Below are 72,089 nucleotides of genomic sequence, written 5' to 3' on the forward strand. Positions count from 1 at the left end.
AATAGTTTTTAGGGATCAGGACATGGGTATCTTTGGGGGTGGGGGGTTGGGGTTGGGTGGTATTTTTTTTTTTTACACTATCACAACCTTTTTCAGATATCTGCTAAAATGTCAATGTTTCTGCAAATCCTTCTTTAAACATGTTATTTGAAATTTCCCACCCACTACTACCAATGCCCCTGAACTCACTATTGCCCTTTCCTTTATTTTTTTATCACCATACCCCTTATCATAACTTAAGATAATTATATATATATATGTTTAAATTTGTATTAATTTTTCAGGGTCTTGAATTTATTTATTTATTTATTTTTAACTTTTATTTTAGGTTTGGTTGTACATGTTAAGGTTTGTTACATAAGTATACTTATGTCATGGGGATTTGATATACAGATTATTTCATCACCCAGGAATTAAGCTCAGTATCCAGTACCCAATTATAAGTGAGATCATGCAGTATTTGGTTTTCTGTTCCTGGGTTAGTTTGCTAAGGATAATGGCCTCCAGCTCCATCTACATTCCTGCAAAAGATATGATCTCATTCTTTTTATGGCTGTGTAGTATTCCATAGTATATATGTATCACACTTTCTCTATCCCATATACCATTGATGGGATCTAATTAAACTAAAAAGCTTCTGCACAGCAAAAGACACTATCAACAGAGTGAACAGACAACCTACAGGATAGGAGAAAATATTTTCAAACTATGCATCTGACAAAGGTCTCATATTAACCTGATCAGTCACTTAAAAAAAAAAAGACATACATCTAGCCAACAAGAACATGAATAAAAGCTCAATATCACTAACATTACAGAAAGGCAAATCAAAGCCACAATGAAATACCATCTCACACCAGTTGGGATAGCTACTATTAAAAAGTCAAAAAAATCACAGATGCTGTCAAGGTTGTGGAGAAAAGGGAACACTTATAGACTATTTATGTGAGTGTAAATTAGTTCAACTGTTGTGGAAAACAGTATGGCAATTCCTCAAGGAGCTAAAAGCAGAACTATCATTTGATGCAGCAATCCCATTCCTTGGTATATACCCAGAGGAATATAAATCATTCTACCATAAAGACTCAGGCATGTGAATGTTCATGGCAGCACTATTTACAATAGCTAAAATATTGGCCTCAACCGAAATGCCCATCGGTGACAGGCTGGGTACTTTTCTTACTAGAATTGTAAACTCCACAGAGATAGAGATTTTTAATACTGATTCTTCATGGGGTGTGGTGGTTCATGCCTGCAATCCCAGCACTTAGGGAGGCAGAGGCGGGAGGGTAGCTCAGCCCAGGAGTTTGAGACCTGCCTGGGCAATATAGTGAGAACCTGTTCTCCACAAAAAGAAAAAAAAAAAAAAAAAGAAAAAGAAAAAAATGCGTAACTGATCTTTAGCCCATAGATTAATATTTTGTACACCTTAGCTAGCTTAAAAAATATTTAGAGAACTAATTTGTTGAATGAGTTGTTGTGATCAAGTAGTCTACACAAGTAGGTTACTGTATCATTATTGCATGAGCAGAAATCTTATTCTTTGGTCTTCAGATACATGCATTAAACAAATCTCTAGTAGTGTTAGAAAATTTTTGTTGTGATACCAACAGAAGTATTCTCACCTCAGTGCCTATCTAAATAACAGTTGGGGATGCCTCTATTTTTAGACTTTTTTTCTGAATTATATTGAAATATTAACAGTAATGTAAAACCTTAGATTTCTTATAAAGACATGGCTAACAAATTTGAGAAAAATTGGTATTATTTCACCATGATTATTCCAACTGACATTATAGTGAGATAGAAACAAATTTCTGAGGTTTATAAACTGTGAAATATTAAAAATTTACCTTCTCTAAGAGGCCTTCCTTGGGCAATGCATTTGTACAAATATTCTGGTTAAATTACAACATTTGTAATATAATTTTTATTGATATTAATTAAACATGCATATCACATCTACTCACATATTTATCTTTGGAACTGTCACTTTTTTAATGTTTAACATTAGATATTTTTTATTATTATTATTATACTTTAAGTTTTAGGCTACATGTGCACGGAACTGTCACTATTATGGCTTAGTCAACAACAAGTTATAAGATATACTTTTAAAATTTTAATGGGTGCTGCCAGACTATTTTCACAGATGGCTGTATCAATTCACATTACCATGAGAATTGTGTAAAAGTAAGTTTTTACCCATATTATTGTTACATTTTATTGCACTCTTCCCTCTTTAATTAGGAGCATACTAATATTTTTATCTGTGAACTGTGTTTTATATTGTAGTCTTCGTGATTGTTCCTCAAAGCCTTTCTAAGTTCTTAGCATTTCCCATTAATTATTGTGTCCCAAAATGGAAAGGATGCTTCTGGTAGCTTGAAGTATTACTAAATTTTGGATGCTTATCTCATAGATCTTCATTACCAGTCATCCATTTTTATTGTTTGCCTATTGTCTTCAACTGTTTTTCCATACTACATTGAATGAAGAGTTTATTACTTTGCATTCTACTTTATTCTACAGAATCCTTCAAGAACTGGTTCATTTTTAATTGAATTCCACCCTGAAAATATCTGCCGGCTCTGTTATCTGCTATAATTATGTGATATTATCTTTTATGATCAGTGTATTAGTCCAGTCTCACACTGCTATTAAGAAATACCCGAGACTGGGTAATTTACAAAGAGAAGAGGGTTAATTGACTCACAATTCTGCATGGCTGGGAAGGCCTCAGGAAATTGACAATCATGGTGGAAGGCACTTCTTCACAGGGTGGCAGGAGAGAGAATGAGGGCAGAGCAAAGGGGAAATCCTTTATAAAACCATCAGATCTACTGAGAACTCACTCACTATCATGAGAACAGTATCAGGGAAACCACCCCCATGATTGCATTATCTCCCCTTGATCCCACCCTTAACATGTGGGGATCATCACAATTCCAGGTGAGATTTCAGTGGGCACACGGAGCCACACTATAGCAGTCACTATCAAAAAATTGCTGGATACATACTTCAAAACATTTCTTGAAACTCCTAACTAAAAGCTATAATGTTTTGCATGATTGACACTAACCCAGAAATAATCTAACAAATCTCTGTTGGTTACAGATCTATCTATCTAGTTGCATTCATTTTGTTGTCTATTATTGCTTATCATTGGCCTGGTAACAGTAAATCAAATTTCTTCTATACTTTCCTATAACTGGTTTCTAAAAGATGGAAAATGTGTGGGTGGAAAGTATGAAATTTACATGAATAGAGATGAAACTGCATGCCAGATCTGAAATTCCCTTTAAGGAAAAGAAAATTAGGGATAGATCTATAAGCACTAAGAAAATTCTGATCTAAAGTTTTCAGAATTCTGGGTTCTACATTATCATGATTTCAAATTGATGAAAATTGAGCCTTACTATCTTACAAAGCAGTACCCTTCCTATTATAGTTTTGTATTTTCTTTGTCCTTAGATAGTAATTTTATTTTTATACTAATGATTGGTTAATAAAATTCTTTTAGTTGGTAAATATAGAGAAATTTTCATTTTAAAATCATAGTATTTAAGTATTTAAATATACTCACAGAAAACAAGTAGGAGAGTGTTTTACTGCATTTTAACTTTCCTATAAACAGAGACTGGACATTTTCAGTCACCATATTCTTATGTGTATATAAAAAAAGAGCTTCAAGTGAATTAAGACAATTTTTATGCATATAGAATGTTATTTAATCTTTACAATCTATTTGTTACCCATCAAGATATAACTATGTGTAAGTGCATTAAGTAAATTTGCTTTTTACAGCTTAAAGTTTGAACCTTTACTATAAGTTAGGGTTTCTCAACCTTGGCACTATTTATATTTTGTGCAAGGTAATTCTTTGTTGTGGAGCTGGAGCATTGTCCTTTGCATGGTAAGATATTTTTCAGCATCACTAGCTTCGATATACTAGTTGCTAGTAGCCTCCTGGCCATTCCACCATTATAACAACCTAAATGTCTCAGGCATTGCAAATATCCCTTGGCCAGAAGGCAGGGATTTGTCTCCAGTTGAACTCCACTATCATAAATTAAGAAATGCTACTACTGATATTATTATGTAATATTATTTCTTACATCTTGGTACTTGTAGATTATATTTTAATTTTGTAAGGTCACAATCATTTTTACATACAATTAGAACATTCCGATATGTAATTTTTTTTTTTTTAAACAGAGTCTCGCTCTGTCGCCCAGGCTGGAGTGCAATGGCGCAATCTCGGCTCACTGCAAGCTCTGCCTCCTGGGTTCATGTCATTCTCCTGCCTCAGTCCCCCGAGTAGGTGGGATTACAGGCACCTGCCAACACGCCCGTCTAATTTTTCTGTATCTTTAGTAGAGAAGGGGTTTCACTGTGTTAGCCAGGATGGTCTCGATCTCCTGACCTCGTGATCCGCCCGCCTTGGCCTCCCAAAGTGCTGGGATTACAGGCATGAGCCACCGCACCTGGCCCGATATGTAATTATTAAGCACTGCACCTCATATTAACTGCCAGAGGTAAGAATAAATAAATATATCTTCAATAGATATAATACATTATAGAACATTTTAATAATCCTCTCAATGCATATCTAATAAGCATTATTTCACTTACATATTTCCATACTATGTGCCTCTCATTTAAATATGAACAAATTAAAGTAATAAATAGTTTATACAATCACTGGTCACTCATTATTGCTAGTAAATAGTGAGTCTAGAATATGTGTTAGATATGTTTCGTGACTTGTCATAGTCAAATGAGGTTGCTGCTCTCTATTTCACTATTCTGCATCTGCAAATTTATTAAACAAAAAGGGGTATCTTTTCTGCTGTATTCATTTTACATTTGGGTATCGTCCTCCATCAGAGTTCTAGTTTAATATCTTGTTATTAATTTAAATAATGCTACATCTAAGTACACAGCAGTAGTCAGTCAATCCATAGTGACAAAAACAGTTCACACGTTATCAAAATAAGAGGTGAAAGGTTAAATTATACTATAGGTAAATTGTGGCTGTTTTGATTCAGAGTAAGTGAGCAATTCATAATGGATAGCAATTCTAAATTAACGTCAACCTCGTGTTCTTTTGTTCTATGTCAAGTTCTTTCTCCTCAAATTGAACAGAATTGCTTCTTTTTCATTACTTTACCTCTAAAAACTTTTGTTTCACCAACTTCTTTCTCTCTTTATTCCAATCCATTCTGTTGTGACCAGAGCAATTTACCCTTATGTATTAGGTGACTGTGTCATGCTCTTCAATAGAAAATCATCAGTGGCTCCTAGGTGTTAAGTTAAATTTGGCGCAAGCTGCCTCTATAAGTTGTGGCCTGTAATCTAACTTTATATGTAAACAAACTGCAAACCAACTTGAGAGAATATTCTTGTAACACGTATGTCAGGCCTCTGAGCCCAAGCTAAACCATCATATCCCCTGTGACATGCACATACACATCCAGACGGCCGGTGCCTGCCTTAACTGATGACATTCCACCACAAAAGAAATGAAAATGGCCTGTTCCTGCCTTAACTGATGACATTATCTTGTGAAATTCTCTCTCCTGGCTCATCCTGGCTCAAAAGCTCCCCTACTGAGCACCTTGTGACCCCCACTCCTGCCCACCAGAGAACAACCCCTTTGGCTGTAATTTTCCTTTACCTACCCAAATCCTATGAAACAGCCCCACCCCTATCTCCCGCCACTGACTCTCTTTTTGGACTCAGCCTGCCTGCACCCAGGTGATTAAAAGCTTTATTGCTCACACAAGTCTGTTTGGTGGTCTCTTCACATGGATGCGCATGAAATTTGGTGCCGTGACTCAGATTGGGGGACCTCCCTTGGGAGATCAATCCCCTGTCCTCCTGCTCTTTGCTTCGTGAAAAAGATCCACCTACAACCGTGGGTCCTCAGACCCACCAGCCCAAGGAACATCTCACCAATTTTAAATCGGGTAAGCAGCCTCTTCTTACTCTCTTCTCCAACGTCTCTCACTATCCCTCAACTACTTTCTCCTTTCAATCTTGGTGCCACCCTTCAATCTCTCCCTTCTCTTAATTTCAATTCCTTTCATTTTCTGGTAGAGACAAAGAAGACATGTTTTATCCGTGGACCCAAAACTCCGGCGCTAGTCACGGACTCGGGAAGGCAGCCTTCCCTTGGTGTTTAATCATTGCAGGGACACCTCTGATTATTCACCCACGTTTCAGAGGTGTCTGACCACGCAGGGACACCTGCCTTCGTTCTTCACCCTTAGAGGCAAGTCCCACTTTTCTGGGGAAGGGGCAAGAACCCTGACCCCTTCTCTCCCTGTCTCTACCCCTTCGCTGCTTTTCCAGGGGGCAAGAACCCCCTGATCCTTTATTTCTGTGCCCCGACCCCTTATCTCTGCACCCCGATCCCTTATTTCCACGCCCTGACCTCTTATCTCTGCACCCCAACCCCTTATTTCCATGCCCCAACCACTTTCCTGCTCTCTCTTTTCTCTGGGCTTGCCTCCTTCACTATGGGCAACCTTCCACCCTCCATTCCCCCTTCTTCTCCCTTAGCCTATGTTCTTAAAAACCTAGAACCTCTTCAACTCACACCTGACCTAAAACCTAAATGCCTTATTTTCTTCTACAATGCCGCTTGACCCCAATACAAACTCAACAGTGGTTCCAAATAGCCAGAAAACGGCACTGTCATTTTTTCCATCCTACAGGATCTAAATAATTCTTGTCGTAAAATGGGCAAATGGTCTGAGGTGCCTGATGTCCAGGCATTCTTTTACACATCAGTCCCTGCCTAGTCTCTGTTCCCAATGCAACTCGTCCCAAATCTTCCTTCTTTCCCTCCCGCCTGTCCCCTCAGTCCCAACCCCAAGCATCACTGAGTCTTTCTAATCTTCCTTTTCTACAGACCCATCTGACCTCTCCCCTCCTCGCCAGGCCGAGCTAGGTCCCAATTCTTCCTCAGCCTCTGCTCCTCCACCCTATAATCCTTTTATCACCTCCCCTCCTCACACTGGGTCGGCTTACAGTTTCGTTCCATAAGTAACCCTCCCCCACCTGCCCAGAAATTTCCTCTTAAAAAGTTGGCTAGAGCTAAAGGCATAGTCAAGGTTAATGCTCCTTTTTCTTTATCCCAAATCAGAGACTGTTTAGGCTCTTTTTCATCAGATATAAAAACCCAGCCCAGTTCATGGCTTGTTTGGCAGCAACCCTGAGATGCTTTACAGCCCTAGACCCTAAAAGGTCAAAAGGCCGTCTTCTTCTCAATATACATTTTATTACCCAATCTGCTCCTGACATTAAATAAAACTCCAAAAATTAAATTCTGGCCCTCAAACCCCACAACAGGATTTAATTAACCTCATCTTCAAGGTGTACAATAATAGAGTAGAGGCAGCCAAGTAGCAACATATTTCTGAGTTGCAATTCTTTGCCTCCACTGTGAGACAAACCCCAGCCACATCTCCAGCACACAAGAACTTCCAAACGCCTGAACTGCAGCAGCCAGGCATTCCTCCAGAACCTCCTCTCCCCAGGAGCTTGCTACAAGCGCCAGAAATCTGGCCACCAGGCCAAGGAATGCCCACAGCCCAGGATTCCTCCTAAGCCACGTCCCATCTGTGTGGGACCCTACTGAAAATCGGACTGTTCAACTCACCTGGCAGCCACTCCCAGAGCCCCTGGAACTCTGGCCCAAGGCTCTCTGACTGACTCCCTCCAAGATCTTCTTGGCTTAGCGGCTGAAGACTGATGCTGCCCGATTGTCTCAGTAGCCCCTAGACCATCACGGACGCCGAGCTTCGGGTAACTCTCACAGTGGAAGTTAAGCCCGTCCCCTTCTTAATCAATACGGAGGCTACCCACTCCACATTACCTTCTTTTCAAGGGCCTGTTTCCCTTGCCTCCATAACTGTTGTGGGAATTGACGGCCAGGCTTCTAAACCTCTTAAAACTCCCCAACTCTGGTGCCGACTTAATACTCTTTTAAGCACTCTTTTTTAATTATCCCCACCTGCCCAGTTCCCTTATTAGGCCGAGATACTTTAACTAAATTATCTGCTTCCCTGACTATTCCTGGGCTACAGCCACACCTCATTGCTGCCTTTTCCCCCAGTTCAAAGCCTCCTTCACATCCTCCCCTTTGTCTCCCCATCTTAACCCACAAGTATAAGACACCTCTACTCCCTCCTTAGTGACCAATCATGCATCCCTTACCATCCCATTAAAACCTAATCACCCTTAACCCGCTCAATGCCAATATCCCATCCCACAGCACGCTTTAAAAGGATTAAAGCCTGTTATCACTCGCCTGCTACAGCATGGCCTTTTAAAGCCTATAAACTCTCCTTACAATTCCCCCATTTTACCTGGCCTAGAACCAGACAAGCCTTACAGGTTAGTTCAGGTTCTGCGCCTTATCAACCAAATTGTTTTGCCTACCCACCGCGTGGTGCCAAACCCATATACTCTCCTATCCTCAATACCTCCCTCCACAACCCATTATTCTGTTCTAGATCTCAAACATGCTTTCTTTACTATTTCTTTGCACCCTTCATCCCAGCCTCTCTTCGCTTTCACTTGGACTGACCCTGACACCCATCAGGTTCAGCAAATTACTTGGGCTGTACTACCACAAAGCTTCACAGACAGCCCCCATTACTTCAGTCAAGCCCAAATTTCTTCCTCATCTTTTACCTATCTTGGCGTAATTCTCATAAAAACACACGTGCTCTCCCTGCCGATCATGTTCAGCTGATCTCTCAAACCCCAACACCTCCTACAAAACAACAACTCCTTTCCTTCCTAGGCATGGTTAGATACTTCCAACTTTAGATACCTGGTTTTGCCATCCTAACGAAACCATTATATAAACTCACAAAAAGAAACCTAGCTGACCCCATAGATCCTAAATCCTTTCCCCACTCCTCTTTCTGTTTCTTGAAGACAGCTTTAGGGACTGCCCCCAATCTAGCTCTCCCTGACTCATCCCAACCCCTTTCATTACCCACAGCCGAAGTGCAGGGCTGTGCAGTCGGAATTCTTACACAAGGACCGGGATCACGTCCTGTAGCCCTTTTGTCCAAACAACTTGACCTTACTGTTTTAGACTGGCCATCATGTCTCTGTGCAGCGGCTGCTGCCGCCCTAACACTTTAGAGGCCCTTAAAGTCACAAACTATACTCAACTCACTCTCTACAGTTCTCATAACTTCCAAAATCTATTTTCTTCCTCACACCTGACACACATACTTTCTGCTCCCTGGCTCCTTCAGCTGTACTCACTCTTCGTTAAGTCTCCCACAATTACCATTGTTTCTGGCAGGGACTTCAGTCTGGCCTCCCACATTATTCTGGATAACACACCTGACCCTCATGACTGTATCTCTCTGATCCACCTGACATTCACCCCATTTCCCCATATTTCCTTCTTTCCTGTTCCTCACCCTGATCACATTTAGTTTATTGATCGCAGTTCCACCAGGCCTAATCGCCACTCACCAGCAAAGGTAGGCTATGCTATAGTATCTTCCACATCTATAATTGAGGCTACCACTGCTCTGCCCACCTCCACTACCTCTCAGCAAGCCGAATTAGTTGCCTTAACTCAAGCCCTCACTCTTGCAAAAGGACTGTGTGTCAATATTTATACTGACTCTAAATATGCCTTTCATATTGTGCACCACCATGCTGTTACATAGGCTGAAAGAGGTTTCCTCACTACACAAGGGTACTCCATCATTAATCCCTCTTTAATAAAAACTCTGCTCAAGGCTGCTTTACTTCCAAAGGAAGCTGGACTCATTCACTGCAAAGGCCATCAAAAGGCATCAGATCCCATTGCTCTAGGCAACGCTTATGCTGATAAGGTGGCTAGACAAGCAGCTAGCTTTCCAACTTCTGTCCCTCACGGCCAGTTTTTCTCCTTCACATCAGTCACTCCCACCTACTCCCCTGCTGAAACTTCCACCTATCAATCTCTTGCCACACAAGGCAAATGGTTCTTAGACCAAGGAAAATATCTCCTTCCATCCTCACAGGCCCATTCTATTCTGTCGTCATTTCATAACCTCTTCCATGTAGGTTACGAGCCGCTAGCCCCTCTCTTAGAACCTCTCATTTCCTTTCCATCATGGAAATCTATCCTCAAGGAAATCACTTCTCAGTGTTCTATTTGCTATTCTACTACCCCTCAGGGATTGTTCCAGCCTCCTCCCTTTCCTACACATCAAGCTCGGGGATTTGCCCCTGCCCAGGACTGGCAAATTGACTTTACTCACATGCCCTGAGTCAGAAAACTAAAATACCTCTTAGTCTGGGTAGACACCTTCACTGGATGGGTAGAGGCCTTTCCTACAGGGTCAAGAAGGCCACCGCAGTCATTTCTTCCCTTCTGTCAGGCACAATTCCTCAGTTTGGGCTTCTCACCTCTACACAGTCCGATAGCAGACTGGCCTTTATTAGTCAAATCAGCCAAGCATTTTTTCAGGCTCTTGGTATTCAGTGAAATCTTTATATCCCTTAGGGTCCTCAGTCTTCAGGAAAGGTAGAACGGACTAATGGTCTTTTAAAAACACACCTCACCAAGCTCAGCCACCAACCTCAAAAGGACTGGACAATACTTTTACCACTTTCCCTTCTCAGAATTCAGGCCTGTCCTTGGAATACTACAGGGTACAGCCTGTTTGAGCTCCTGTATGGATGCTCCTTTTTATTAAGCCCCAGTCTCATTCCAGACACCAGACCAACTTGGACTGTGCCCCAAAAAACTTGTCATCCCTACTATCTTCTGTCTAGTCATACTCCTATTCACCATTCTCAACTACTCATACATGCCCTACTCTTGTTTACATTGCCGGTTTACACTGTTTCTCCAAGCCATCACAACTGATATCTCCTGGTGCTATCCCCAAACTGCCACTCTTAACTCTTGAAGTAAATAAATAATCTTTGCTGGCAGGACTATGCTGAATGTCCTTAGGCACTCTCTAATTAGATGTCCTGGGTCCTCCCAATTCTTAGACCTTTAATACCTGTTTTTCTCCTTCTCTTACTCCATTCAGTTTTTCAATTCATACAAAACCATATCCAGGCCATCACCAATAATTCTAAATGACAAATGTTTCTTCTAACAGTCCCACAATATCACCCCTTACCACAAAATCTTCCTTCAGCTTAATCTCTCCCACTCTAGGTTCCCACGCCGCCCCTAATTCCGCTCGAAGCAGCCCTGAGAAACATCGCCCATTATCTCTCTATACCACCCCCAAAAATTTTCGCCGCCCCAATACTTTACCACTATTTCATTTTATTTTTCTTATTAATATAAGAAGACAGGAATGTCAGGCCTCTGAGCCCAAGCTAAGCCATCATATTCCCTGTGACCTGCACGTACACATCCAGATGGTCCGGTTCCTGCCTTAACTGATGACATTCCACCACAAAGGAAATGAAAATGGCCTGTTCCTGCCATGATGACATTATCTTGTGAAATTCCTTCTCCTGGCTCATCTGGCTCAAAACCTCCCCTACTGAGCACCTTGTGACCCCCACTCCTGCCCTCCAGAGAACAACCCCTTTGACTGTAATTTTCCTTTACCTACCCAAATCCTATAAAACGGCCCCACCCCTATCTCCCTTCACTGACTCTCTTTTCGGACCCAGCCCACCTGCACCCAGGTGATTAAAAGCTTTATTGCTCACACAAAGCCTGTTTGGTGGTCTCTTCACACGGATGCTCATGAAAAGGTAACCAAGCCTCACCCAATCATAGCAGCTAAGCTTTCAGCCAATCACAGGTTACAAACTGCTCGAGTAAGTTCAAATAAGGCAAACCCCTAGCTGTAACCAATTAGGCTATTTCTATATGTCACTTCCTTTTTCAACTACAAATACTGTCTGCCCATATTGCTAAGTGAAGCTCTCTTGAACATTTACTGGTTCAGGATACCACCCAATTCATGAATTATTTCTTTTCTTTAATAAACTCTGCTAAATTGAATTTGTGTTAAGATTTTCTTTTAACCCAGATGTCTACTATATAGACTTTCAAATTTGATTTTTTATAACTCCCAGTGTTCTTTGTAGACTGCTAGAACATATTAATAAGTTATATTTTAAAACAGCTTAAACACAGGCCATCTCATGAGTTAAACGGTATAATTTTTAAAATAAAATAAATAATTGAGATAATCTAATTCATTTGTACTTTGCAGAGAACTTGTAAAATGTTTATAATTATTCTCTCCAAGTGGTTAAACACATTATTCTCATATTCTGTAGAAACATAGAATTTTTAGGATGAAAGAAAAACTGCCTTAATATTAGCTTTTTATACATAATTCATCTTAGTCTTCTTTGCAAATTATAATATCCTCAAGTCAAATATCTGAAATTCCTGGGGAATTTCTTATTGTCATTCCATGCTTTGGTCTTGATCTTCCTGATACCCTGTCTTTGCCCACCGCTTTATCTCAACATGTTGAATCTCGCTGTTCTTTCATGACCCAAATTAGACCTGTTCCTGATTGTTAAAACAGACTTTTCCCTCTTGTGCTCTAGTATAATCCTTTGTTCAGTTCCCTTAAATACTACACACAGTCTTAAATATATTATCTCAGCATTTTCATGCATCATCTAGATAGTAATCTTAGTACAAAGAGACTTTATTTATTTTTCATCCTCCTTACTACCCTACTCATAGTAAATGTTCGATAAATACCTTGTGCCTAAAGAAGCAGCTTTACTTAACAATTGGATACTTTTATTTAAAGAGCAAAAATCAGAACATATTTCGTATAGTGTATTTTTTATAATATGTATATTTCTTTATATAAAAGTATCTGTAAATGATTTTAAAAGAATCTAACAATGTTATAAAAAGTGACCTTTATTTAAAAATAACATTATATGAAATTGTAATCATCCTCAAAAACTCTAAATAAAGATTATACTGCTCACTGTGGGAAGCTGATACCACTTTTCTGTCTTGTCAATGCTCATGTCTTAAAAAATTATATTTAACTTACTCTAGAAGTTTTACTTTTTAAAATCTCCAATGAAGGCAAAATATATATTTAAACCAGGTTGTTGTTAGTTATACTAATAAGGCTTAATTATAAGAGAAGTAGCCCATTCTCATTAAAGGATGGAAGTATAATGTTAAGGAAAAGTACCAGAAACAAGGAGATACAAACAAAAGGATGCCTGTGTGTCTACTGAATGTCATTCTAGAACATTGCCTAACAGACCCACTCAAAGATTATTTAATTGTCCAGCAAAATTTAGCTTTGTTTGACTTGCTATTTATCATTGATTAGGGAACCGCTACTATGCAGTTGTTGATTTTAGTCTGTAGAGGTTCAAATAATTTCTTTCTGGTAGAAAAAAAATGACTCCAAGTTATTTATGGTTCTATTTCCCTGGGGTTTCTAACTGGCTCTTAATCTAACTTAACGATCTCCTTCTTATATTCTTTCTTGAGTGTCTAACTACTGCATTCTTCAAATGGCCTTTGACTGCCAAGTTTTCCCATCCTTTTTGTTTCAATTTTGAAAATTATATTTTACAACAATTACCTTTGTTAGAAGATTCTAAGAGTGTTTCAAGTACACAGATACCCTAAGTATGCTGGCCTGAAAATCCGGCTGATACTAGATTAACCTTGGTTGTAAATGATATTCTTGGAGAAAGCACTAAAAGACCATTATAAAAGCGTATTTGGTTGCTGAGAGGAATGTGGGTCAATTAATATTGATTGAATTAGGGAGGAGGAAAGAAGATGATGGTGGGGTGGAGAGAATTAAGAAGAGCAGAGAATAGAGTTTATTTTGTATTGTTTACAGGGATGGATTCTGATAAAGTTAAACTTAAAATCAAAGAAGAAATCACGAAAATTTGTGTGGTTTTAATTTGCTCATGGACTTTAGGTCAGACAGGAAAAATAATGAGATTCAAGAGATAGAAAAACCCTCTTGCACCACTCCTGTGGGAAGAAATAACTTATAAGTGTGAGAAAAAAATATTCATACATAAAGCATGTATCTATTAAGGCTGTCACATTTAGGAGTATCTCACTTAAAAAGGAGAAAATATTTGTATTCTATTTAAGATTGTAAAGACATTTTTACTCCACATGTGTGAAAGAAGTTTTATTTCTCAGGCAGTCTTGAATGCAAACCAAGTTCAGCATTTTAATACAAAACAATTTAGGGCTATTATGAGCACAAATAACTCGGGGGCGGGGGGAAAGACAGCAAGAACTGAAAGATATCTAGCTGAACAATTGGTCTGGGTAATTTGGATCTTCTAATGGCTTAATAAAGCTTTAAAAAATCACCTCTGGGCTTAGAAATTCAAACCTAACACTTTATTTTTGGAGACTCATTAATGAATAAAGAACCACTTTACCGTTGTTTTGTCAGCAGTATGTGATAAATGGTTTATTTAACTAGCTAATTCAGGCTCTGGATGGGGCACAGATATGGGAAGATTTATATTAGAAATAATCAGAAAAATCATATACTTCTGCGTACATACATTTTTCATTAAACTGGTTCTTCTAAATAGGGTCCCTCAGTAAATTAGCAGAGTGTTGTGTGGCATAGAACCACAGTCATGGTGCATGATAGCAACACTGAAGCAAGTCATTGGCTCATAGTCTCCATTCACTTCTTTTTTTTTTTTTTTTTTTTTTTTTTTGAGACGGAGTCTTGCTCAGTCTCCCAGGCTGGAGTGCAGTGGCCCGATCTCTACTCACTGCAAGCTCCGCCTCCTGGGTTCACGCCATTCTCCTGCCTCAGTCTTCTGAGTAGCTGGGACTACAGGCGACCGACAGCATGCCAGGCTAAGTTTTTTTTTTTTGTATTTTTAGTAGAGACGGGGTTTCACCGTGTTAGCCAGGATGGTCTCGATCTCCTGACCTCGTGATCCACCAGCCTCGGCCTCCCAAAGTGCTGGGATTACAGGCGTGAGCCACTGCGCCTGGTCCATTCACTTCTTTATGACTCAAATGCACTTATGAAATGCTTCAGGATTGTCATTCTCATTCATCCTTGTGTGGTTAGACTCTCCATGATGGACTTTCATATATAAGCAATATATGAAGCCCTACCAAAATTCCTTGTGCAATGCAGGCACTGGTATCACCAACCCTTCTATTCCTACTCTCTCTATTCAGGGCAATGTTATTCCATTCATGGGCGTCTTCCACTTTGAAATAGGAACAGGATACTCTCAGAGCTACACAATTCAGGCACAATTAGTGAGCATCAAGATAGAGTCACATAAGATCTATTGGCACCATGCCAGATATTCAGGGCCTTTGAAGATATCTCAAATTACTATGTACTTATGTTCCACTTAGAATGTTTTTGAAGAAAAACAATCTAAGAACCTAGATATGTTTATATATCGTTAATATGAAGAGTCTGTAATAATAGATATGCTATGACTGGTGATTTTCTAAGCTGAGACAAATCACACTGAAGTTTGAAACCAAATGATGTTGAAATAGCACACTGTAATAGCTACTGGAGTTTAACATGGTGTGGTGTCATGTAGATCTAGATAAGACAAAACTCATTTCTTACTATTTCTACCATGATATAAAAAGAAAAACAGATATTTATTAAAGACTTAAATCTATCTGCTTTTTTCTAATAAAACCACTGTGACTTTGGATCACAGTATAGTCAAGCATATAGAAATAATAAAATTACATAAGGAACCCTTCTATTCTTAATTCTTAAAAAAGTAGTAATGGAGAACCAGCAGAACAGGACACTGAAAAGCACAGATTCAAGTTAGACAGCCGGTTTTAGAATTTCTGGTTCACTGCTTGTTAGTGTGTGTCTTTGCAAATTTTTGCTTCAATTTTGTCATCTGTAAGGTAACAATAATATAAAGCACTCATACCATAGGGTTGTTGTGAGAATTAAATAAATTCATATATGTCTGCAAATATTTACAACAGTGTGTGGCATATAGTTAGTTTAAAAAAATGTTTGATATAATTATTATCATTATGCAGTATGGAATGTTTATTGAGAGACACTGTATTTCAGTGTAAATAAGTTTTTTCTTTTTTTGTTTTCTCCCTCTGTAGAGGTGGAGAAAAAAACATTCTTACAGAGTAAGCAGAACACTTCTGTGGCCCCAAATGTGTGAAGCTTGTTTCTTCACACCCCAATCAGTTCTCAAGTGGACATCAGCTGGGTGTCCCGTAATTCAATTCAGTTCTGGTACTATTTACCTGTCATGGTGTCAGACTTCATAGGTTGAGTACACAGTCCCACGAGACTTCCCTCCATTTTTCAGATGCCAGTTGCAAGTAGATAGTGACATGTGCTTGTCTAACCTGCTGTCCATGAATTGGGGTTCATAAGACCCCCTCTTTGAGTTCAGTTAATTTGCTAAAGCAGATCCCAGAACTTTGGTAAACACTTTACTTACATTTACTGGTTTATTAATAAAGGATATAATAAAGAATACAGATGAACAGATAGATGAAGAGATACACAGGGCAAGGTCTGAGGTGGCTCTGAGCCTAAGAGCTCCCATAAAGTGGAATTGGGCGCATCATCCTCTTTTTATAAGGATGTGTTTGCCAACCTGGAAGCTCTTCAAACCCAAATTCAGAAATGTTAATGGAGGCTTCATCATGTAGGTATGATTGATTATTCATTTCATTTCCAGCACTTCTCCCTCTCCAAAGAATGGAGGGTGAGAATGAAAGCTCTAAGATGGTAATCATAGCTTTGTCTTTCTGGTGACCAGCTCCTATCTAGGAACCCACCAAGAATCACCTTATTAGAACAAAAGATGCTTCTATTACCCAGGAAATCCCAAGGGATTTAGGAATTCTTTGTCAAGAACCAGGGTCAAAACTAAATATTAGAATAAGAGATTATTCTAGTAACCTTATCTTCTACAGAATTTGGAGTTCTGGCTCGGGAACTGGGACAGAGACCAAATATTAGAACAAAAGATTCTTCTATTGCTTTAGTCATTTAGGAAATTACAAAATTTATAAGAGCTGTGATCCAGGAACTGTGAACAAAATCTAAAATATGTATTTCATAATATTACACACTCTTTCTTTTTTTGGCAGAGACTGAAAAATCTCACCACCAGTATCCACTCTCCTTTTTTTTTTATTTATTTTTTTTGAGAGAGGGTCTCACTCTCAGCCTGTCACACAGGCTGGAGTGCAGTGGCATGATCCCAGCTAACTGCAACCTCTGCCTCCTGGGTTCAAATGATTCTCCTGTCTCAGCCTCCCAAGTAGCTGGGACTAGAGGAAACTGCCAGAATGCCCGGCTAATTTTTATATTTTTAATAGAAACAGAGTTTCACCATGTTGGCCAGAATGGTCTCAAACTCCTGACCTCAGGTGATCCACCCACCTCAGCCTCCCAAAGTGCTGGGATTACAGGCGTGAGCCACTGTGCCTGGCCCACTCTCTCTTTTTTAAATAAAAGAATGTCTTTTAAATGATAGAATGTTTTCCATGCCTAATCAAACTTTAGCAGAGAACACGCTGGAAACTAATTTCTTTCAGATTCCTTTAACAGAGAAGTAATGCGTGAAGAAACTTTTAGGTAACTTTCTTTAAGGCTTGCCCTCCCCTCATTATATCCCTTTTCCTAGAGCTGGAATACAGATATGGTGTTGGTAAGTTGGTATCAACCATACAAACAAAACAAACATTAGGAGATTGTAGAAAAATATGATTGAAGAAAACTGTGACTCTCTAGACGATTTTGTGAATCTAAGCCATGCACTGACCCTGGAATAACCACATATGTTTTGCTTGAAAAATAAAGGAAAAATAGACTTTAATCATGTTAGAGCATTTTGGGATCTTTCTTCCACAGCAACTTAGCCTACACCCTAAAAGAGCAAATCACCTCTCTTTGTCTCCATTTTTCCAGTAGAAGATTAAAGATAATTAGTTTACATGTAGGGCTGTTACAGTTATCAAAAAAGAATACATAAGAAAAATGTTTATATAGAATCTGATATATTATGTTATCTTTCTGATTTAAAAATATTCATATTATCATTAGATTATTTGACACTGTATATAAAATATTCTGCATAAGAGCTTTCTTTTCTGTAGGCTTTTTAGTCTTTCACAGGAAACCCCCAAAAAACAATAAATGAAATTGGCAATTATATGATATGTAATGTAATTTGTGTGAATTTTAAAGATTGTTTAGTCCATTTCTTACAAATGGTTCTTGAAAAAAAAGTTTATGATTGAAATCAGCTTATAAAATTTTATAAACACTTTACCCTCATTCTTTTGAAATTTGCAGTTCTCATTATCATATTAAGGTTTAGAAAATTTCTACAAAAAGAAATCTGCTTTACTATTTGATACATTATGTGCTAAACACAATGTTTGACCTATGAACACATTTTCTTAATGTAACACAAATTAATGTCCCACAAGAGAGTATATTATTAGGAGCACAGTTTAAAATGAGATTAGCCCAATGGACATCTGGAGATATGTGAAACATTTTACTTTTCTGTTTGTCCATTTTGACTAGGTAGGTAGTTGCAATGACATTTAGTGGGTAGAAGCGTCAACATACTGAAAGAGGGACATTGCTACACAACAATCTCCTCCCTCCAGTCCCCACATCCTAATTACCAATATTGTGTCCATTGACATAGATGAATTTCTGGTTCACTTCTTTTAGGAATTTTGTGGACATTTGCGGGGCATATTATTGATATTGATAAAGGGCATTTGCTGGACCTTGAGCTTGAACCCAAATTGGACTCCTTATCTGGTCCTCTCTCAGGATCAGATTTTCTTACATAAAAGTTGCCATGCTGAGTAATGCATACATCATAAGTAAATTCTAAGATTCCTCATGATATTCCTCATGACATGAATTCACATTTTACAAAGTTATATAATTCCCCCATTATTATTTTTCTTAGTTCTTTCCCTTGTGATATATTAATTATGAGGCCAGATATTAAACAAAAGTGGAACTGAAATAAAAGGAAGCAGAAAATATCAAATGTGAGTCCATTGCCTGCCTACTGCTGGAGATATTACAAGGCAAAATAATTCTTAATAATTCTCAGTATTTGGATATCTGTATTTTTGTTTGTTTGTTTTTTAACTGGGCTGCTAATGGAGGTAGAGTGCCTAAGTTTATGTAAATGCTCCTAGAACTTGAATATTTGTAGCACACTATCAACATGATAGAAATTCAGCATTCTTGAGGTTCAGGATTGAGGGGCAGATAGTCTAAGAGGCCAAGATATTCAGTGTTTAGGGAGATTCTGAAGATCTGATAGTATTAAGAGGCTGCCAATGTATGACAAGATCTTGAAATCTCTCAACTAAGGGCAAAGGTGGCAGCTGAAAACTATTTACTGTTCTATTTGCCTGAAATGCTTTTTTTCTGAATGCTTGCTGTGGTTATTGTATTCTCACAGAATAGAATAATTCAGATCTTGGTTAAATGTAATGTTGGAAAGGATATCCACGAACATAGTCCTATGGGTACAATCTCATTCTCCCAACTCACTTTCTATGATAGTATTCTGTTTTAGTTCTTCCTCAGTTCACTTCATTCTATTTGTAATGTATTTGCTTAAGATAGTACTTAAATGTGTATTTTGTCATTATCTGTCATATTATAGTAAGATAGCTCAATGGAAATGACCTTGTTCATTTCTTTCCACCAAAGTGAACAATGTCTCTTTAGTACATTGTTTTGAATGAATGAACATCCCATGTAATAAATTTACTTATAATATTGGTAAATATAATAAGCTGCCTTATAATATTAACACTAATAACATTTTGGTGAATTCATCTCTTGCTACTTCATGTTTGTTCAGGGGCTTTGCCTCTCAAGATATAGAGGAAATGCTATGTAAATATTCTAATACCTATGTCCAAAATGTTCTGTATCTTGATTCTTTGTTGTTACGTTCCTAAGGTAGAAGTTTGGACTATAGTCAGTGGTCATAGGAGAGAGTGAGTTTGGAGTAGAAAGAGGAGAGAATATCAGCAATGTAGCTATAACAATTTTCATCAACCAGCAGAAATGTCAAGCAATAAAAGATTTTATCATCATATTTCTAATTTTTCAGACATAATTCAAATTTATGTATACACTTGATTTTTACAAAGGAAACAAAATATCTTAAATATTTGTATCTAAGTTTTTCTTGAATTATGTGATTATAAACTGATATTAACATTTATATGTAAAATTATTTCACAAAACCTAGGATGGCAAATAATAACTTTGCAATAATTCCTCAGATAGCAATGACTTTGCTATGACTCAATGACAAAATGAAATGTCTTGTCTGATGAAGCATCATAGATTCTTCACCTTCCATAATGTTATATATGCCTGCAAGCTTGGTTCACCCCATCACCCTTCTCTCTACAACATAAAACCAACTGACAAGGTAAAGGAATGAAGCGCCTACAAAACGTCCCGAAACCCTGCTTATCATTATTAATAGCAAATGATTTATTTTGAAATAAAAGGGGATGTCAGGCTATTATTGGCTATCCTTAAGTCATTTTAGTTCTCTTCTAGAAAGATGGTTTTCAGGGCAGGTTGTTAATTAAAGGGCTTGAGTATTTTTCCTTTCATAAAACATATCAGAGAAAATTTCTGTGAGCTATACTTCCTAAAATTATGAATTAGTGAAACTTTTACACTGCTATCATTTATAAATCATAATTTCAGGTAATAATGCAATATCATAATTTTAAGCAAGGATTAAACATTAGTAATGAGGCCTGTAAAGTACTTAACTTTAATTGAGACTGTTCTTTTGACCTAGGGCCTCAAGCCATTTCAAAGTCAAAATGCACATCAGTTTCTCTTGAGTTGTACGGATGAAAACATTTTATTATACAAAGTGGAAGGTTGGAGATGTTTCTATTGCTGTACTGTTTTATCCCCAGTGAGGTACTAATTTGTCTAAAAATAACAATCACCAAAAGAACAGCACGGTTATGATACTGACAGATTCATGCCACTCAGCCTCGATCTATGGCCTCTGTAGTCCTAGGTAAACTTGCTTTTAGTGCCCTCACGCTGATCATTTGCCCATCTCAGTTGTCGAGATGGGGTTCAAGTTTATTGTACATTATCTGCTAAACAACAACTCAGTTACTTGTTAGGTGGGGAAACTCAGGCTCTCACGAATTGCAGAAAGGACAGTGCAATTGGGAATGTGTAGCAAAAATTACAACATACAATTAAATTGCTTATTTTCCATTCTAAGAAGTTTGGTTTTATTATCCAATATCATAATCTTGCATTTCTGTCTTCCTCAGATATCTGTCATTAGGGTGAAAGGAAAAGTTAAATTCTTACAGATTCACTCATGACTCTTCCATTTGTAGAACCTCATGACAGAGGGACAAATTTTAACATAGAATATGAGGTTTTAATTTAAGAGAATTAAGAAGAAAAATCTGCCATATGTACTTTCTCTTACTATGAACATTTATTCTCATGTCCTCCTTTTTCATAATCTGTCATTATGTTGAATGTATGCCACTAAATGACACACCAAGAACTGTTAAAAAACGACAGCACTGGAATAAATAAATTATATTCCACAATATGAAGCTATTAAAGTATGTTAGAAAATGGTGTTCAACTAAATATAAGTGCATAATATATTCTGGGCAATTTATAACACTGCAATAGGTATACTAAGCATAAGTGTCCATAAATTTCTTCATTTAGAAATGTAAAATATTAAAAATACTTATTGTAAAATGATAAATTATAATTTTTGTATTCACGTAGCCATTAAGAACATTTGGGTTTTTTCCTAGTTGGATAGGTTAAACATTGGAATAGAAAAAGTAGAAGTATAAATGGAAAGATTCAATCATTTAAACAATTTATGAAATGACTACTAAAGGGTTAGTTTACTTAAATTGTTATAAGATTTATATAATGTTGAGGGAATCTGAATAAAACCTGCAATGAACAATGCAAACAGCAAAACATTTATTTTTTGCTGAAAGAGAGATTTTAATGCAAAGATTTATGACAGAGGTCAGCAATGGAGGAATTGAGTTTGTCCAGGAACCCTATGCTTCATGACTCTACAAATAAGGGAAGTGTGTGTGGCAAAGTGTTTATAAGTAAAGATGTCACATTTATTTTAAGTGCAGTGACAATTGCTACTCAAGCCTTTGGGTAAAAAACATAGTCATTTACTCATTTATAAAATCATACATAAAAACGCAGTTTAAAATCATTTTGGAAAAAAATACATTATACTAAGGTTATGATTCATAATTTAAAAATTCAACAAACAAATTTATTGCAGATACACATATACACACATATTATCTCATTTTAAATCTCAAAATAATCTGATTTACCTTGGAAAGCATTAATGTCATGCAAAATTACTTTCAAAGGGATAATTTATTGAGTAAGCTTTAATTTTTGCATTTAGATATTTAGGAGACCTTATGTTCCCCAGATGACAATAGCAGGGAGAGGTTTCTGGTAATGGAGGTGACCACTTATATCACTTCTAGTTGAAATCTGTGGCTGCACCTCATTACTCCATGGTTAATTCGGCCATTTCTCTTTAGTTCTAATTACTGATTCCTAAGTAATATTGTTGCACTTCTGGCAGTCAGTTACTTTCCACTTGTTTCCCAGTGCTAAATATGTTTATGCATTTAGTTTTACAAGACCTGATGATGTCTCAAACTCTTTACCTTTATGTAGATAACTACACTCAAAAGATCTTCAAATCAATTAATTAATCAATCAATAAATATGCATCAAGTACTAATTATATGCTTGATATTCTGCTGAGCAAAACAGAGTCAAGGTGAGAATTGATGCAAAGAGGAAAGATTCACTTGATTTGCTTTTGTATTCTACATGCTATACGCCTTACTGCTTACAACAGATACCCAGGCAGTGCATATGGTGTTGCAGATACAGTACTACTCACAAGAGACAAAATAATGAATAATACAGCTTCCCTCTATTTAGGAATGCACATTCAGCAATTGAAACCAACAGCACATTTATAGCCATAGTGGTTAAATACAAGTATCATTATAATTGGACTATATACAAGGTTCTATGAAAATGTTTTGTGGACAGACATAACTTATTCTATGAGCATGGGGATACATATGATCTTACTAGGAAAAATAAAAGTGGATGTGCTTCTTGAGTGTTGGGTAGGGGAGACAGAAAGTAGAGGAGAGTTTATTGGAGATAACAAACCATACTTTTTCTTACAACTAATAATTTTACAAGTATTTATTTACTTTCTACTATGTATCAGCCACTGGTCTAGGCACTGAGGACACAGCAATGAAGAGGAAAAGAATCCATGCCTTCATGGGAGTAACACTCTAGTCAGCAGATGTATTAGTCAGGGTCCTCTAGAAGGACAGAACTAATAGAATATATATATATATACATACACATATATATATGTATGTATATATATATGTGTGTATATATATATGGGTGTATATATATCCATATATATTTTTTATATGGGGAGTTTATTAAGGAGTGTTAAACTCACATGATCACAAGTTTACACAATAGGCCATCTGCAAGCTGAGGAGCAAGGAAGCTAGTCTTAGTACCAAAGCTGAAGAACTTGAAGTCCTATGTTTGAGGGCAGGAAGCATCCAGCATGAGAGGAAGATGTAGGCTGGGAGGCTAAGCTAGTCTAGCCTTTTCATGTTTTTCTGCCTGCTTTATATCCTGGCCACACCGGCAGCTGATTAGATTATACCCACTCAGATCAAGGGTGGGTCTGCCTTTCTCAGTCCACTGCCTCAAATATTAATCTCCTTTGGAAACACTCTCACAGACACACCTAGGATCAATACTTTGCATCCTTCAATCCAGTTGACACTCAGTATTAACCATCACAGCACATATGTATAAAAAATCAACTATGCGTTTATGAAAGACCATCATGAATACTACAGAGAAAAAAACCAAGCAGAGAATAGTTGAAGAAGTGGTGGGGGAGTTGCTGTATTAAATAGTGTGGTCAAAGAAAGATACAATGACAAGGTACCATTAGAATGACTAAAAGCAAGTTAGGGTATAAGCTATGTGTGTAACTGGGGGAAAAATATTTCAGGCAGAAAGTACAGCTAAGTTTTCAGGTGGAAGAAGCTGCAGGGTAAAAAGAGGCAAAAAGGAGTCAGACTGTAGTTGAGTGAGCTAGTGGAAAAGCAGAAGGAAATGAGATTAGAGAAATCATAGAGGATCAAACTATGCATGGCCTTTGAAGCCATTTTGAAGAGTTTTTTTTTTTTTTTTCCAAAGTAAAAGACAAAAGAGAAGCAGGAGACTTTGTGAAGTTCTGAGCAGAATAGAATCTTTATCTGACTTACATGTTAATAGTTTTAGTCTAACTGCCCTGTCAGGTGTAGGCTATGGTGAAAGGGAAAGGGGGAAGGACAAGGAGATTAATGAGAAGGTTATTCCAGGAATTCAGGAATAATATGACTGTAGCTTTTATCAGAGTGATAACAGTAGATGACAGAGTTGATGAGATGAATGTAAAAAGTTGAGGGTACAAGAGAATCTGACTTATACACAAATTTGAAAGAAGGCTTAAATATCTGGCTCCAATACAGCAACAGAGAAGCTAGTAAGAGAGAAGGCTGCAGAGAGGGGCAAAGCTTACTTTATGAAGACCTTTATAGGCCGTGCCAAAGATTTTATGCTGAGGTTGCTGTGAACCCACTTAATACTTTAAACAAAAGATTTAAATAACTTCCCCTGTTAAGATATCATGTATTTATTATTTCACACATTTCATGGATCAGGAGTTCAAACTTTGCTTTGCTGGTTCCTCTCTGATCAGGGTCTCACAATGCTAAAATCAGAATGTTGGCCACACTTTGAAACTGGGGCTAGAGCTCTTCTACTCAGCTCATTCAAGATGTTGCCAGAATTGAGTCCCTCAGAGTTTTAGGACTGAGGCCATTAATTCCCCAAAGCTCTCAGACTACTGCGTCATTATAGTTTATAACATAGCTGCTTGTATCTACTTGGCCAGCAAGAGAGTATGTGTCTTTTAAAGGGCACCTGATTAGGTTAGGCCTAGCCAAGGTAATCCGCCTGCTATCATCCTATAGTAAACTAATGAAAAACAAAAATTACACATGCAAAATCCCCTCACCTTTGCCATATAATGTTATATCATGGAGTGGTATCTCATAGTTTTATCATGTTTAAAAGAAAGATAGAGGTATCACTCACACTCAAAGGGAAGAAAATTATACAAGGCATATACACTGGCAGTGGAAATCTTGGGGACCAACGTAGAATTCTGCTTACTGCATGGATAGATCTACCACCTATGCACTGCAGAAAATGCCATGGCCTTTCAGTCATTCTGGTTTCTATTATTTTATAGAGAGTAGCTAGGAGGGGAGCAGAAGGGAATATTAGACAAGTTAAAAGGCAATAGTTGAGACAGGCCTTAGATGTTGGAAATTATTAACAAGATCACTGAGACTTCACGAGTAAAGAAAAGAAGCAGAATAAAAAATGGCCCCTAAGCTTCTGACATGGCAACTATGTGTTAGTTATTATATGATCTAGACTATATATCCTTTTCTTTTCTTTTCTTTTTTTTTTTAAGATAGTGGATTGGAGGCTTTGTTAGCATGCCTCATCCACTTGGAAAGAGCAAAATAGTGTGTAGAGATTCACGCTGTCTCAACAGAAAAAGCGAAAGAATCTCTGGATACTTTGAATGGTCTGGCGGGCACCAGCCTCCACTGGGGGTTCAGTGGAAAAGTGCAAGTCTTCAGAGCATGAAAGGTGGGGAGAGTCTATCTCCGTGATACACATTCCCACTGGGGAACGTGGTGAACTGGGCCACATGGGAGCTCCTCAAGCCTACCCAGTGCTGGATCTGACTTGGTGAGGGGAGGCGAGTCTGTGAGAAGAGGCTCTAGGGGATGTTTTGTGTGCACTGTCAGACCCTGGTGCCAATAAAAGGAAGCCATTTCTGATTCTAATTCATGGAGGACTTCACAGAAACCTGCCGGCCAACTAGAGCAGGGGTCACAGGTTGGGAAAGGCTTCCGACTGAGATTTGCAACCTAATCTCGAGTAGAGATGAAGCCCCATGGCCAGAACTGAGAGGTGGTGTGGAGAGTGGGCTCTTGCTGTGGGTGAAGAAATTGGGCACCTCCATTTTATGAACATGGACCAGTAGACAGACATGTGATCTGGGAGCCGCAGGTTTTTTTTGTTTTTGTTTTTTTGCTTTTTGTTTTCCCTAGTATGTGAGTCTTGTGACTTTGAGCAATATTATGATCTTAGTGTGGGCTCCCTGGGACTCCACTGGCTGCTTTAGCTTGCTGCCAGCAGCAGTCCACTGGGTCAAGGTCACAGGAGTTGGGTTGCTGTCACTATTGCCTGCTGGAGTGTGGAGCTTGGGCTGCCCCTCTCTCTCTGTGGAGGCTCTTTCGGCAGTGAAGGTAGCTCCGCTCCTCCCCGGAGCACTTCATTCACAGCCTAGAAGCCACCCTATGATTCCCCCTTGGGGTCCAAGCTTGTGCTCACCATTGGAGAGCCTGAACACAGGCTCTTTGGACCCAGTCCCACCCAGTTTTCTCCCCACCCTCTTTGTTGACAGAACATGGGACAGATACCCTTGGGAGTTCCCTAGCCCTACCCATTGCCAGGGACATCGGAGCACTTCACCTGGTTAAGCACAAATCTCACCACCTCAGCTGGCTCTTTCCTGAAAGTGACACCTGCTGGCCAGTAGTTCAGTCTGCATAGCCCATTACAACATTTGCAGACACAACCTCGCAGTGCTCAGGGAGGAGACAAGCATTGTGTGACAGCAGCTACTACCATCCCCCAAAACACTCCACAGATTCAGGAAACCCTGAGCCTGCTCACCCAGCCAGTAGATAACTACTGCAGCTGGATTTGGAGAAAGCTACCACACTGCTATCAGAGTATAGCCGTAGATGGTAGAGTTGATGAGATGAATGTAAAAACTTGAAGGTACAAGAGAGTCTGACATATAAAAATTTGAAGGAAGACTTAAGTATCTGGCTGCAATGCAACAACAAAGAAGCTAGTTAAGAGAGAAGCTAGTAAGAAAGAAATAGTAAGAGAGAAGCTAGTAAGAGAGAAATAGAGTATTACCAAATAAATAGTACAGAGTCTATGGCACTCCTCTGCCACCTCCAACAGGGCTGGTGCTTGCACGCACCATTGGAGGACTGAGGGTGGGTCAGTGTGGAACAACTCTACCCAGCTTTACCCTATCTCAGGCTGAGAATGGAGCCCAGGCCGCTGTGAAATTCATTGGCCTGAGGAGCTTAGCCCATGGCCTGAGGAGTCAGAAAGCTTCTCCAAGAAAAAATAGATCAAACGTATACCTCACTGTTACCACTGCAGCTAGCTCTTACTTGCAAGCACTACCTACTGGCCTAAAGGTCAAAATGCACAACCCAATACAAAATCTACGGACTCAAGTGCACAGTGGTTGGGAATGAGATGGGCTTCCTCAAGACTCTGCCTTCCTATGCATAGGTCTACTGTACCATGACCACAATCAGCATTTGAGAAAACAACCATACCCAAGCTATCTATAACTTTAGTGAATAGATTCCAAGGAATTCATACAGAGACTTCTCCCCTTGAAAGTACCCAGAAGCAAAGCCAAACATCCTTGCTCAACATACATTACAGTCATACCCTCAAGGGAAAAAACAAAAGTCTCATTCAAATGAAAGTGAATTCAAAAATGGGAAGTGATGCTTCTTCAAGTCAGAAAGAACCAGAGTAACCATTTTGGCAGTATGAAAAAGAAGGTATTATGACAGTTACAAAGGATCACACTATCTCTCTGGGAAGGCATCCTCACCAAATATGTTCTTGAAATACCAGATAAAGTAATCAAAATATGGATTGTAAGGGAACTCAATGAGGTCTAAGAGAAGTTGAAAACCAACACATATATATCAGAAAAATAATTGATGATATGAATGAAAAATTTACTAAACAAATACATATTTGAAAAGCAAACAAACAGAATTCTGGAAATAAAAAAATTAATTGAAGGGATTACAAAATACAGTTGAAAGCTTTAACATAGACTAGAACAAACAGAAGAAAGAATTTCAAAGCTTAAAGACAGATATTTCAAATTAATTCACTCAGGCAAAACTAAAGAAGAATTTTTGAAAATGAACAAAGCCTTTGAGAAATATGGGATTGTATAAAGCATCCAAATCTATGAGTCATGATATGTCTGAGGGAGAAGAAGAAAAGGTGAAAAAGTTAGAAAACTTATTTGAGGGAATAATTTAGGAAAACTTCCCTGGTCTTGGTAGAGATTTAGACAAATAGATACAAGAAGCTACTGGAAGATATATAGCAAGGAAAATTTCACCAAGGCATATAGTCATCAGACCATCTAAAGTAAATGTGGAAAAAAATCCTAAAAGTAGCAAGAAAAAAGTGTCTAATTAGCTGTAAAGGAAATTAGACTTTAACAGCAGACTTCTCAGCAGAAACCTAAAAAGTCAGAAAAGATGGGGGTCCTATTTTCGGTATTCTTAAGGAGAAAAACTATCAGCCATGAGTTTTGTGTTCTGCTAAACTAGGCTTCATAAAGGAAGGATAATTAAAATTTTTCCCACACAAACATATGCTAAGAAAATTCATCAACACTAGACCATCCTTATAAGAAATGCTCAAAGGAGTTCTAAATCTGAGAAATGGAAGGTTAATACTCAGCATCATAAAAACATGAAAGTATAAAACTCACATGTTTTATAAAGCAGTTCCAAAACTGAGAATACTAATCAATGAGGAAACAATTAGTATTATGACAAAAACACAATCTTATATGTCAATATTAACTTTGAATGCAAATCAACTAAATGCTCCACTGAAAAGTTATAGTTCGGTAGAATGGATAAAAAAAGGTTCTAACCATACACTGTCTACAAGAAGCCCAGTTAACTGGTAATCAACATAGCACTGGTAGTCCTAGCCAGAGCAATCAAGCAAGATAAAGAAATAAAAGGCATTCAAATTGAAAAAGAGTAAGTCAAATTATTTCCGTTTGCTAATGATATGATCTTATACCTAGAAAATCTCAAAGACTCTTCCAAAAGATTTTTAGTTTCAATAAATGACCTCAGTAAGGTTTCAGGATACAAAATCAATGTTCAAATATCAGCAGCATTTCTATACATCAATAATAATCAAACTGAGACCCAAACAAAGAACTCAATCCCATCTACAACAACTACAAACTAAAAAATCCCAAATACCTAGACATACATTTAACCAAGGATTTGAAATATCTCTACAAGGAGAACTACAAAACACTGACAAAAAAAATGTAGATAATTTAGATAGATTATTTAAATTATTTAAAGTGTAGATAATTTAGAATTGTAGATAACTTCCAATCCTCACTCATGGATTGGAAGAATCAATATCATTATAATGAATATACTGCAAAAATAAATTTGCAGATTGAATATACTTCCATCAAATTATTAGCATTATTTTCATAGAATTACAAAATAATTCAAAAATTCATATAAAACCAAAAGAGCCCAAATAGCCAAAGCAATTCTTAGTAAAGTGAACAAATCTGGAGACATCACATTACCTGACTTCAAACTATAATACAAAGCTATGGTAACCAAAACAGTAAGTTGTAGTACAAAACAGACACATAGATTAATGGAACAAAATAATGAACTCAGAAATAAAGTCACATGCCTACAATAAACTGAGCTTTAACAAAGTCAATACAAATATTCACTAAGAAAAAGATACCTTATAAATTGAATGGTGCTAGGAAAACTGGATAGTCATATGTAAAAGAATGAAACTGGACTCCTAGTTCTCACCACATACAAAAATTAAGTCAATATTATTTAAAGACTTAAATCAACTTAAGGCCCCAAACTATTAATATCTTGGAAGAAAACCTAGGAAAATCTCTTCTGGACATTGGCCTGGGCAAATAATTTATGATGAAGCCTCAAATAAAAATTAAACAAAAAATAGACAAATAGGACTTAAATAAAAAGCTTTTGCACTGCAAAAGAAATAATCAACAGAGTAATAGTACAGCATGCAGAATGAGAGAGAATATTTGCAACGTATGCATCTGACAAAGGACTAACATTCTGAATCTACAAGAAACCCAAACAACTGAACAAGATAAAAACCAATAGCCCCACTAAAAAGTCAGAAAAATGTTTCTAATTTTTATATTCATTGTATGTTGACTAGATAGCATTCTTAAATATATTGAGCTAAATAAAATACATTTGTTAAATTAGTTTCACCCATATTTTTCTAGCTTTATTGTGGTTACTAGAAAATTTTAAATTACAAGTGGGGCTCAAATAATATTTAAATTTGACAATGTGCTAATCTACAGAAATAAACTTCATATTTTTGTTGCCTGTATAATATTCAGTTTTTAACTTTTGTAATGCTGTCATGACCCATTGTTTGCTTCACTTTAAGAATATAAAAATAATTTTATTCATCTTGGAACATAATATTTTATTCCCTTTCCAGTCTCCTCAATTTATTCACCCTGATGTGTGAGACATGCTATATAATCATTCTTGCTTTATAAATCTCCAGGTAGTTCAGACCGTGTATTGTGTAAAAGAGAAACAGCATACTAAAGTGTGAGTATTTCCACCCATTTTTCTTTACGTTCTGTGGTAATTTAAACTGTTTTTTGTTTGTTTGTTTTGCTACTCCTCCTGTTGAATGATGGAGTGCAATTCTTTTTACCCTGAACTGCACTGATCTTAGTGACTTGCTTGACCAATAGAATAAGGCAGAAGTGACTTTTTTTTGGATTTTTGTAGTTAGGTTGTAAGAGGCCTTGAGCTTCCTCTTGAATCTCTAGAAACACTTGACCATAAATTCCTGAATTGACATTTAAGGAGTTGACTTCCCAGCTAGATAGAACAAATGAAGAGGCCCTGAGAAGTAGAGGATTTCAGCTCAGCTGAGTCTTCCAACCACTGCTGCTGGGGAACCACGTATATGTAAGCAAAGTCTTCCTAGACCCTACAGACTACACTAAACACCAGCAGAATATCACTGTGTAGCCTCCAGGTGGAAACTCATGAAACTAAAGAATCACCCAGCCAAACCCTGTCTGAAATATTGGTCCACACAATATATAATTAAGTAATTATTGTTTCAATTCACTAAGTTTGGGGGTAGTTAATTATACAATAGAAAACCAGAACATCATTTTCTAAGGAGGATACTGTTCTGCTCAGCTACTATGTTTCTATTTGCTTGGGCAGCCTAGTGGGTAGGCAAATAGAATTTGAGTAACTGAGAGACCTCATGTTTCTGTATGTGAGAAAAGATAAAAGAGAAATAGAGGGAAAGACATGGAAGAAACAAGTATATCTGACAGAAAAGGCAAGCCAATGGGTAAGGTTAAGTAAGAAGGGAAGATGGAGATCAGAGAGAGTTAAGAGGCTGCCATAATGAGTGGAACTTGGGTGAGAAGAGAAAATGTTTAAGAATATTTTTTAAGGAGTTATGATGTGTGATGTGTTGTGTCATCTTCTCCTTAGTGTATTGACAAAACTTCAGTAAAGGTTTCTATAGTTTTTCAGTACTTTTGAAAGAGGGCACTTTTTTACGTGGAAGATATGCTGAAACTAGATTTAACACGAGAGCAAGAAGACAGTTTTATTTGGGTTATATTTAATATCATAAGGTAGGATAATAAATAATCTGAAACTCAAGCATTCTCACAAAACACAGAATTGTAAAGTGATACTAGAATTTAGAGTCAGAAACTCTTTAAACAATTGTACTTACATTTAATTTATTCATCAGAAGTGCTTAGCTTACTTATTGTCTTATATATAGTGGAAAATTTTCATACATATATGCATGTATGTACATACACATATGTACACATAGTTATGCGTATATATACATATACATGTACAATTATACATATATTTATATGTGTGTAATATGTAAACATATTTATGTGTATATATGTAAAAATGTACACATATTTATGTATATATATGCATATCTATGTGTATATACAAGTGAAAATATACATACATATACATATGCGTGTATATATAACATTTTATATATGTATACATTTACCTTTAAATATGTACATTGAGTACATATAAATATTTCAATTGCATTTAGTGTTTTCTTTGAAAATTTTCTCTTTCTCAACTTATGACCCTAGTGAGATTTTAATTATAATTTTAAACAGAATAACAATTACAAATAACAATTACAAATACTTAAATTACAAATGTTATTTAAACAAATAACAATTACAAATACTTAAATATTTAAGTTTTGTCTTTAGTCTGATTTCTCTTTTTCTATATTTTAACATCACTTTTACTTTACTTTTATTCAACTTAATTTTGACCTATATTTTCCTTCTTATTATGAACACATGAAGCAAAGGGAAATGGATTCCTTCTAGTATTCCACTGGTTAAAACCTTGTTCATGTCTCCTGTTCAGCTGTCATGGTTCTTCCTTCTTCTCCTAACACACATTCATTTGCTGCCAGCTTATCTTGCAGAACAGCTTAACTCTCCTTATCTTACCTACAAACCTTGCCTTTGGGCTCTGTTCTTTTGCTTATCCCCATTTAACTACATGCCTAATCATCAGGAAGGTTATACATTTAAACCAATTTTTCTAAAAGAATAAATAAATAATGTATATTTTCAACCTGTCAAAGATAACTCTAGCCATAGGAATCATGAAGAGAAACATACACACACAGACACACACACACACACAAATACACACTTACAAATTCAACAGTATACTGTTTATGCATATTGCTATTTTGACCTAATAATTTTCTGGATTTTAACTACCTCTAGTTTTAAAACTTGGGTATCTGTCTGTGTGGATGGCTTTTATCTTGTGCTTTCTTACTCCATCAAAATAGGAATTAGAGTTCTTCAAAAATAATAGCTTCTCACTGCCTGCTTCGTGATAGGTACACTGATTAAGATTTATGCTTTGAGGAAAATGGGATGTTTGGAATTTTGGAGAAAAATGGCTATAGAAAAATACTTATGAGATTTTTCTTAGAAAATCATAATATTTGAAATCCAAATGATACCACGATTGTCATGTATTACCAGCTCTACATATCTCCCTAACAAGAAAATTATCCGTGTTTATCTCAAATAGGTATATGTAAAATCCTGTACCTGAAAACTGTCTTAAGTATCTATTTCCTGAGGCCACTCCAGTACGAACCACTGTTTCATTCAGGATCCAGACAGGTTCAATGATAGAAACTACCATTTGGCAGAGATGTAGTCAGTTAAGACAGCAGCAAGAACACTGGAAAGGCATTGTCATGCCTAGGGTTGAAGGAACGAGGGGAGATAATTGGATACAAAAGTCCACTGAGAACTGAAGCAGTGGAAACAAAGTGGTCTGGTGGAAAATTTAGTTTTTGGGAATAAACTTCTTTTTAGAAAGCCACTGAGACAGATATGTTGAGACCTTTGATTTTTTTTTCACCTCTCCTAAATTAAGTCACAAATTTCAGGTGGTTTTCTGCGTAACTAGCTTTCTTTAAAACAGATTATTTGTTGAGCTATATGAAATAGTTCCGTGAGAGTAAGATCTAGATTTTGACATACTAACATTATTTCATGTAACTGGTAAATAGACCTATAACAAAATCAATTACTATGGAAGATTTTTCCCCTTTACTGGAAATATTGGTAAATATTTCAAAGATATGCATTTTTTATGTGTAGTAGAGTCACACTTTTATCAAGACATTGCAAAATAGGGTGGCATAGTATTTTAATTTTCACATCAAATAGAATGTATTTGCAGGGATTGGCCCTATGTTGATTTGCAAAAATAATTTTAATGATAGAAAGGAATGAACATTCTCAGGAACTCCTCTTTCAATTCCCTTGGGACAGAGGCCTTTACAAATGAGATCAAAATAACTGTCCTATCACTCTTTCACTCTTTTGGAACACAGTAGGTACACTGAAAGAAAAATCAGAAATACTTAAAGAAGGCACACTACTACAATATATAAATTGCCTTGCCTCTCACAATCCAAGCATCTGAAAATTGTACTTTTTGATATTAACTGATCCTCACGATGTTTTTGAAGTGTGAATGCCTACATTTTCCTATTAAATAAATCAAAAAATGAAAACTATTTTTTTCAAAATGCGAAATAAACGTACAATATGTTCTAGATAAACTGTATTGATTCTGAAAAAGCATTGAATTTTAGCTCACCTAACTTATTTAACTCACTTTAGGATGAGAAGGAAAAACACAAATATTTTAGTCAATAGTCACACTTGCCTAACAGAGAAAAACTTTAAAGTTGATAATTAGGAGAATAATTGTACCCAATCTTAAAAGTTAATTTTCTGTTTCATTCTTTTCTTTTTTGTAACACGCCCCCGCTCCGGCCACACACACACTTTGACTAACACATCTTATTCAATCTAATTACTCGGTGATTTGTTCAATATTTCACATTAAAGACAAAGGTTATACTGGTCCTTATTAACAAGTATTTTTAAGCAGCTTTTATATACCAAGCAGTGAGCTGGTTATCAAATGGGAAGGACTATTCTATTAGTCCAGGAGTTAATTCAATTATCATAAAGTGAAGATGAGTTCATGTGTATAATATCCCTAGAATACTACAATTTACAGAAGTCTTTTTTTCACGTTTACATTCTTCTGTTTTTCTATTAGTATTTCCAGAAGCTCATCTACCTAATGTTACTTTATCTAAAGTTACTTTACTTCTCATATTCTAGCACTCCATGTTTACCAGGATCTGATAGATAGCCCTCTGGACAAAAGTAGAGCTTTTAGCTCCGTAAACTTTTTAGAGAAACTTTCTTATACCAGCAAGTTAACAGGTCTGAGAGCCATAGGAGTAAACTGATGTTTGATTTCTCACTTTCTCTTTTGACTTTGTCATTCAGTCCATCACAATCCTGTCACTTTGCCCTTTGGGACATTGTTGAGGTCCACTCATTATTCACACTGCCACAGTCTTTATCTAGAATACATTTACCTTGTGCCAGGGCTAATGAGACAGCCTTCAAGGTAGAGCCCTGTCTTCAACCTCTCTCCTATCCAATTTATTTAACTCTAAGCAACTGGAATTATTTCCTTCAAAGCAACATGACCTTCTTTGTCATTATACTGAAGCAGCTGCCAATTGTGTTTCTCCTGAAGTCTAATCTTTTGATCTTTGCCTTCAAGATGCTTGGCCTTTAAGTCCACTATTACCTTACCTATTTCATGATTGCTTATGTGGTCAGCTGTTTCAGGACAGGCTTAACATACTAACCTCTAGACACCTACTCACTTAGTGAGGTATTTGGGTGTTCTTTTGAAATTGGCTCCTGGCTACTAAACTTTATCTTCTCTTTTCCTTTTTCAACATTCTTCCCCAAGTGCAGTTTCTTCATGTTGCTTTCCTCCTAAAGGTTTATTTAGTTAAATAATTTATTTTTAATTTTAATTTTATATGTGTCTCTAAAAAGCTGATTACTAAATGTCTTTTTTTAATATACTGAAGACACATATTAATAAATGGAAGTGAAATTGGTATGGGAAATCTAACTAGATTTGTCAAATTCTAAACAGCTATTGCTGTTGCCTCATGAAATGTTTTATATGCTCTCACTTATCTCTAAACTGTAACTATACCCTAATAATGTTGGATTACTTAACCTACAATTTCCCCTTCTTTCTATTTGTGAAGCTATTCTTAATTTTAGGGCTTCAATCCTAGTATATTACCTAACAAATATTCTTGTATCTTGCTAAGTCTGGGATTCCCCTGGTTGACTCTGCAGTTTGGGTATTAAGCTCGAGACAGAAGGTTAATATTTTAGATATGAGCACATGAAATACCTTCTTTTATGAATGCTTATCTTTGTAGAGTTTTTCAGGGATAATACATGTATAAAAATTATGTAGAGGTTCCTTTGTCTACTTTTGTCTACCTATTTATACCTGCTGAGCTGTACTAAAATCCTCTAAAACTGCAGTGACTCAGGTTAGGTATTGAAAGTCTTCTACAAATTTGAGGGTCTTACTTGGCAATTCATCATTTCTTCACCTCAGCCTCTGATTTTAGGTTTCTAAAACAGCCTAGAAAATTGAATAAGAACCCTTTTATTTTCTCTGTAGTATAAGGCGATCATATAGTTGGAAGTAAAAAATTTGAGAAATGTTTTTCCCAAGGAACTGTATGTTATATTTGTCTGTGAGTAGCTGACCAGAGTGTTTTGAGTAATAATGATGCTGATGATAAGAACAATAACTACCATCTATCACTCACTTTCTGTACATGGTTTACTTCCCATAGAGAGTTTTACAATGAAGGTTTCTGGCATTGCACTATGTGCTTTGCACAGATTACTGCATTTAATCCTTATAAAACTCCTAATGAGGCCATTTAACAGGCAAAGAAACTGGAGTGTTGAAAGGTTAAATAAGATTACTTAGAAAAGATTACAATGTAAGTGCTCGAGCCAGGCTTATCTGACTTAAAACCTTGGGCTCCTAAATAGTATACTATAAAGCCAAAATACTGGACTTCTCTGGACATGATGATTTGGGGAGAATAGAGAAAATTCTTGAAATTTTTCACCACTGGATATTCTTAGCACTTGGTAGCAGTATCGGAATAGCAGAGCAATAAATACAGAATAATTGTGGGTTTGAAAGGGTGGAAATACAGCAGAATTAAACAAAATTAAACAATGGTTTAATTTGTTACCTTTTCCAGGAATGAGACCTTTCTTCATATTGATATAGATACACACACAGCCAAAAAATATGTAAAGTTTCTATAATACATTCGAAGAATATTTGTTTCTTTCAGGAAAGTAGCCCATGTCTGCTGCTTCTTTGAAACAATATAACATTATTTCAGCGACATATTGAGTACTCAGTTACACTCTGCAAATATTTTATTGATAATGACTGATGCTCAGAAATATATAATTCAGAAAAATGTGAGAATATTTTATATCCATATGAGCATTTGGCTTGATATTTGCTGTCAAGTGATATTAATGAAATGATCTGCATTCTTCTTCATTATTTGAAAGGCTATATTTTTAAGTCTTTTATTAATACTGCCAGAATAATTAAGTATCTTATAGGAATGACCAGGAAGTAAAAGTGACCAAAAAAAGAGTAAAAACATTTATCTCAGTGTTACTTTTTCTATACTATAATGAGAAATGAAACTAACCATTGCATTTAATTACAATACAGCCACTCTATGTGAGTCAATTCTGATGTGACCTATGTACAAGTAAAGTAAAGCTTCTACATTATGTTTTTTTCTCTTATGTCAGACTTTCAAAATGAACCAAAACCTTTAAGTGCACAAGGAGTGATCCTGAATTCTTTGAAGCTTAGAGATGATGTATGATAAAATTATTTGCAAGCTTAAAATTGGTAATTTCTCTTCTCATCTCATCTCTGTGAGTACTCATTCACACATAGAAGTACAAAATCTATAGCCATTCGAAAATTATCTCATGTATTATAGTAATAGAACTTGAGTTGGTTTTACATCCCTTAGTTGGACACTGTTTGTATTTCTGACTATCTGAGTAAAGTTTTAAAGTCAAAATTGATAGTACTTCTTTTAAATCCCTGGATAAAATAAACCTATCTATTATGATGAAAATCTCTCCTTGTACTTTCTCTCTCCCCTCATTCTTTTCTGTGCTTTTACGTGTATGTGTGTATAAACAAGAACAAGACCCAGATTCTACAGTCATAAAAATATGTCTTTCTTTGATTAAAAGTAATTTAACAAAATAACTCACTATAGTGACAGGGTTATATCAAAGTAATACAGGAGCCAACTGAAAGAGCTCTCAATGGACCAAGCTAGAATAATTTGAGCAAGAAAATGAATGCAATGATAGTATAACCCAGAGTATAAAATAAATATAATGAGTTCATTCTAATATAAAAAATAATTGAATAAATTACTAAAGGAAGATGCCAATATCATGTACAAAAGAATTTCAAATAAATTATGTAGATATTATATCTTAATTGGGTGGGAGTATAGCTCCCTCACTCCTTAAATGTAGGCTGCAATAGTGACTTTCTTTCAAAGAGTACAAGCTGGAAAGGGCAGGAGAGAATATAACTTTATCGTGAAGAAACTGGACAACCACTATGTCAGCCAGATATCAGAGTCAATATTAACAGTCATAAATCACATTAATAGTATGTACCTTATATATGACATGATGAAATTGGCATTTTGCCTCTGTTATCTTCCTTGCCTAAACCCATATTCCCAGTCTAATAATGAGAAAAGCATCAGACACATTCTAATAGAAGGCCTTGTACATAAGATATGATCCAGCATTACTCAAAACTCTCAAGGTCAACAAAAATGTGTAAGAGTGTGAGAAATTATTATGGCCATAATGAGCCAAAGAGGAGGTAACAACTAAATGTGGTAGCATATACTAGATAGGATCCAGAAACTGAAAAAGGAAGTCTAAGTAAACTATGGACTGTAGTTAATAACGATGTATCAATATTGGGTCATTAATTATAACAAAGGTGCCATACAAGAGTAAGATGATATTAATAGGTGAAACTGTAGTGGAACAGGAATTATCTGCCCAGTTTTTGTGTGAGTATTGAACTGATCTAAAAAATAAAGCCTATTAATATGAAAAAGGAATTGCTTAGTAATTTGAGGCTACTTTTTAATTTGTATTTTATTTTCATTTTCACTATAATGGTATTATGGTTTTGCCACTATAAGAATAAAAATAATTTAACCAGTGTGAAATTTATGTAACTGATAAACTTAGAACAACAGAGTTTGAAGGCCCCTGACATTCATCTAGACCAAAGGTTTGCAATGTGGAGTCCATATTGGATGTCCATAGATTTTATCAGATTCGTAAAAGATTTTGTTGATCCATAAACTGTTCGGAACTATTTAGTTAGCTTGCATTGCTAAGATTTGCCCCCATATTTTCCTTGATTAGTTATCAGCTAACATAGTTTTTATATATAAAAGTATTAAATCTTCTAAACTAATTCATAAAAATTATGAACTATTCCAAGCAGTAAATTAGTGTGGAAATATGTTCTTTCAAAAAACTGAATACAGCTACCATCTTACTGAGAAAACACTGTGGTGTAAATGCCCATAGTATGCCTCTTTGGGAAGGGTGTATGTGTGGAAAATTAGATATCCTTACTCCCACCAATGACATGAACTTGAAGGAAGCAAAGAAACAGAGACAGCAATAACCCATTAACCAAATCTTTAAATTGAGAGAATAAACAGCAAGATGAAGAAAAAGAAGGGAGTCAGAAAAGAGTAAGAGAGAGAGAGAGGGAGAGAGAGAGCACGTGAGTCGGCCTAGCATTCTGGGCTGTAGCATATGTTAAATGCTTGCTGAGAAATTATCAGGGCAGGGTAGACACAGATCTTTCAAGAAATGCAATACTATTAATATTTGTATCACTATGGAAAATATTTTCTATTTTCATGAAGCTTCATCACAATTCTGCTGTTATTGGAAGTGGAGAAATTGGAATGTTGTCTGGTAGCAGGTTATCTGTAACGACAAACTCTACAAATCATATTCTAAAGACATAATTACTTACTGGCATGTAACCACTTATATCTGTTAGACATTCTTTTAAAATTCAACTTATTTTAATGATACATATTGAAGATAACTAAAGTCCCAAAATCAATACGTTCAAATTTACCATATTGATGTGACAGTTGATGCTTCACTGAAATTTAATCACCACCTGCCCCAAGAATATGATATGCTCCCAAAGGTATACGTGTTTTTTGAAATATTCATAAGTCTACAGTTGTATACTGAATTAGTTATATGACTGCTTTTCTGCATTCAAATTATCAAAAATTCTTTATTCACTTAACATGCCATGGTATTATTTAGACTTTTTTTAGCTGCATCATTTGTTAGATTAAGTTCACTTTGCTTTTTTTCTCTTTTTTCCACAATTATAACCACTCAAAACATTGTGGTCCTATAGATTTCTTTGCAAGATATCAAAATTTTTAAAAAAATGAAAAAGGAAGGGGAAAGTTTAAATGAAAGCTGCCAAGCACATGAAAATTGCCTTTATCAACTCTGTCTCTTCCTCTAAGCTTTGAAGTTTATCACACTTCTCATATAATTATGGGATTTCGTTTCAGCTCTTCTCAGTTTAATCAATAAAATGCCAAAAAATTGTAGTTTTCACTTCTACATACATATTGGAGTTACAATAATTCAGTGAATTATTATAACCTCAAACACTACTGTTTCCTTCTTAAAAAACATTAACTACATAACCCATAAATAAATGTTTCTTTAATGACTATGGTTTTGTTCAGATTTGCCTTTTTAAAATTTCCGTGTTGTAGTTCTACATTAACTTCAGAGGTTCTGTTTTGTAGAATGTAATGGAAATAATTTCTTTGTAATCTCAGAACTGAGCACAAATATAATTTTCTTAGCATTCTTTAGTTGCAATTCCATGAAAATAACAAAAGATAAAGTACATAAATATCTTATTCTGGAAGGCACTAGCCATATTCTATAAACATAATTATTCTTCTTTGATCATTGTTGATTTAAAGTCTGTTTTATCAGAGACTAGGATTGCAACCCCTGCTGTTTTTGGTTTCCATTTTCATTATACTTGTATCTGCTAGACATTCTTTTAAATTAAATCAATTTTAATAATATGTATTAAAGATAATAAAAAATTTTTAGATTATTTACATGTCCTTTATTCTCATTCATGGAGTACCTTAATATTTTTCCTGCATATTATCAAATTGTATGATATTTATTCTTATGTTGCTATTTTTAAAACTTCTAGGATTCTCATTTTTAATAAACTTGAAATTCTTTAAAATTGAAATGCTTATTACAAGAACAAATATTAATATTTTGAAAAATTATATTCTTATACTTTTTCAAATTATAAATGACATTCAGAACTCATAAAGTTGGAAACCATAATAGGGCAAGGAGACACCTTGACTCCCATTTCTGAGATTTTTCCTTTCCTGTTGACCTTTTCAGGAAAAAGAACATGGAACACGTTCCATTCTAATGATGTGTCCATTTCAAATGCTGTAACCCCGTGATCAGTAACTATTTTAAAAATAAAGGAAATACAGCATGTTCTTTAACGGAGAAGAAAATGCATGCTAACGTATATTCCTGTCTTAGTCTTGATATGTTTTCTACTGGAATCACAACCATTATTACAAAGGTGTGAAATTGTGCACACCTGGTTTATATTTAATGAGGAAAATAAGTAGAGTTTCCTCTTAACAAATACTTCACAATAAAATAAATGAATTATAGAAAATGAAGATGAAAAATAACTTTTAGTTAAATAAACTTTTTATTTTATGGTAATTTTTAGAATACAGATTTGATACTTTATATCTTTGCATCATGATATGACACTAAGAATAAGCTTCTGAGAAGGCATTTTCTTCAGGCATGCTCAAAAGCATACATGTGTAGACATGTCAGAAATCTTGTAAACAAAGTAGCTGAGTGGCACAAATGTGTAAGGCCTCCTAATTCCTACTATGACATAAGCCAAGTCTTGTTTTATGTCTTTAATTTTTCAACAACTCAGAATCTGATGTTTTGCAATATTTTGATGCAATGTTTACTGAGTCAAGGATTTGTTTTACTCATTTTTTAATGCATTTGTAATTTCTATGCATTTAATTTACTTTAAAAAATCCTTTAAAAAATAATTACAATCTACAAACAGAAAAGTGCACAGTCATGCTCCTTCCCAGTTACTTCACTCTCCAGACATAACCGTCATCCTGAATTACCTCACCATCATTGTTTTCTAACTTTATCAAAAATGCTTTAACACGAGATATACATTTGAGTATGGGTCTTTTCTTTAATATCATGTGTGTGAATTTTATTCTTGTTGTCTGTAAATATAATTTGTTATTTCTTATTGTTATATACTATTTCATGTATGAACAAACCACAATTTATATGTAGCAGTACCTACTTTATCTGATATTTTGCATTCTGCAGTCTCAGTTACGTGTGGCCAATCATGGTCTGAAAATATTACAGTATTTAAATAGAGAAAAACGGAGATGATATTCACATAATATTTATTACAGTATATTGTAATAATACTTCTATTTTAATTATTAGCTATTGTTGTTAAATTCTTATTGTGCCCAATTTAAAAACTAAAGTTTATTATAGGTAAAATCCATATAGAAAAAAACATAATATACATAGGGTTTAATACTATCCATGGTTTCAGGCATCCACTGGAGACATTGGAACATATCCTCCATGGAGAAGCTGGGACCACTGTATCCCTTCTGTAGTTGATGAACATTGAGAATGAACTAATAAATAATGTTGCTATGAAAATTCTTATATCTATTTCATTTCTTTTAGTGCACTTGTACATATTTATAAATATAAATACAGTCATGCATCACTTAACAATGAAGATATGTTCTGGGAAATTTGTCATTAGCTGATTTTGTCATTGAGTGATCATAGACTGGGCTTACACAAGCCTAGATGGTATAGCCTACTATACACCTAAGCTATATGGTATAGTCTATTGTTCCTAGGTTACAAACCTCTATGCATATTGTTGTACTGAATATTGTAAGTTGTAGGCAATGGTAACAAATGTAAGTATTTGTGTATCTGAATAGATCTAAACATAGAAAAGAAACAGGAAAAATATAATATTATAACCTTTTGGGATGACCGTCAAATATGCAGTCCATCATTGACCAAAATGTCATTATGTGATATATGACTCTCTCTATATATATAATATATATAATTTTTTTATTCATAGGGAAGGCATCTGCCTTAGTGGATACTGTCAAAAAGTTTTAGTAAGTGATTTCACTCATTTATAGTTTTACAAATAGTATACGAGAGATAAAATTGGTTCACAACTCACCAATGCTTGTTATACATAAGTATATAAAAAGGTTATGAATACCTTTTTATATACTTATATATTTATATAAATTTATGGGGTACAAGTGCAATTTCATTACATGCGTAGACTGTGTAATGGTCAAGCCAGGGTCTTTAGGGTACCCATCACCTGAATAATATGCATTGTTCTCATTCATCAATTTAGAATATCCTCTTAAAATAATTAATGTTCAAGTGTTTGCTCATTTTTTATAGAGTTCCCTGAGACTTTCTTATTGCTCTATAGGAGTTATTTACATATTCTTCATAGTACTCCTTTGTCATAGATAGGCATTACAAATAACTTTTTCTCTGTAATACCATCTCTTAATGGATCTTTTGATTAACAGAAGTTATTAATTTTATTAAAGTCAAATTAATCAATAGGTTCTTTTGTGGTTAGTACATTTTGGGTGATGTTTAAAAAATATTTGCCTTCCCTAAGAATAAAAAGATATTCCGGGTTTTTTTTTTTTTTTTTGCTTTTTTGTTTTTTTTAGAAGCTGTATTGTACCTTTTGTAGATTTATGATCTACCTGGATTTCTTATATGTTAGGAGTCCAGATTGTTTTTTCCCTCACTTTGACTATTGTTATAGTCTGAATGTCTGTCCCCTAAAAGACTTATGTTGAAATTCAATTGCCATCGTTACAATATTAAGAAGTTAGACCCTAAAGACGTGATTGAGCCACAAGGGCTCTCAGCTCACAGGTGGGAATGGTGCAGTTATAAAAGGGCAAATTCAGCATTCTCTTGCTCTCCCTTGTCCTTCTATCTTCCACCACGGGATGATGCAGCAAGAAAGCCCTCACCAGATACTGGTGCCTTTATCTTGGACTTCTTAGCCTCCAAAAGTATAAAGAAATAAAATTTTATTCTTTATAAATTACCAAGTTTCAGGTATTTCATTTTACCAACACATATGGGCTAAGACATTATCCAACTGATTCAACAACACTTACTCAAAGACTATACTTTTTTCCCTGCTTTACTAGAGGACTGTACTCATAAATTCAGTGACCATATGTGGGTTAGTTTTTGTATTCTCTATTAGGTTTTACGCCCATTTGTTTCTTTTTGACTGATAGCATCTTGTCTTTATTACTGTACCTTTATAGAAAACTTTAATGTAGAAGCATAAGTCCTAAGTTTGTCATACTTCTTTAAAACTAACTTATATATTTTTGTCCTATGGCATTCCATGGAAATATTTAAATCAGTTTGGCATTTTTCATATATCACAAAGCCTGAAGTCTTTGGGAACATGTTCATTACGTAGTTCAATTTGAGAAAAACTAACAACATCTTTGTAATATTGAGTCTTCTAGTCTATATAGATGGCATATACTGCTATGTATTTGGATCATTTTAATGTTAATATTGCTTTTAGAAGTTGTCCTACACACTAATCATAAATATTTAACCTATTATAATTTCATTTAATTAGTATCTTTTTTATCTTGTTGAATGATATAAAGATGTTAGAATACTATATCACTATGTAGTTTATTTTTCAGAAGTTTTGTGCATCGTTTGTTAGATGTATTCCTACATATTTGGTGTTTAATGATGCTACTTGATTATACCCACCTAGATTCCACAGATTAAAAATAAAAAGAATACTACAAAATGCCAACAGAATAAATAAAAGGGAAACTAAAGATGAATACATCATAGTGAAACCAGAAAATACTAAATATAACAGTGATATTAACATTAACCAGAAAAAACGGTATTATTTTCAATCAGTGGCAAACCAAAAACTGACACCTCATCGGAAACCATGAAAGCCAAATTACGTGATGTGATGTTTTCAATGTTCTCAAGGAAAATAATATGCCCTGTCATTTTCAGATCCTAAAATTTAAGATAGTTTTATACAAGTAGATTCTCATTAATGGATATTATTGACATGTAATTCAAGAAGATTATCTCAAGTCTAAGTCCTGAGATGCAGAAAGAATAAAGAGCAAGAAAGTGGTAAGTGTACCTAAATAAAATTAACCAAAGCTTTGTAAACAAAATTATTAATACAGTAAAGCAATAACAAACTTAGTGAGATTTAAAAGTAAGAGTTTTAAAATAAAATAATAATAGCACAAAAGTCTTTATGGAGTAAATGAAGTATTCTAGCATCTTTATATTATTCAACAAGGCATGAAAGATAGTAATTAAATAAGGTCTTAATAGGTTAAATATTGATGATTAGTGTGTAAGACAACTTCTAAAAGAATGTTTACCTACCAATTGAATACAAGGAAATGTGTGGAATAGTTTAAAAAAATACAAAATAAAGCAAATTAGCAGTGGGGAGAAAAGTTAAAGAACAAATTGTAGACATCAAAGAATACACTGGTGTTATATTCAACTATATCCATAAATAAAATACATACAATATGTGTGTAATGCTTCATTTACAAGATAGATTGTCAGTCTGGCTAAACGTATCTAGCAATATAAGGAAAACATTTACAATATTAAGAAACAAGAAGAGTCAAGTAAAAAGGTAAAAAATAATATTCCAGGCAAATTAAGTATAATTTTTGTTATACTTAACATTGATAAGCCAGCTTCAAGTATAACAAAAAATATAAGGCAAGAAAATTTAATTATATAGATGGCCAATTTATATTGATTAAAGGTTTAATTAATGAGAAGTATATAATAAATTTAATTTGGTTTACACTTAATGCATTGGCTTCAATTTTGTATTAAATTGAATTTGACAGAATTAAAAGGAAAGGCATACTAAATTATAAATTTGATTTTTGTTGTTCACTGAACAAAAAGCTAAAAGTTAGTATTTATGTAGAATATTTAAACAATTTACTGAATATATTTGACTCACATGACATATAAAATACTACTTAAATGATGTGCAAAATATTCATTTTAAACACATGGAACATTAACAAAAACAGACCAAATAATGAGCCATGAAGAAAATGCAAAGTTTCAAACATCAAAATATTATGGAATATTATCTGACCAAAATGTAATTAAGTTATGACTCAATAACATAAAAATATTTAAACATACAAATGTTAAAATGTCAACCATTTTGAAAGTATACTTTGAAGTAACCTGTGGGTCAAACAAGAAACTATAATAAAATTAAGAAAATATTTTAAGCTAAAAGTTAATAAAATATAGCTCATACAAAATCATATTGGATGTTGAACAATATGGAATAGATTGCAATAGACCAGCCATCCCATTGAAAACAAACAAAAATCTGGACAAATTAGGAAAATTATTTATTTAAAAGCAATAGATTGCCAAAGCATTAATGAAGATTTAGGCAAATAAACCTCCATAGAAGGAATGGGGTGGTGTACTGTAGCTTTCTTTAGAAGCAATCTGTCTCTTTTTTTTTTTTCTTTGCTAGTGATTTTTACTATACTGCAGCCAAAGTCCTATATTAGTTAACCAAATATGTGGATTTGTAATTTCAAACCTACCAAATGCATTTATAATACAACAATTGTGTGCTATAAGAAATGCAACACATATTTCCTTCTTAAATTTGCTAAAACCACAGGGTTGACATTAGTTTTCTTCTTTTTTTTTTTTTTTTTTTTTTTTTTTTTTTGCAGAACACATCCTAGGAAAAGATACGTTCTTTAGTAGCTATAAAATTTAAACAATTTCAACCAAATTTACTTCCCAGGTATTTACATTCACAAAAAGCTCCATGTAAAAGGATAGGTAGATAGTATCACTGTCCATTTGGATTTGGTATTTATGGAAGGTTAAGTCACTATGCCCATATAAAAACTTTTATTTATATGGAAAGAAATTTCAAATTTCTGTTCTGCCTGTTCTAATGGTCTGTTTTGATTATTGGCCAGAAGCTGTGAATCTAAGCTGGGCCCAGGCACAGGGCCACTGAGAGGAACAGAGAAACCAGTCAAGATTTGGGGGGTCATACAAGGCAGGAGTGATATATTGAAGAGTTGAGGGGCCTAAAACAGTTGGACAACTTCCATATCATTTAGGACTGCCAGGAAAAAATCAAGACATTGAGTTACATTTTAAATTTAGACAATAATTTTAAAAAATCATGCATGTGTCAAATACCACATGGGACATATTCATACGGAAAATGAATTCATTATTTATCTGAAATTGAAATTTTAGTGGGCCTTTGGTTTTTGTTGTTGTTTTTCCCCTTTGCTTAATGTGGGAACAATAATCTTAAGACTTTAAGATTTGCTACATCCCCAAGAGTTGGGGAGACAGAGAAACAACAAATGGATAAATAGAAAGCACCAAATAAAAAAAATGCAGTAAACAATTATTTGTAGTATATGTTGTAATGTCTGAAAAATTTGAGATTATTTATGAAATAGGAATAAAATGAAATAGGAGAGCAAGAAGAAGTCACTAATCATTCCACAAGTCAAAACGTATGGCAATACTTTCGTCTTAATAAGCACATGCCAGTAACCATCAAAATTAGCCACAATAAAGAAAACACAGTGAATACATCTGAAGGAAAAAAAAGTCTTCTAAAAATCCTGACAATAAGGCTAATGAACTAAAACAAATACTGCTTCACTCAATATTTTGCTATTTACTTAATCCTATTAAATATCCAAGATAAATATCTTCACTAACTTGCAAATAAATTTTAAAAATTGAATATTTGTTTTTATTTGAATATAATTTTTAGCATAGAAAGCAACTTAATAGAAATGAAATGAAAGTAGTAATATTTATTTGAGACAAGAAAACATCTGATTTCTATTATAAAAAATGTTATCCTCATAAGGTTTTGTTTTTCTCATTCTCTAAGTACCTTACATGTAGGATTCCATTCCTCTCTGTAATAGGTGAAAGTGTGTCATGTTTAGGTACTTTTAGTAACTTTTCTATGCTATCTGGCATCTTCTTACACACACATGCACACACACACACACACACACACAGAAAAATATAATGGCACAGAAACTGCCAAGTAGGAACCGACTATTCCAAATGATTTTGAACTACCCTTTAACCATAGTTCTCACAGATTTACAGAGATCAACTACTCAAATTCCCAATGACAGTTCTAGAAAACAAAACCATAGTTCATTTATTTAAGCTAAATTTGAAGTTGGAAGATCGTTTGACTAGCTTCTGGGCATTTGATGTGGTTTTGTACCTGGCATCAAAAATAAGTATGTAACAAATATTATGTACTAACTAGGTTTTCAAGAACCATGTATAATATTCAGCACTAGAAGCTGATGAGTAACATGTAAAGTCAAAGAGTAAGGAAAATTGACAAATTGGATTGAAAACTGATAAAGAGCCAAAGATTTTAAGAGATGAAGATCAAAGTTCTAAAAACAACTACCCTTGAGCATAGTTTGCCTGGGAGGGCTGAAATTTATAACATATAGTGTGCAATTATAATGTCCAAAACCACACTGATATCAATTAGCCATGATTTATGCAACCTAAGAAAGATTACCTATAATATTCCTGAAGGACACTCTATAATACAAATTCCATTTATAGTTTCTTCTTATAACTCTTTTTTGTGGTCCTCTTACAAGTGAGGCCCTGTTGTGTGTCCTGAGATCACAACAGTAAAAGTCAGAGAATGTTCCTGTCTCCATGGGTCTCTTCTCAGTGAAGAGAGACAGACATCAAACTCTTGCACAAGTGACTGTAATTGACAATTCCAGCAGTGAAGAATATCAAGAAGAAAATGAAGAGTTAAATGAGATAAAGCCCTGAAGGTGGGGCAGGTGTGGGGCATTACTTTAGATAATGTGTTCAGGAACACTCTCTCCAAAAGAAAAAGTAACTTTGAGGTTGAGTCTTAAATAATGATAGGTGCTCACCTATGAAAAAATAATCAAAGAAAACATTGTGGGGCAGAAAGCTGGTCCTTAGGCACAGGAGTTGCTATAGTCTTGATATCAAACCACAACTGTTCTACCTTTCCACCAGGATTTTCACTTATGTATATTCACTTCTGATAGTTATTACCATTTTATTTTAGATAAACTTTGTGGACTCATGTCTCTAGAAATACAATTATAACTCTTGCAGTGGCAGTTACCTTGTCTCTCCTGCTATTCATCAGCCAGTGTGTCGTGACTTGGTGACTGACTGAATTGGAAAATGTTGGGAGAGACTTTTTGTACTAAAGAATCAGAGAATATCAAAATTAATTTCTATTTTTTTTAATATAATGGTGTTTCAAGTTTGAAAGAAAAGAAGAACATTTACATTTACAAAAATGAGAGATTGCGGCCAGGTGCACTTTGGGAGGCTGAGGCAGATGAATTGCTTGAGCCCAGGAGTTTGAGACCAGCCTGAGCGACATAGCAAGACTCGTCTCTACAAAATTATAGAAATTAGCCAGGCATGGTGGCACACGCTTGTGGTCCCAGCTATCTGGGAGGCTGAGATAGGACTGCTTGAGCCTGGAAGGAGAAAGCTGTGATGAACGACTTTGTGCTACTGCACTCCAGGTTGGGTGACAGGCTGAGACCCTGTCAAAAAAGAGAGAGAGAGAGATGGCAACCTATAATTTCAACCTGTAATTTATTAAGACAATTTTTATTTTATAACTTATTCTATCTTTTGTTTCTCAAATACCTCTATTTTTAAAGATATTTCTTATTTAAAACAAATATATTTCCCATTTCTTGTAGACATGATTATTTAATTCTAGAGTTCATTTTTATTTAACTTTCACTTATAGGCCTATTGGGAAATTCATCCATAGACATAATGGACAAATCTATATAACTGACACAATATTTTTCAATGGAAGTTAAGTTTAAGAATGGAAAATAATGACAATAATTTTTTTAGAAATATCAACAGCCTCATATTCTATATATCCTCCAATCTTATTTTTAGTCAATAAATTTATTTAATCCCTGACTCCAATGTTTCTAAGGCAAGAAAAAATAATTACAAGTGATATAAAGGAGAACATTTATTTAAAATTAGTCAGAAGTATAAAGAAATCTGAAAAAATTATCGTATTTTGTATTACATAATATAAACAAGTGGAAAAATATTTTCCTGAAACTCCCTCAATGCCACTCATACATAAGAAAAAACTACAATCAATAATGTGTAGGGATTCTTTAGCTTGTCAGTTTAATTGAGAAAGTTGTCAGCCTTGAAATTTGTTTTCTCTCACTTCTCATATATGATTATCAATTTCCTGATATTTTCATCTCCTAAATTTGTTTCTTTGTCACTTTTCCTCTATCTTTATTCTAATTGCACTTACTTAGAACTTATCATTTCTCATCTATTTGTCATCAAGCTGCTGGTGTTGTCGTATCAAATCCCAATTCCAAATCTGTTCTCCACAGCACTAGCAGAAGACTCCCACTGTATGAAAACCGATTATGTTCTAGTCCTGCTTAGATTTCCTCAGTAGTTTCACCGACTCCACAAATTGAAATCCAGGACTTTTACTGTTAAATGCAAGGATACTCCTAATTTGTAAAAAACCATTACCTAGATAAATTATTTTTCCCCTCAAATCATAACCTATGGTCCCCTAAGCATTCACTGGTAAATTAGCAGAGGCCCACAAGATCCAGGAGAGTAATAAATTTTCTAGATGACAACTGAAAACCATGCATTAACTAGAAAATTTAATGTCTTAACTGTGTGCCAGAGGATATAATAATGACATCAAGTTAGTTCCCTAAGGAAATCAAATCCCATCGGCACCTGGCTCTAAAGATCTAAACAGCCCTCGGATCAGTATGGGAACCCCAAATCCCACAGGGCAAGATGTGGAGTCTGTGTCTGCCCCCGCCCCCACCACCACATCTTCTCTCCTCCCCATTCTCAAAGTCCCAACTTCTCTCCAGGCTGTTTCTTTTTTTTTTTTTTTTTTTTTTCTATGACTGTAAACATAGATAGTGCTTTATTTTGTTAATAGTAAGATAATGATGAGTAACTTAGTAGCACATTTCTCCTGTTTACACTCGGGGATTTTTTTTGTTTTCTGATAGCAGAATAAAGACAGATCATTTCAGAAAATAAAATTATAACAATGACATCAATGATGGGGTTGGTAAAAGTATTATGGAATCACAATTCTTTAACTGACACTTTAGATTTAAGAAATCAGAGAAGATTTGTGGAGAAGTCATATTTAAGCAATAATTTAAAAGATATATTGATACTAGGTAGAAAAAGTAAGAAAATGGTGGTATGATGCAGCACATTCTAAAAAAATAAAACCATACTTTTGAATAAATAAGAATACACCATTATGTATGTATACAGATTGTTTTTACACTTATCTCTATAGTTTCTTACCTTATAATAATTTATATTAATGTTACATAATTATAAATTAAATGTCCAAAGTTTCAAGCATTGATTAGAGAAAGGATATACAAATTCTAGATGGAGTATAGTAGTATTCTTTGTAAATTAGGATAACATTATTGAAGGCTTCTTAAAAATACACTTCTATATAAAATTTCATAATAATTAAATAAGATAATATACTTTAAAACATTTTAAGATTAAGACAAATTTTTAAAAATATATCATATTAATAAGCAGAGCAATAACATTTTACAATACGTCAAAACTAAAATTATTTACTCTTTTAATAGGAGAAAATTTATATTTTCCCAGTAGGTTATTATATAAACACCCCTTTAACTTTGATTTCTATATACCCGTCTTAATATCTCTATAACTTTTCAAAATTTAATTATAGTAGTTTAGTAGCTAAGTCATCAGTAAATATTTAGAAAGAAATGCAACCTAGGGAAGGGTAAACATAAAAAGTAAAAATATTTGCTGGTGAGAAGATATGTTTAAAATGAAAAATGAAGAAAAGTCAAAAACTGTTAAACTGGACTTCACCTTTGGATGAATACAGGGTTTGATGAAGATGGTAAAAACACTGAGAACTACAAATGGAAAAGAAAAAAGACAAAAGGGATTTGTAAATCAACTAATTTACTTTTCAAATGAAAACTAATTTATTTTATTTAAAGTGTTCAGGCACCTTTATTCTACTGGTATTTGTTTTTCCAGCTCATTAAGTTTCTGAATGATTAATCTTTGCTCTCTAAGGGGAAAGAATAAGATTATTTAGTGAAGTGTGGGAGAGCCGAACCCCTCAGGACATAGCTTAATCCAACAAAAGGGAACTCAGAGCTAAGTTTGTCATGACATTCTCAATAACAAAAACAATTATGATATTTCTCATTTATTTTTAGTGTATTATAAACATAGAATGAGACATGCCATTTATCTAGTGATCTGTAATATACACATTTTTTTCAATGTAATATACTCTATTGGTTCATTTTGAATTGGAAAACCAAGGCAAACTTCTTCAAGAAAATAGATCAGAATTAACATAACATAGTTATGCTTTATTTATGAGGAAAAATTAGGAAGTTAGGTTCTTCTCAAAAGGGACATGTTCGGGTAACTGAGGCCTAGAGCTGTAAGTGCCATATAAAAATACAATTTTAAAAAGGAATTATTCCTGATATATTATAAATTAATGCACCTTATTTGACAAATCATAGTCAATAAGTCAAAATGCATTGAATTATCAGAAGTCAATGTCTCCCTACATAGTTAAGGCTTATTTATATATAGTTATTTTCTTACCACTAAGGTTATAGGGATATGAAAGAATGGAGAAACTCTTAGCTAAATACACATTTAGCTGCCACCTTCAAGATATTCAAGCTGAGAGCTTTTTTCTTTCCCATAATGATTACTACCATTTCTTTAAGCCAAGCCATTTCTCAAATAAACAGTAGACTCTATACAAAATTTTCCACTAAATTGTTGTGGCTCAAGCATAAGGATGGCATAGGATTCAAGGATTTTTTTTTCCTGTAAACTGTTAATATCCAAGAAGAACCTAAATTTCTTGAGATTTGTAATAGATTGTTATATATGTTTGAAAAATCATTAAGTGCCAGAAACTTAATCAATTGTTTTATACAAATTAACTCATTTGTTAAACACAAAAAATCTATGATAAAGATCTAGGTGACATTCAAAATTTTTCCAACTGCTAGAATATCAGGTAATGCAGCTGAACGACGCACAGACCATCTAGAACAAGAGGTAACCATAAATGACTGGTGAGAAGTCATTGGCTTACTGGTCAGATATCCACTGATGGTAAGTACTAGTATTATCCCCACTTCAGGGATAAGAAACTGAAGCATAGAGAGATGATGATGTATTTTACCCAATGTCAAATGGCTGGCAAGTGGTAGAGCTGGAATTCAAATGAGACAGTTTGATCCATGAGCTTGTGCTCTGCACTCCCATATCAGCCCTGTATTCACCTTTCTAGACGTAGCCAGCAGAGGCAGAGGTAGAGTTAGGCACTGTTTAATATCCTCCTAATGTATACAAAGTATCTTGTCTGTATGAGTTTTGTTGACTGATAGTGTCTTTCCTTACTGAATAAATTAATTTAAAGAGCACGAAGGGTAAATCAGAGACATTAATATGCAATATATTGCTTGTATAGTCCACATTTTTGCTCTGCTAAATTATTGCAATAAACAAGGGTGCTTCAATTATACAAGAATGCAAGTGCATGCAAGAACACAAGTACACAAAATCGAAGCTGCCATATTTTTATCTCTTCTGATTTGTTTTCCTCTAAAAGGCTTATTTATGTATACTCAACAATCAAAAAATGTACTGTGCTGCAATTATTCCTTGCCCCATTCTTCAGTTCAATGGTAGGAAAGTTCTTATAGATTAAATACCAAAATCAGAAATTCCGTTTTGTCCAGGAAAAAAAAAATAGTTGTTTTGAGATGAGATTTAGTCAGTTCAATTTCACCCATCAGATCGTCACTGTATCATTATAATGTATTTTTATATGTACAAGGAAGTCATTTCAAGACATGTTGAGACCTATTAAGGGACTCTAAAATTTTCAAAATACCCTTCACAACTGGGCCTATTTCTTGCCTTGTTATAGGTGATTTTTTTTTTAATGCTCCACTTTTTGATACTTGACACATGACATCATAATCATTGTCAATAATGTTTCAGTCAGCAGAAGTATAACATATATAGCAATATGAACAATAGAGAGCCTTTACCTCTAAATGATGCATGACAAACTCTACTTTTGGAGGAAAGTAGAAATTAAACTCTTCAGAAGATTCCAGAAATACACACACACACACACACACACACACACACACACACACACACATATATATATATATATATTTTTTTTAAGATGGAGTTTCACTCTTATTGCCCAGGCTGGAGTGCAATGGTGCGATCTCGACTCACCGCAACCACCGCCTCCTGGGTTCAAGTGATTCTCCTGCCTCAGCCTCACGAGTAGCTGGGATTACAGGCATACACCGCCTCACCCGGCTAATTTTGTGTTTTCAGTAGAGGTGGGTTTTCTCCATGTTGGTCAGGCTAGTCTCCAACTCCCGACTTCAGGTGATCCCACCCACCTCGGACCAGAAATATTTTTAAGTTTTTGACGAACTTCTGGGTGCTTTAAGCTTTACAAATGCAGGTTAGGTTTCCTTCTGTGACTATATTTCACGAATTCTAGATTATTTCTTTTCTTACCCTAAGGACCACAGCTCATTTTTTAATGGGTTATAAAACTGGAATTAGGATTTAGTAGAATCTTTCTTAGGATTCGATGGAATACAAGATTAAGAAAAAATGGTTGCAATAACAAATTTAATCAAATATTTATTATATTTCTTACACCATTTCTTCTGTTGTCCTTAAAGGACTTATTTTGGAAAAAGATATAATTCTTCTTCATGGTCTGTTCTTGACTTTACAAACATGAGGAAAGATCCTGTATTTTTCCCGTTATGCTACCAGATCAACCTGGATGTTTTTACTGTTGATGTCATAGTCAAAAATTTTAATATTTTAAAATTTACAAGAACCTTGGAAAAGATCTAGTCAAGAGCTTTCTGGTCAGTGTCTTCTGACACGATACATCAGTTGGACTGTAACTGGTTTCCAGAGATGCCTGTAATGTTGATTCCTCCTAATTTTGACACTGTAGGTGACCTGGAATAGCCAGTGGCTCTATGCCAGGTCTCTCTCACAGAGAACAGCCTTGTCTGATTATCTCATTTTTCTGTGTACACATTCATATTTTCTGCATGTGCCATCAGATGAAAAGGACTGAGAAGCACTGTCTGCAAAATCCCCTATTTATGTGATGAATTTTCTCTAATCTGTTTGGATTATTTTAAAAGCTATGTTATGCATTGATCATGAATGCATGAATTTATATACATCCCTTCGAGTATGTTTTAATGATAATGTTTTTATATACATTTGTTTTTCACTTTCTAGTATTCATTCTACTTCTCTAACATTACATTTGGGCACAATTAACCCAATTCTTACTCTCTTTTATATTTGTTTGGGATTGTCCTCAACATATCTCTAGGGTTGTGTACTGAATGGTATAAAGTTAAGCAGATTATCACATCCTTATTGTCACAGTAATAACTCCAGGGTGACTATGCAAATAAAGTCCTCCAATGAGGGTGAACTTGAAGAATTTTGTGGGAAGTGCTGGTGCATGGATCTCAGATGTTCTGTCACAAATGTCTAAAGACATATTTGCTACCATTTGAGAAGACGGCCTGAATAGCAGAAGACATATTAGAAGCAATGACAGTTATATGAAGCTTGAGCCTTAACATCATGAACCTGTAGCCCAAACCATAAGATAAAGCCAATCTCAACTGGCAATTTTCAGTTACTTGTATTGATAAATTTCTTTTTTACCAAAATCGGTTTATTTTACATTTCAGTTCTTTGCAACCAAAATACACTAAATATGTAATTTTTGATTTTCTACTATTTAAAGCAATCTTTTTCTTCTATTATCCTAGAGAAAGTTCTGGTAGGATTAGTGGATGATGCTTTTATTAAGGGTTGTTTTTAATATAATATTGGGCCAATATTCCTAGAAATAGGAATCTCATACTCTGAAGAGCCATCCTTCCTGAGCAGTCCAGAGATGAAACTGAATGCCCTAAGAATCTTATAAGGTGTGTTAGATCAAGTGAGGGATCTTTTATGTAATTAATATTGCTTAAGATTTATCTAATGTTCTTTTTCTGTTCTGGGGGTCCATCTAGGATTCTAGATGACATTTAGCTATCAGGTATCCTTAGACTCTTATTGTCTGTGATATTTTCTCAGACTTATCTTGTTTTTGATCTTGTTTTTGAGGACTAACAGTTTGAAGAGGGCTAGTCAGATATTTTGTAGAATTCCTCTTAAGTGAATTTTCTCATTGTTTTTGCTCATTGTTCAGCTGAGGCTCTGGATTTTTGGAAGGAAGACCATAGAGATAAATTACCAGTTTAATCATATAACAAGAGCATATACTATCAACATGCTTTATCACTGTTAATGAGAAACTTAATTACCTGGCTTTGTTTCCTTAGGTAGGATTTGGGTTGTTTCCATTACCTTGGATTGTTTTCCATATCTTTCCATATCTAGTGTAAATAATGTTGCAAAGAACATGACAATACAGATACCTCTTTGAAATGCTGATTTTATTTACTTTGAATATATGCTGGAAGTGAAATTTTTGATGTGGGATATATACTTACAATACCTGATACAATGTCAATGCTACATAAATAGTTGTTATACTGCATTGTTTAGGGATAATGTCAAGAAAATTAAGTATGTATATGTTCGGTACAGATGCACTATCCTTTGGTTAGAATACTTTTGATCCATAGTTGGCAGAATCCAGGGATGTGGAACTCATGGATACAAAATTCCCGGATATGGAGGGTTGATTTTATTTAATAATATTGCATTGCGTAATGGGACTTTGGTAAAAGGCAGATTTTGGATACTTTTACCATACAAGCACACAAAGAAATATGAGTATGTGAGATGATGAATATGTTAATTTGCTTGACTATAGTAATAACTTTACTATATATACACATCCAAACATGTTGTACACTTCAAATTTATATAATAAAAAACTTATTCTACTGTTACTTCAATTGCAATTACCTTTCCATATATTTCTCTGTACTAAAGCTGACTGTACTGAGTCAGCCAGCTTAGTGCACCTAGTATACAATGACAGATGTGGAAAATTCTTCCTTTCTCCCCTTTCCAATTAATAAGGGATATCTGATTGTCAGGACTTTTCAGGGGAAGAGTACATTTGAAACATCTTGACATATGGTAACATCTGTCTTGTTCTGTGTCACAATTTGTTTCCTATTGTCTTAGATTTTCTAAGTTTGTTAAAGGACATTGTACTGAAAATACATGTAAAGAAAGTAATAGCAATAACACCAAGCTGACTTGAGAATACCAATATCTGCCTGTCAGTACGAAAGTAATTTCACAAAAATACAGGAACCAGTAAAAGAATTCAAGCCCTGAAGATTAAATATACTTGGAAATGAAGATGCATACTCTTCATAGTAAAATGCAAGTTTCTATGCCATCTATCCCCACGGTATTAAAAAAATCACAAGACTTGTTGGGGTTCCTTAAATTTTGAAGGTAACATATGTCTCAATTGGGTGTTGCACTCCATTGATCCAAAAGATTTTGAGTTTTGAACTAAAACTAAAAAATTATCTTTAAGGTAATCCCAAACTGTAATTCAAGCTGTCTTGTCCCTTGACTTTTATACCAGTAAATTAAATTGTTGGATAATCATAGGTACTTGCAGTCAACAGTATATTTGACTAATAAAAATATTTTTCAAGGATAAATTGATGGACCTCTTAGAATCGGTCCAGAATGTGATAGTATTGTGCCTCATGTGAGTATACACGAAAGTGCCTCCACTTTGAGGAGGCTCTCAATAATTGGGTGTTACTCGCTGTTACTATCAATTCATTTCTATTCCCTGAGTGTTGCTTCATGTACTCATGAATAATAATTGTCAACCATCACTCAAATGGAATTTATGCACAGGGTCAATATATTACTTCTCAGAAAAAGATCACATTCTGAGCCAGAAATTTTCTTCCGGATTACTACAGAGAAATAATTTTTCTTTTACCAAGTGGGGCAAGGAGTTACAGAAATGAAAACCACAGGATCTCCCAAGTTACTGCCTGATAATTTTGCCATATCCAATAACCAAAGTGAATGGAAAACTATTATCATTTCATAAAGTAAGGAAAAAATCAAGAGAAATCTACCTCTTAAGAATAAAGTTACATTTATTCTCTTCATATGTAAAGTAATGATATCACTGATATACTGGCTGAAGAGAATTCTTTAAAAAGTAGTAGAAAAAGAAAGTTTCAAATACCTGTGAATGCCATAGAAAGAGCCTTAGAAACAAGAAATGTTCAACATATTTATCTTGTCATTTTTTATTCCTTGCTATGCTAGAATCATATGATTTTATAATTAATATATCTTCTCCATTTGGTTTAAACTTTCTCCTCTACACCCATTTAATAGAGGGTGACTTGACTACACATAACTTTAACATTTAGTTTATAAACTGTGAATCTTTAATGTAATTGTAAGAGTTCCAGATGAGGCAATGATTTGACCCAGATTTCATGAACTCAAACCTGAATATGGTAACTAATAATATTTCAAACTGACCTTTTTGTGGAGAGGAATGAGCTTATTTAGATGTAAGAGAGACAAGTCTTTATGATACAAAGCTTTTTGTTAGAAGTACAGGAGTATTTTGTCAAGAACTGTGAAGATGCTATGATGTCACCCAGACTTGCTGTTATGTACTCTCTCTCTCTCTCTCTCTCTCTCTCTCTATATATATATATATATATATGAATACTACAGAAATATGAGTCACCTTGAGTCTTTCTTTTTTTCTGATAAATTCAGATCAACAGCAAGAGTAGCAAGAGTAGCATGGCAGCATTGGTCTCCACTCCTAGATCCCCACGAGTGACAGGAGAAGGTAAATGGGAAATTTTTGTAAACAGGAAGTTTTGCCTTGCAGAGACAGGAGGAATAATAATGGATTTTCTCTGTTTTTACAAGAGAACTTGGAAAAAGTTTGTGGAAAATGGAATTAAAAGATAAAAATTCAAATACAAACTATTTATCAACATGAGTTCCATCGAATTCAAGACATTTTTATAGGCAACGATATCAGCCATTTAGTCCACCCCCAAAGAACTGAGGATCCTGGAAGTTTAACCATGTCAATGTGCTCTTTTTTACATTATTAAGTGAAGAAAAATGTTTTTTTTTTTTTCAGAAGAGAAAACAAAAAGAGCCAGAGCAAGTCAAATCAGGATTGTAATTTAAATATATAATGATTTCCCATCAAAACTCTGGCAAAATTGCCCTTGTTTGATGACAGAATTGAGCAGGACTCTCTGGTAAAGGTTTCCTGAGTGCTTTTCTTCTAAGGCTTTGGCTGATTTTCTCAAAACACTCTCATAGTAAGCTCATGTTATTGTCTTTGACCCCCCAGAAAGCCAAAAAGCAAAATGCCTTGAATATCCAGTAAAACTTTTGCCATGACCTTTGCTCATGACCTGTTTGTTTTTATTTAATTGGACCACATCTGTGTCCGGCTTGCCATTACTTTGATTATGCTTTTTCTTCAGGATTGTAGTGGTAAAGTCATGTTTCATCTCCTGTTCATTCCTTGAAGAAATGCTTCAGATCATTTTTCTGTAATTTTTATTTTTTGTGAGTACATAGTAAGTGTATATATTTATCAGGTATATGAGAGGCTTTGATACAGGCATTCAATGTAGAAGAATCACATCATGGAGAATAGTGTATCCATTCTCTCAAACATTTATCCTTTGTGTTACAAACAATCCAACTACACCCTTTACTTACTTTAAAATGTACAATTAAGCCATTATTAATTATAGTCACCCTGTGACTATTCATTAACCATCCCCACCTTTCCCCAGCAATACACTACACTTCCCAGGATCTGATAACCATTCTTCTACTCTCTATATCAATGAGTTCAGTTGTTTTAATTTTTAGATGCCAGAAAAAAGTGAGAACATGTGACATTAGTCTTTCTGTGCCTGGCTTATTTCACAAACATAATGATCTCTAGTTCCAACCATGTTGTTGCAAACGGCTGGATCTCATTCTTATTTTTATGGCTGAGTAGTACTCCACTGTGTATATACACCACATTTTCTTTATCCATTCATCTGGTTATGGACACTTAGGTGGCTTTCAAATCTTAGTTATTATGAACAGTGTTGCAACAAACATGAAAGTGTAGATTTATCTTTGATACACTGCTTTTCTTCCTTTTGGGTGTATTCCAAGCTATAGGATTGCTAGATCATATGGTAGCTCTATTTTTAGTATTTTCAGGTACCCCCAAACTGTTCTGAATAGTGATTGTACTAATTTACATTCCCACCAACAGTGTATGATGGTTCCCTTTTCTCCACATCTTCTCCAGCATTTTCTATTGCCTGTCTTTTGGATATAGGCCATTTTAAGGGTCAGTTAATATGTCATTTTAGTATGTATTTGAATTTCTCTGTTCATCAATGATGTTAAGCACCTTTTCATATGCCTGTTTTCCATTTTTATGTCTTCTTTTAATGTCTATTCAAATCTTCTGCCTATCTTTTGATTGGATTATTAGACTTTTTTTCCCTATGGGGTTGTTTGGGCTTCTTATATATTCTGGTTATTAATCCCTTGCCAAATGGGTAGCTTGCAAATATTTTCTCCCATTCTGTGAGTTGTCTCTTGGCTTTGTTGATTGTTTCCTTTGCCATGAAGAAGCTTTTTTACCTGATGTGTTCTCATTTGTCTATTTTTGCCTTGGTTGCCTGTGCCTGTGAAGTATTGCTCAATAATTTTTGCCTTGATTAATGTCCTGGAGATTTTCCCCAAGGCTTTATTGAAGTAATTTAATGGGTTGAGGTCTTAGACTTATGTCTTTAATCCATTTTGATTTGATTTTTGTATATGGCAAGAGATTAGGATCTAATTTCATTCTTCTGCATATGGATATTCAGTTTTCCCAGCACCATTTATTGAAGATATTGTTTTCTTCCCAGTGTATGTTCTTGGCACCTTTGTCAACAATGAGTTCACTCTAGGTGTTTGGATTCATTTCTGGGTTCTTGATTTCGTTCTGTTGGTCTATGTTTCTGTTTTCATGCCAATACCATGTTGTTTTGGTTACCATGGTTCTATAGTATAATTCAGGTCATGTGATTTCTCTAGTTTTGTTCTTTTTGCTCAGAATAGCTTTGGCTACTCTGGGTCTCTTGTGGTTCCATATAAATTTTAGGATCTTTTTTTCTTTTCTGTAAAAACTATCATTGGCACTTTGATAAGGATTGCATCAAATCTATTGATTTCTTTGGGTAATATAAACATTTTAACAATATCGATTCTTCCAACACATGAACATAAAATATTTTTCCATTTTTGTGTCCTCTTCAATTTCTTTCCTCAGTGTTTCATAGTTTTCATTATAGAGATCTTTCACTTCTTTGGTTAGGTTAATTCCTAGTCATTTAATTTGATGTATTGCTATTGTAAATGAGGTTTTTATTTTCACATTGTTCACATTTGCCATATAGAAATGCTATTGAGTTTTATATGTTGATTTTGTAATCTGCAACTCTACTGAATTTATCAGTTATAATAGTTTTCTTGTGGCATCTTTAGGTTTCTCCAAATATAAGATCATATCATCTGCAAACAGGGATAATTTTACCTTTTCCTTTCTAATTTGGATGCCCTTTATATCTTCCTCTTGTCTGATTGCTCTAGCTATGACTTCCAGTACTATGTTGAATAACAGTGGTGACAGTGGACATCCTTGTCATTTTCCAGATCTTAATATAAAGGCTTTCAGGTTTTCCCCATTCAGTATGATATGAGCTGTGGGTCTGTAATACATGGCTTTTATTATGTTGAGGTATGCTTCTTCTACCTTCAGATTTTTTAGGGTTTTTATCATGAAGGGATGTTGAATATTATAGAATACTTTCACAGCATTAATGGAAATGGTCATATGACTTACATTTTTCATTCCATTGATTTGATGTATTATATTGATTGATTTGCATATGTTGAGCCATCCTTGCATTTCAGGGATAAATCTCACTTGGTCATGATTAGTAATCTTTCTAATGTATTGTTTAATTTGGATTGCTAGTATTTTGTTGAAGATTTTTGCATTAATATTCATCAGAGATATTGGCCTGTCATTTTATTTTATTTTATTTTTTGATATGTCTTTTTCTGGTTTGGGTATCAGGGTAATACCGGCCTTGTAGAATGAGTTTTGAAGTATTTCCTCCTCTGCTATTTTTTGTAATAGTTTGAGTGGGATTGGTGTTAGTTATTCTTCTAATGTTTGGTAGAATTAAGTAGTGAGGCCATCAGGCCCAGGGTTTATTTATTTTTTCTTTTTCCTTTTTTCCTGAGAGACTTTTTATTATGGCTTTTATCATTACATGTTATTGGTTCATTCAAGTAAGGATTTTTTTCTGGTTCAATCTTGCCAGGTTGTAGGTATCTAGGAATTTGTCCATTTCTTCTATATTTTCCAATTTATTGGCATATAGTTTCTGATAGTAGCTACTAAAGGTCCTTAGAATTTCTGCTACATCAACTTTAGTGTTTCCTTTTTCATTTCTTATTTTATTTATGTGGATTATCTCTTTTTTCTTAGTGAGTCTGACTAAAGGTTTGTCAATTTAAATATTTTTTAAAGAAACACCTTTTGGTTTATTAATATTTTGCATTTTAAATTTCAATTTTATTTATTTTTGCTCTGAGCTTTATTATAACTTTTCTTCTACTAATTTTGGGTTTTGTTTGCTCTTGCTCTATTAGTTTTTTAAGATGCATTGTTAGATTGTACATTTGAAGTTTTTATTCTTTTCTGATGTAGACACTTATACCTATAAACTTCCCTCTTAGAACTGCTTTTGCAATATCCCATAGGTTTGGGTATGTTGTGTTTTCATTATCATTTGTTTCAAGAAATCTTTTAATTTTATTCTAAATGTCTTCATTGACCAACTGGTCATTCAGGAGCATATTGTTTACTTTCTATGTGTTTGTAGTGTTTCCAAAATTTCTCTTGTTATTAATTTATAGTTTTATTCCATTGTGGTCAGAGAAGGTCAAATATACAGACATAGAGAATGAAACAGTAATTGTGGGTGGCAAAATGGGAAGGAGAAAATGAGAAGATGAAGCTCAAAAGTTACAAAGTGGTACATATGCAGGATGAACAGGCCTAGAGATCTAATGTACAACATGAAAACTAAAGTTATTAATATGGTATGGTATGTTATTCAGGATTATTTCTAAATAAAATTTTAGCTGCTTCTGCCACATACACAAAAAATGAGTTAACTATGTGAGAGAATGGCTATATTAATTTGCTTTGATATAGTTAACATTTTACTATCTATATGTACTCCATAACATCATGTCGTATAGTTAAAATATATACAACAACATTTATTTTTAAAAAAGGACAGCAAAAAGTTTCAGTTTTATTAAGTTTAAACAAAGTTTCCATTAATAATAAAAATACATTTTTTCTTTATGTATTGATATTCTGAATTTCTGCCTTATGATGAATAAAGACAGAGATGACTATAAAACATAAAAGGAACAGAGAAATTATTATAAAGGACATGACAATTGAATGATAAAGGTAATCAACCAAGAAAATAAGAGAATTGAAAGAGGTAAATACAGTAGCTAAATTATTATACTAAATGCAAGTATTTAGCTAAAATATCATAAAAGTTATTCTCTGTTATATAACAGTAGAGGAATGCAAAGTTAAAAAATGAAAAGAATCAAAGATATTTTATCACCCTATAATTCGAGTAATTGAAAATTCAAAACATTGGCTTTACATGCTATTCCACCACAAAATTACGTACATGAATTTGCCTATGCATAAAAGAATATGCAAGCACATAATAACTTATGTTATATTGTTTTAATTTAATTTTTTAACCTGTAGCTTTCCTCTCACTAAACAGGAAAGCTTTCTGCCATTATTAGAAACACTAGCTATGCAGATGCAAACTTTGTCTTCATTATTTAAGAACATTATATTAAAACCCGTCTCATTTAAAGCAAAGAAAATAAGAGCAAGTTAGAATACTAGTGATAACATGATATTTAAGAAAAGAGATGGTGCACTTATGACTTCATAAATTAAAGAAGCAAAAGTCAGAAGAAGGGTAATAAATGTCAAAAGGTGCTATTAAACAAAGGCTGCCCTTTATGGGTCTCATAAGATTAAAAAAGAAATACCCAGTGGTGTGTCTACTATCATCCCTGGAATGATAATTGCAATGTAATATCTATCTGCAGACTTCATTTTTTTTTGGATACCTACATTTACTTCTAAAATGGAATTTTCAGTAAAATAATACAAGCATACCTCATAAATTTTGCAGGTTTAGTTCATAACCACTGCAATAAAGTGAGCCACACGAAGTTTTTGGTTTACCAATGTATATGAAAGTTGTTTGCACTATACTGTAGTGTGTGACAGCATTATGTTTAAAAAATAGTGTACATATCTTAATTTTAAATAACACCTCATTGCTAAAAAATGCTAAAAATCATGTGAACCTTCAGTAAGTTATAATCTTTTCGCTGGCCATGCCTCGATGTGTGTGGCTCTAATTGATCAGGGTGGTGATTGCTGAAGCTTGGAGAGGCTGTGACAATTTCTTCAAGTAATAACGACAGTGATGTTCGCCACATCAACTGATTCTTCCTTTCACAAGCGATTTTTCTGTAGCATGCAATGTTGTTTGCATTTTACTTACAGTAGATGTTTCAAAATTGGAGTCAAATCTCTCAAACTGTCTTTGCTTCATCAATTAAATCCTTTGTTGCAATTTTGAAAACGTTCACAGCATCTTCATCAGGAGTAGATTCTACCTCAAGAAACGACTTCATTTGTTTATCTATTAGAAGCAACTCCTCATTTGTTGAAGTTTGATAGTGAGATGGCAGCAATTCAGTCACATCTTCAGGCTCTACTTATAATTCTAGTTTTGTTACTTTTTCCCACCACATTTACAGTTATTTCCTCAGCTAAAATCTTGAACCCCACAAAGTCATCCATGAAAGTTAGAATCAACTTACTTCTAACTCCTATTAATGTTGATATTTTGATCATCCCCCATGATATCACAAATGTGCTAAATGGCATCTAAAATGGTAAACCCTTTCCAGAAGGTTTCCATTTGCCTTTGCCCAGATCCATCCGAGGAATCATGATCTCTGGCTATAGCTTTAATAAATGGATTTCTGAAATAAGGAAATTTAAAAGTAGAAATTACACCTTGATCCAAAAACTGCAGAATAGATGTTGTGGTAGAAGAAATGAAAACATTAATCTCCTTGCACAGCTCCATCACAGCTCTTGGGTGACCAGATAAATTGTCAATGAACAGTACTATTTTGAAAGGAATCTTTTTTCTGAGCAATATGTCCCAATATACTTAAAATATTATATAAAATATGATGTAAACAGATGTGTAGACACTCAGGTTTCATTTTTATATGTATAGAGCACAGGAAGATAGAGTAAGCACAACTCTTAAGGGCCCAAGCCTTTTTGAAGTAAGTTAGCATCAGCTTTAACTTAAAGTCACCAGCTTTAAGAGTTTTCATTAATATTTAAAATACTTTTATTTTAAATGTTATCCCTAACAAGAGAGTCAGCTTGTCCTTTGAAGGTTTCTTAGGTTTTTTTTTGTTTTTTTTTTTTTTTTGACAGAGTCTTGCTCTGTTGCCCAGTCTGGATGGAGTGCAGTTGTGCAATCTCAGCTCACTGCCACCTCCACTTCCTGGGTTCAAGCAATTCTCCTGACTCAGCCTCCTGAGTAGCTGGGACTACAGGTGTGTACCACCACGCCCACTGAAATTTTTTTTTTTTTTTTTTTTTAGTAGTAACGGGGTTTCTTTGAAAGAAAGTCACTGTGTACAGCCCACATTTAAGGAATAGAGAGTTATGCTCCTCCTCCTTGAGGGCAGAGTATTAACATAATTTATTTGGAGTCCTTCTGCAAGAAAGATTTGTCTATTCTCCACATTTACTTACTTATTCAATTTTACATTGAATAAGTAACACATGGATTCGTTTATATCTATTTTAAACTTTGGGCTATAGTCCAGTGCTACTTTATTCATTTTGTTTCTTAACTTGTTCCACCTTTGGCTTTTGGGAGCCCTTTCTTTGAATTCTTTTGATATATCACCACCAAGATTATGGATCATTTCTTTTTTGTTTGTTTTTTTTGACACTTCTTTATTTTATGGAGATAAAATGTGCTCCAAGCTCAATCTTGTATGTTTCTTATCCCAACCAGTCCAAGAATCAGCCATTTCTCCAAGGAGCCCTTGTTCCTTTTAACAGAAGTTTAGATCCAGCCCGAACTGCAAACCATGTGACTAAGAATATTTTAAACATTTTATCTATCCTGACACTCCAGTAGATACCTAGTGAACTTGGTCACACCACAGTCTGAGAAGTGAAGAATTGGTGCTGTTTTGAGCCAGTAAATTTTTGATAATATATTATACAGCAGTAGAAAATTAAAATAGTATACTCCATTGAGATTTATTTTTATTCTCACTCCTATTATTAATATCTTTCATTATTTAGTGTACGGTACAGAAAATATTAACAATATACCTAAGAAATGTCTCAATGTTTACTTCACTTTAGATTATACTTTAAAAAATACATATTGACTTTGAGGGCAAGCATTGCACAAATTGCTAAAAGCATTTTCTACAAACAAAAATACACTGACTCTAAGAATCAGCATTGTTCAATTTCCTATGCTATTAGAAATAGTTTACTTTTAAGCCTCTGGCAATAATAAATGTTCTTAAATTGGAAAAAATATTTGTTATGGATTAGTGTTTGGACTACGAAAAGATGCAAACATTTACTAGAGAAAGCTCCCTTGATGTTTAATGTCTTTTGAGACATCAAAAATAAACTCTAAAAACTCTCATGTTCTTTATTCATGTAACTTATGTAGAGCTGTATTATAGAATAGGGATTACATGCATATTGCTTTGAACTACAATTCTTGGTTTCAATCTTGGCTCTTCATGTCTTATTTGTCTCATTCATAAAGTGGTAATAAGAGTTGTGTCTATTACATAGGATTACTAGGAAGACAAAAGGTGTTAACATGGGTAAACTGTTTACAACATTAAGCAGATAATATGTGCAACATATTTGTTATTTTTGCACATATTAATATTATACATATTTCAAAGTTATACTTGTAAAATACATACACACATTTGATTATTATTATTTAGGATCAAATGCTGAAAATCACTTAAAAATCCAGCTGTCCATTCAAAAATTGGAAAAGAAAACTTTCTCAAATACAGAAATATTAATTTAGGGCCTCTAATCAATAATATTAATTTCATATAGTTTTTAAATGTAAACAATCTGATTAACCTTCAACCATTTAAATAACTTAATATCCCTTTTAATTATTCAGTAAAAGGTTTTGATTAAAAACATACTGTGGGCTTAGGGTCTATTACTTAACGTGATTTTGGAGTGAATTATTCGTTTTTAACAAAATTTAATTGGTTAGTATATCCAAGTTACACATGTAATTTGAAATTTTATACCCTCAATGGATCTTGTCTGTGAGTTAATTTCTTCAGATTGCCCTTAACAGGTAATAAGGTATTGTCCAAACCAACTGAAATAAAATTGATTACAACATATTGTAAAAATTATATATGATGTCGTGTATACTGACAAATATTTCATAATAAAATTACAATTATAATCTGCATATTTCTATAATGATGGAAGAATAACTTGGTTGAGCATTGGGTCAAAGATCATTTATTTAAATCTATAAAACCTGTACACATGAAAGACTATTAAGCATACTTCCCTGTAGAAGAGTTCCTTGAACATTTGGCCTCTTAAGCTTAGAAGAATATTCCCTGAATTATTTCATGTACCTCTCAGGGTTTTGTCCTTTTTCATACATAGAGGAAAGATATTAGGAAACAGCTGCAAACGGTGGAAGCAGAGAAAAAGACAACAGAAGTGGAAAAACCCATTAAAGCAAGTGCTTTGATCCCCAAGGGAATATAACTGATCAAGAACAAAACGCAGAAAGAGAAGTAGGATGGGGTAGAAATAATAAACATTTGCACAAAGCCCAGTCAGCTGGTAAAATGTTCAAGATGGCACATTCCAGAGCTAAAATCAATGTTCATACAGGTTGATAGGCGTAACAGTTATGGATCTGAATCACCACTTGAGACAAAATCAGAGAACACTTTAGCTTTAGGTTTTAAGACATGTTGTTTTCACTTGCGGGCAGAAATAAGCTCTGTGTAACTGTACTGGAGGAAATGACCAGTGTGTTAATTCATTCGGATATGCTCATGCATTTATTTCTAAGCAACTGTCAGAAGAAGGCAGCTGAAAACATTTAGTTGTTTAGATATGTTGTTGAAATTGATGAGAGCAGCTGGATTGATACCATCTGGAGTGGCCCCTGCCATGAGGCTGGCTGCAGTAGAGGTGAGGTCACGACTGTGCACTCCAGGAATCCGGCGGGAGCAGGGAACAGGCTGAAGCCCCGCCCCCTTCCACGTTGGAGGGGCGGGAACCCTGCCCTCCTGAGTACAGCTGCAGCTGCCAAGCCACGGCTCTAGACCCGGGCATCTCTGCATTCTCAGGGGCCCGGGAAGCTCCCTTGTCCCGGCAGGCTCAGAAGTTTCTGCTCCCACTGCCTGGCCTCTTCTCAATCCCAGTGCCTACTCCAGTTTTTGAGCAAAGTTGTGGGCGAGCCCGGGTGCTGTCACAACCTGTCTGGGTGTGCATGCCCTCAGGTGGCTTGGCATGGGCCTGCAGGCACCCCTTGGCACAAACAGCCTGGCTGGTTAATGACAACAGGTGGCAGACAGGGTCCTGATCAGAAAGGGATGGATCTGCAGTGAAACTCCACCTTCAGGCCAGGGACGGCCTGAGGCCTGGGGGCCAGGCAGCCAGTCTGTGGATCAGAGTGAGAACTTCTGGTGCTTTTTCCAGGCAGCTTATGGCTGTCCATGGACCAATCAGCACACATTTCCTCCCCTCTGAAGCCCACAAAAACCTCAGGACTCAGACAGACTCTGGCAGGATAACCTGCCTGTGGAAAAGAGCTAACCAATGTGGGTCTCCTCTGAGGTGTTTTGTCACTCAATAAATCAACTCTTCACCTTGCTCACTCTCCACTCTCTGTGTACCTCATTCTTCCTAGACGCAGGGCAAGAACTTGGGAACTGCCAAATGGTGGGGCTGAAGGAACTGTAACACAAACAGGGCTGAAACACACCCCTTGCTCGCCACGTTGTAGGTGATGAGAAGGAGAGAAGAGAGAAGGAGAGAAGAGCTGAGGCCCTTCAGGAAGCCCCGACTTAGGAGGTCCCCAAGCCAAGGCTGTGACACCCTCTTTGACCGTCTGCAGTTCCTGACATCTCCAAGCTTCTGGTTGCCACCACAATCCCTGGTGCCAGCTGTGAAAGCTGCTTGCAGTTCACCTGTTCCAGCTACAGCCTTGCAGGAAGCCAGCACCTGTGCCAGCACCTAGAGCTGCCCATCCCGCTGCAGCTGGCATGCCTAGGTATGCACAGTTGGCTGGACCCCACACTCACTCACTCACACGCCCCTCCCTGCTCTGTGTCTGGCTCGCCCTTGGCGGGCATAGGATTCAGGCCAGTATCATGAGCAGAGTACAGCCTGCCAGGCCAAGGGGGCAGAATGAGCCCAGTGGGCCCAAGCAAAACCCGGGCAAAGGCCCACTGGCCACAGAAGTTTCTGGACATAAAAGCAACACCTCAAGTATCCTGTGACAAAATGAAAGCATTTTACTAGTTGTTTACATATTTTGTTGAAATCAAGGCATTTTACTAGTAATATACTTTTTCTATTCTTTAACATTATTCAAATTGCAAGCATTTAAAAGAGAAACCGCAGAATTCATTTATACCGTCTAATTATTTTTATCTGTAAGTTCTTCAAAATGTACTAATTTTCTCCCTGCTAACTCAAATCTCTATTTGTTGTATAGCCCAATAAGTCCTTTTAAAATATGTATTATGAAGACAGTAATGTATTACGTGGTGTGAGTAAATCATGAATAGGAACTGCATCTACCCATACTGTATTTAAAATGTAGCAGTAAAGAAAATAAAACTAATTATAACAATAAAATTCCATTAATATAACAAAATATAGGTAGTGACAAGACTTTAACTAGAGGTTCCTTGCCTAGTCAAGAGTAGTTTCCATAACTGACTCATTAATCATTATTTAGGCTTATTTTTCATGTTAAATTTGATAATGTAAGCAAAATACTTGAAGCATTTCCTGACACAAAGTAAAAGCTCAATATTTGTGAGAATTACCGTTAGCTAAGCTGTGAAGCATTGATAAAGATAGGGATTCGTCCAGAATGGTATTTGCCTTCCAGGGTTTCTATAATTTTGGGTGACATTGAATTACATAATCTCTTCATGTCTTAGTTTTCTCATCCATAAAGTGGTAATAAGTGTTGTACCATTCTGTACAGAGGAATGGGCAAAATTTAATGACTAAGATACCAAAAGCAATTGCAACAACAACAAAAAAATTGACAAATGGACTGTAATTAAACTAAAGAGCTTCAGCATACCAAAAGACATTAAGAACAAAGTAAACAGACAACCTACACAATCTGAGAAAATATTTGCAACCTATTTTTCTGATGAAAGTCTAATATCCAAAATAGATAAGGAACTTAGATTTACAAGCAGAAAACAAACATGAGAAATTGTGATGTAAGTGTAGAAGAGGATAGGAGGAGGTTAATTCCTCATCTCCATATTAGGAAGCCTAGACAAAATGTCTGTAATGGAAAAAAATGAGGAAATAATAATATGAGCATGTTTTGTAGCAATGAGGAGGTAAGTACCAGAAGACAGCTCAAGTGCTCAAAGCATTTCTTTTTGGAGAGTGAGACCCCAAGGTTGGGATGGTGGGATAGAGGACTGCAGTTTTTCATTATAAGCCTTGTGGAACTATTTGTCTCTTATGTACACATATTACTTTATAAAATTTAAATTTAGAAAAAAAAAAGAAAGCAAACAACTCCATTAAGAAGTAGGCAATGGATGTGAACAGACAGTTGTCAAAAGAAAACATACATGCAGCTGACAAGCATATGAAAATATGCCGAATGTCACTAATCATTAGAGAAATGAAAATCAAAACCTCAATGAGATACCATGTCACACCAGTCAGAATGGTTATTAAAAAATAAAAATAATAACAGATTCTAGGGAGGTTGCAGAGAAAAGAGAATGCTTATACACTGCTGATGGGAGTGTAAAGTAGTTCAGCCATTGTGGAAAGCAGTGTGGCAATTCCTCAAAGAACTTAAAATAGAATTAACATTCAACCTAGCAATCCCATTACTGGGTGTACACCCACAAGAATATAAATTTTTCTACCGTAAAGACACATTAATGGATATGTTCATCGCAGCACTATTCATAATAGCAAAGGGATGCAGTCAACCTAAATGCCCATTAATGGTAGACTGAAAAAAGGAAATATGGTTCATATACACCAAGGAATACTATACAGCAATAAAAAAAAGTACATGCAGCAACGTCCTTTGCAGAAACAAGCATGGAGCTGGAGTCCATTATCTTTGACAGACTAACACACGAACCAGTAAACCAAATACTGTATGTTCTCACTTACAAGTGGGAGCTAAATGATGAGAACACATGGACACATAGAGGGGAACAACAGACATGGGGCCTATTAGAGGGTGAAGGGTGGAAGGAGAGGAAGGATCATGATTAATACCTGGGTGATGAAATAATCTGTACAAAAACCCCATGACAAAATTTTACTTATATAACAAACCTGCACATGT

This window comes from Pan paniscus, chromosome 10, assembly GCF_029289425.2.
Source record: "Pan paniscus chromosome 10, NHGRI_mPanPan1-v2.0_pri, whole genome shotgun sequence".
Lineage (NCBI taxonomy): Eukaryota > Metazoa > Chordata > Mammalia > Primates > Hominidae > Pan > Pan paniscus.